Below are 70,861 nucleotides of genomic sequence, written 5' to 3'. Positions count from 1 at the left end.
AATTTGAGGCTGAAAGCCAACAATAATGTTTGCTGCCTTGCATGGGAGTGAATTGCACTGCTTACACTGTTATTCTATTATCCATAATAATAATATGATTTGTAGTGCCTCTTTCTTTACTGGGCTAAGGTATCTTTCACTATCTGCTATAATAAAGACTGTTTTCAAAGCCAAGAATTGTTTTATTGAAAAGAAAAAAACTTCCTTGACAGACAGACAGACACACAACATTTCATGAACACAAGAGGGCAGGGGTGTGGGTTGGTGAACTGTACAGTCACAAGTTTGCATATGCCCTGTCTGGATTGCTGTTTAATGAATCCTGCACTTCAGGGTTCATATACTGCATGGTGATGGGGGTTGAATGCAGAGGGTAAGGGTGGTGGTAGGTATCAGGGCTGGTTGGGGAACATACAGGTGTTGGAGGCAGCTGGTGGTGGTAAGAACCTGGATGCTGGGGAAAGGTGGTTTGAGCTGACATTGGGGCACAAGGCACAAAGGACGGGGCGGTGGGGGAGTAGCACGGTAGTGCTCTGCTTGCATGGCAACGAGTGACTCTATAGACTCCGCTTGGCGCTCCAGGATGCTTAGCAGCCGCTCCGTGGTTTTCCTCTTGGCCACTGCATTTCTCTTGCGTGTCCTGCTTTCTTTCTCTCGCCAATCCTTCAAGTCCTTACTCTCTCGAGCAGACTGATTAAGAACAGTTTTCAGCATGTCTTCTTTGCTCTTTCGGGGATTTTTTCTCAAATTTTGAAGCCTCTGTGATGTTGAACATCTGGGCAGTCCAGTAGTCAAGGTCACTGTAGAAACAGAAATGACAACATTTAACACGGGCAGCATTGTATCCACTATCTCCAGACATGAATTGTTACACTGAGGGAGTGAGTTCTTATTTAAGCATTCTTTTACCCACACGCATAACACTACAGAAGCCACGACATGGTAAGTGAGCAGTGCTTATATGGGGAGAAGTGGGGCTTGGGTGATAGAGGGGAGCTGGTTGCTTCGGGTAATCTGGAGTGCTAGAGGGTTTGAGTGAAATGAAGATGCAGATGCAGGGGTGATCTTATCTCCCTATCTCTTCACTAAAGAGTCTCCCAACATTTTTCACAGGACTTAATCCTGGAAGATGTTTCCCTACTGCGAGTCACTAGGGAACAGCGGGGGGCTCTTTTAGAGCAATGTGGATTCCGCCCGGGACCCTATGCGGCTTGCCTGTGTTCAGAAATGGTCCCCCCACCACTGGCAGAAGAGTGGCGCGGACGCGTCACCGTCACTGGGACAAGGGACACAGTGGCTCTGCCTATAAACCTGCGCAGGCATATTGCCCACGCTCTGGATGAAGCTTTTGCTGAGATAACTGAGGCAGATTACCGCGACGTGATAGACCACATCAACGGGCTATTCCACATCTAGAGGCTGGCATGCATGCATCCATAACCCCCCCTCCTCTCCAGAAACATTTCACCCAGAAAATAAAAGCCGCTTACCGGTAACACGCTCCTCTGCTTGTCCTTCTGCAACTGCTGGCTGCTGCGATTGGGTGCTTTCCTCCTGGCTTGAGAAGAGCTCCTGGCTGCATGCCTCCAGGGAATCTGCGGTTTCTTCCCCCATGCCAGGAGCTTCACTCGCGGTTTCCTCCCCCCCCCACGCCTCCGCCTCCGCCGCCTCCTCCGCCTCCTCCTCCTGTCCCCCAGCCTGCTCAGAAGTGTCCATCGTTATCCTGGGATTGGCAGTGGGGTCACCCCCAAGTATCTCATCCATCTCCCTGTAAAAACGGCAGGTCGTGGGAGCAGCTCCGGATCGTCGATTCCCCTCTCGGGCTTTGTAATAGGCACTCCGCAGCTCTTTAATTTTCACCCTGCATTGTACTGCGTCCCGATCATGGCCCCGATCCAGCATGGCCCTTGATATCTGCTCAAAGATATCGTAATTCCTACGGCCGGAGCGCAGCTGTGCCTGAACAGATGCCTCACCCCAAACACTGATGAGGTCCTGCAATTCACCAGTGCTCCATGCTGGGGCTCGTTTGCCGCGTGGAGGCATGGTCACCTGTAACTGATTAAAACTGATTGCACTCCACACCTGGCTGCAGCAAACAGGAAGGAGATTTTTAAATTTCCCGGGGCATTTACAGGGCGGGTCACCTGAGGCAAGAGCAGTAGAGTGCAAACTGATGTGCAGAGTGGCTGAACAGGAATTCTGGGATACCTCCTTATTCCCTGGAGGACAGGTAAAGCGCTGGTGAGTGTCCACACCTGCTGGGCAGCGCTGGATCACCAGCGCTGCACTCCTTATACCCCTGCCGGGATGGGTTTTCAGCCAGCGCTGCAACCAGGGAGTTGCAGCGCTGGTTGTGCTCTGCAAGTGTGGACGGGGTGTTGTTGCAGCGCTGGAAAGCCTCCACCAGCGCTGCAACTTGTAAGTGTAGCCAAGCCCTCAGCAAGGACGAGGTCGCGTAGAGCATTTGTGTGGGACGCAGCAACGTCTGAGTCAGGCCATTGTTCTGTGTGATAGTTAGAAACCCCCCAGGGGCTCGAACACCAGCAGCCTCCAGCACGTGTCACACCCGCATCACGCAGCTCCGAGAGCCGCGCACCCTGTTCCCGGAGCCCCCCTGGGACCCTCCCTGCCGCTCCGTTTGATCCGCCTCGGCTGCGGCAGGGAGGGGCTGGCAAGTGAGGGCAGCGCGGGAGGGGGGCGGCTTCAGCAGCTGTTACTGCGCATCCCCCGCCCCCCCAGTAGCCGATCCGGGGGGGGGGGGGAGCAGGTTACACACACACACCGGTGGCCCGGGATATATACACACACACACACACACACCGGTGGCCCGGGATACACACACACACACACACACACACACCCACCGGAGGCACGGGACACACACACACACACACACCCCGGAGGCACGGGACACACACACACACACCGGAGGCACGGGACACACACACACACACACACACACACCGGAGGCACGGGAGACACACACACACACACACACACACACACACACACACACACACACCCCGGAGGCACGGGACACACACACACACACACACACACACACACACCGGAGGCACGGGACACACACACACACCCCGGAGGCACGGGATACACACACACACACACCCCGGAGGCACGGGACACACACACACACACACACACACACCGGAGGCACGGGACACACACACACACACACACACGAGATCGGGGCTGGAAGAAGCTGTAGCCGCTACTGACTCTGGGCTCTGCCTGTCGCTGGGGGCGGCTCTCTTGGCTCTCAGCAATTCCGGGGCTGGACTTCCCGGGTCACACGCTGCCGCCGCCGCCGCCTCCATTGTGAGCCCAGCCCGGGCCGAGCCTGCAGGTGAGGGGGGCCCCGGGGAGGGAAGTGACTCTGCCCCCACGGCCCCTCCCCGCGCCAGCTCCGCTCCGGGGGGGCTGCGAGTCCCAGAGCTGCCGCTCCCCCCCGCCCCCCCAGGGCCTGCAGGAGCCGAGCCAGCCCCGGGGGAGCGACCGCCCCGGGCCGGGCCGGGCCGGGCCGGGCCAGGGCCCGAGTCTCCCAGCCCGAGGGGGCAGGAGGGAGCCGGGGGCAGAGACCAGCAGGAGCAGTGGCGGGAGGGAGGTTCCTGGCTTCCGGCTCCCAGCCCCATTCCCTGCAGCCCTCCGGGGCAGTGTCTGCCCTGGGGAGAAGGGGAGAGAAAAAGCCAGTTCCTGCCTCTGCGGTTGCCCTGGGGACAGGGTCGGGGGAGCCCCCAGAGCGGCGGCTTTGATTCTGCTGTTTGGCTGCACAATAATATTCTTTTCAGTTGCTTACAAAGTGCTGAAAGTCACTGGATGGACCTTGGCTCTGAGCCCGTCTGGCAGCAGTGCCCATGTTCATCTTCCGGGTAGAAAGCCTCTGTCCAGAGCGAATTTGTTTTGGAAGCAGATTAAAAAGCACCACTTAGCCTTATTTTCAGCAAGGGGGAAATGACCCTTTTACCATAAGTTTTAAAAGTGTTATCAACCTTTGAACTAATTCGGTAGCAGAAGGATTTAGGCTGGTAACTTTTCATTTGATGCAGAGAGAATTCCTAGTCAGACAGGCTCCTCTCTCAGCTCTGGTTAAAAACGACCTGTGATGTGTGTTTTCTCAGGGTTGAATAACTGTCTGTTCTGCACACATACTGATTTCTTCTTCCATTTGGTAAGTTTTGTTTATTAACTTAGGATCTTATTTTGCCAACATTTCCACACATTTCCTCTGTTACTAGCCAGATCTACAGATGTCTCACAGATTTATTCCTAGTGGCAGGGGCAGAGTCTGTGCTATAATCACATGACAAAGGCCTGGAACTTTAATTACAGGACCCTAAAAGTACATTTCCAAATCCATATTCAGGCAGTGGAATAAGTGGTAATTGGGACAAAATACAACATGGTTTTACAAAAGGTAGATCGTGCCAAACCAACCTGATCTCCTTCTTTGAGAAGGTAACAGATTCTTTAGACAAAGGAAACATAGTGGATCTAATTTACTTCGATTTCAGTAAGGCATTTGATATAAGGTGCCACAAGTACTCCTGTTCTTTTTGCACTTGATATGGTTCCACATGGGGAATTATTAGTTAAATTGGAAAAGATGGGGATTAATATGAAAATTGAAAGGTGGATAAGGAGCTGGTTAAAGGGGAGGCTACAGCAGGTCGTACCAAAAGGTGAACTGTCAGGCTGGAAGAAGGTTACTAGTGGAGTTCCTCAGGGATCAGTTTTGGGGCCAATCTTATTTAATCTTTTTATTACTGACCTTGGCACAAAAAGTGGGAATGTGCTAATAAAGTTTGCGGATGACACAAAGCTGGGAGGTATTGCTAACACAGAGAAGGACCGGGATATCATACAGGAAGATCTGAATGACCTTGTAAACTGGAGTAATAGTAATAGGATGAAATTTAATAGTGAAAAGTGCAAGGTAATTCATTTAGGGATTAATAACAAGAATTTTAGTTATAAATTGGGGACACATCAATTGGAAGTAACAGGAGGAGAAGGACCTTGGAGTATGGGTTGATCACAGGATGACTATGAGCCGCCAATGCGATATGGCAGTTAAAAAAGCTAATGCGGTTTTAGGATGCATCAGGCGAGGTATTTCCAGTAGAGATAAGGAGGTGTTAGTACCGTTATATAAGGCACTGGTGAGACCTCATCTGGAATACTGTGTGCAGTTCTGGTCTCCCATATTTAAGAAGGATGAATTCAAACTGGAACAGGTACAGAGAAGGGCTACTAGGATGATCCGAGGAATGGAAAACCTGTCTTATGAAAGGAGATTCAATGAGTTTGGCTTGTTTAGCCTAACCAAAAGAAGGCTGAGGGGGGATATGATTGCTCTTTATAAATATATCAGAGGGATAAATATTAGGGAGGGAGAGGAATTATTTAAGCTTAGTACCAATGTGGACACAAGAACAAATGCTTATAAACTGGACACCAGGAAGTTTAGACTTGAAATTAGACAAAGATTTCTAACTATTAGAGGAGTGAAATTCTGGAACAGCCTTCCAAGGGGAGTAGTGGGGGCAAAAGACATATCTGGCTTTAAGACTAAGCTTGATAAGTTTATGGTGGGGATGGTATGATGGGATAGCCTAATTTTGGCAATTAATTTGGCAATTGATCTTTGAATCATAGAATTCAAGATCAGAAGGGACCATTATGATCATCTAGTCTGACCTCCTGCAAGATGCAGGCCACATAAGCCGATCTACCCACTCCTTTAGCAAGCGACCCCTGCCCCATGCTTCGGAGGAAGGCGAAAAACCTCCAGGGCCACTGCCAATCTGCCCTGGAGGAAAATTCCTTCTCGACCCCAAATATGGCGGTCAGCTGAACCCCGAGCATGCGGGCAAGACTCTCCAGCCATACCCTCTGGAAAAAGGTTAAGAATATCATATCATTGACCCATTGTACTATTTACCAGTGCGGCACTTAATTGACCTATTGACTAAGCCCGTTATCCTATTATACCATCTCCTCCATAAACTTATCTAGCTTAATCTTAAAGTCATGGAGGTCCTTCGCCCCCACTGTTTCCCTCGGTAGGCTATTCCAGTATTGCACTCCCCTGATGGTTAGAAACCTTCGTCTAATTTCAAGCCTAAATTTCCTGACTGACAATTTATATCCGTTTGTCCTCGTGTCCACATTAGCACTGAGCTGAAATAATTCCTCTCCCTCCCTGGTATTTATCCCTCTGATATATTTAAAGAGTGCAATCATATCTCCTCTTATCCTTCTTTTGGTTAAGGAAAACAAACCGAGCTCCTCAAGTCTCCTTTCATACGACAGGCTTTCCATTCCTCGGATCATTCTAGTGGCCCTTCTTTGTACCCGTTCCAGTTTGAATTCATCCTTCTTAAACATGGGAGACCAAAACTGCACACAATACTCCAAATGAGGTCTCACCAACGCCTTATATAACGGGACTAGCACTTCCTTATCCCTACTAGAAATACCTCGCCTAATGCATCCCAAGACCGCATTAGCTTTTTTAACGGCCACATCACATTGCCTACTCATAGTCATCCTACGATCAACCAGGACTCCTAGGTCCTTCTCCTCCTCCGTTACTTCCAACTGGTGCGTCCCTAGCTTATAACTAAAATTCTTGTTAGTCATCCCTAAATGCATAACCTTACACTTCTCACTATTGAATTTCATCCTGTTACTAATACTCCAGTTTACAAGGTCATCCAAATCTCCCTGGAGGATATCCCGATCCTTTTCCGAATTGGCAATACCTCCCAACTTGGTGTCATCCGCAAACTTTATCAGCCCACTCCTACTCTTGGTTCCCAGATCAGCAATAAATAGATTGAATAAAATTGGACCCAAAACCGAACCTTGAGGAACTCCACTGGTAACCCCCCTCCAACCTGACAGTTCCCCCTTCAGTACTACCCTCTGCAGTCTCCCCTTTAACCAGCTCCTTATCCACCTCTGGATTTTCATTTCGATCCCCATCTTTTCCAATTTAACCAATAATTCCTCATGCGGTACCGTATCAAACGCCTTACTGAAATCAAGATATATTAGATCCACCGCATTTCCCTTGTCTAAAAAATCTGTTACTTTCTCAAAGAAGGAGATCAGATTGGTTTGGCACGATCTACCTTTCGTAAATCCATGCTGTAATCTATCCCAGTTGCCATCGGCCTCATGCTCCGTAACCACTCTCTCTTTTAAAAATTTTTCCATCACTTTGCATACTACAGATGTTAAACTAACAGGCCTGTAGTTACCCGGGTCACTTTTTTGAATATAGGAACTACATTAGCTAATCTCCAGTCAAACGGTACAATCCCCGAATTTAGAGATTTATTAAAAATCATCGCTAACGGGCTAGCAATATCACTCGCCAATTCCCTTAATATTCTAGGATGAAGATTATCCGGGCCCCCCGATTTACTTCCGTTAAGCTGTTCAAGTTTGGCTTCCACCTCAGATACCGTAATGTCTACCCCATATCTTCATTCCCATCGGTCCCTCTATCACTATTCCTTAGCCCTTCATTAGCCTCATTAAAGACCGAGGCAAAATATTCGTTCAGATATTGTGCCATTCCAAGATTATCCCTAATCTCCACTCCGTTTAAAGTTTTAAGCGGTCCCACTTCTTCTTTCTTGGTTTTCTTCCTATTTATATGGCTAAAAAACCTTTTGCTATTGGTTTTAATCCCCTTCGCTAGGTCCATCTCCACCCGTCGCTTTGCCTTTCTCACTGCATCCCTACACCCTCTGACCTCAATAAGGTAGGTTTCTTTGCTGATCCCTCCCATTTTCCACTCCTGGTACGCTTTCTGTTTTTTCTTAATGACCCCTCTAAGACGCTTGCTCATCCAGCTCGGTCTAAAACTGCTACCTACGAGCCATTTTCCCTTTCTCGGGATACATGCCTCTGACAACTCCTGCAACTTCAACCTGAAGTAACCCCAGGCATCATCTGCCTTTAGATCCCTAAATATGTTAGTCCAGTCCACTTCCCTAACTAGTCGCCTTAATTTAGTAAAGTTAACCCTTTTGAAATCGTAAACCCTAGTCTCGGATGCAATATTGATTATCCTCTCATTAATTTTGAAACGAATTAGCTCATGATCACTCGAGCCAAGGTTGTCCCCTACAACTATTTCCTCAACAAGGTCCTCGTTACTCACCAAAATCAGATCTAAAATGGCATCCCCCCTCGTCGGTTCAGCAACCACTTGATGGAGGAATTCATCAGCTATCACGTCTAGGAAAAGCTGAGCCCTATTATTATTACTAGCATTTGTTTCCCAATCTATATCCGGGAAGTTAAAGTCTCCCATGATCAAGCAGTTCCTATTAGTATTTACCTCCTTAAAAACATTAAAGAGCTCTCTATCCGTCTCCAAGCTAGATCCTGGCGGTCTATAGCACACCCCAATCACTATCCCGGGTGAGGCTCTGGTAGTTTTCTTCCCCATTGTGACCATTGCCCACACAGACTCCGTATTATCCATTGCATTGCTAGTTATTTCATTACATTTCACCTCATTATTGATATACAATGCTACTCCCCCACCTTTACCTTTGCATCGGTCTTTCCTAAACAGCACATACCCTTCCATACCTGTACTCCAGTCATGGCTATCGTTCCACCATGTTTCGGTTATTCCTACGATATCCGGTTTCAATTCTCGGACCAGGAGCTCCAGTTCCTCCATTTTATTACCTAAGTTTCTCGCATTGGTGAACAAACATCCTAACTTTTGCTGTTGGGCTCCTCTCACTCTTTTCCCCCAACTCGGTAGGGACACAGTACTACCAGTATGACCTGTCGATCTAGTATCCGTCCCCCCCCTCTTCCTTACACCTAACCGTCCCCCTCTGGCTATATCTGTTGTTATCTTGTTGTTCTCACTCCCAATGTATAAATTTGGCGTGGAGAGCACCAGGACCTCTCCCAACCGTCTCCCCCCAGTGTCTAGTTTAAAGCTCTTTTAATCAGATGAGCCAGCCTCCCTCCTAGAATTCGACTTCCTTCCCTACTTAGGTGGAGCCCATCCCGTGAGAACAGTTGTCTGTCCCCAAAAGCCTCCCAGTGCCCATACATCCCAAAGCCCTCCTTGTAACACCACTCCCTCAGCCAACTATTAATTGTCAGGATTCTCTCACCCCTTTGGCGCCCTTCCCTAGGGACAGGTAGGATCCCACTGAAGATCACCTGAGCCTCAATTTCCTTAAGCGTCTTACCCAACCTGGCATAGTCTCCCTTGATCCTGTCTAGCGAGAATCTAGCAGTGTCATTCGTTCCCACATGAAGGATGACCAAAGGGTTCTTACCTGCTCCTCTTAGGATCCTTTTCAACCTCAGGTCCACATCCCGTATTTTAGCGCCCGGTAGACAGCACACCCTTCTGTTCTCCGGATCGGCCCTGGTCACAGGCCTGTCCAACCTTCTCAGTATGGAATCCCCAATCACGTAGACCTGCCTTTGCCTGGGGACAATGCGGTCCTCTAACCTATCCCCCGTTCCCCCTGGTTGCAAGCTCCTTCCATTCCTATCATCCCTTGTGGTTCCCCTTAAGCCATCCTGTATCCTCCCTGGGCCCAAACTTGGTGTTGCCTCCATAGACTCCTCCCCTCTATCTATGGGACTGGCCGCTCGTCTCTTTTTCCTTGGCCTCCCACCATCAGCTACCATCTGCTTTACCCCTTCCTCATTCTTCAAACCTGTTCCTTAGCTCTATTTCCCCCTCACTGGCTCTCCTTTTCCTTGACCTGCTTCTCACAGTCACATGCTTCCACCGCCCATCCTCCTCGTCTGGTGGTCCCCCCTCACTGGCCTTAGCCCCTGCTCCCACCTGTACCCCTGGGCGTTCCCCTTCGGTTACTGCCTGCCATTGCTCCATCAGCTGCTCGAACCCCCTTCTATTCTCTATCAGGGTTTCTACCTGCAGCTCTAGGCCCTGGATCTTTTCCTCCAGCAGCTCTATTAGGCGACACTTCATGCATACATAGTACTGTTCTGGGTCCCCCGCTAGGACCAGGTACATACCGCAGCTGCTGCATGCTCTCATCCTCGGTGTGTCCTCTGCTGCTTGGCTCATGGCTGCTGCTGTCTTGGCCTCGCTCGGCATTCGTACCTGCGGAGCACAGGGGACACGGCGCCTCCCCCTTCCACCTCCCCCTGCAAACTCCCACTCAAACTCCCCTGTTAGCAGCCCTGTTTGCTGGCTCCTGTGCCGCTGCTCGCTTACTTATCATCAGGTAAGTATGCCCAGTGGTCTGTGATGGGATGTTAGATGGGGTGGGATCTGAGTTACTACAGAGAATTCTTTCCTGGGTGCTGACTGGTGAGTCTTGCTTACGTGCTCAGGGTTTAACTGATCGCCATACTTGGGGTTGGGAAGGAATTTTCCTCCGGGGCAGATGGGCAGAGGCCCTGGAGGTTTTTCACCTTCCTCTGCAGCATGGGGCACGGGCCATTTGCTGGAGGATTCTCTGCAGCTTGAGATCTTCAAACCACGATTTGAGGACTTCAGTAACTCAGACATAGGTTAGAGGTTTGTTACAGGAGTGGGTGGGTGAGATTCTGTGGCCTGCATTGTGCAGGAGGTCAAACTAGATGATCATAATGGTCCCTTCTGACCTTAAAGTCTATGAGTCAATCAATAGCTCTGGACACTCAGAACCGAACCCTGGGGTTGCAGGCTCAGCGTTTTTGAAACTCAGGCCACTTATTGAGATAACTGATTGTTGGGCCCTAATTTCATGTTGCTCATTTGTTTGCTTGACCCCAAGTAGGAGTTCCCATTTCCAGACCTGAAGTGATCTCCTGGCTGGAGTGAAGGGAGGCGCTGTTGGGCCCCAATCTCCAGGGAGAGGAGGAAAGTGAGATACTGAGAGACGCCCGCAGAGGTCAGGAATTGGCAAAAGTGGCTCAGAAACTGTGTTTTACCCCCTCATGGCAAATGCCAGTTCTGAGTTTTCACCAATCCTGTATGCCCATGTACAAACAAACTCTCTCCTAACTATTCAGATGGGAATGTGGTGGCAGAATTGGTTCCCTCCTTTCTCTCTCTGGGGAAGGATTTGGGGGCAGTTGTTTGGTGTGTTTCCCCTTTCCCATTCCCCTTTTGGTTTGTCCCTGTTTTTCTGCAGCACATGGCGTGACTCTGAACTGGATTATCTCTGTGTCGGTGAGTGAGACCGAGGAGGAGAATCCTTAGCTGGGAATCTGGAGCAGGGGGACCCACACAGGACAGTTTAGGGAGATCCTAGGAGACTCAGCCCAGGCCATATGGGCACCCGGTGAATCAGCTCACCAGAGCACAGGGGTTGGAAAAATCAAAGAAACTGCCCAGCAGAGAATCCCCACAGGAGACAGACCCAGTATGTTTGGTGACTGTGGGAACAGCTTCCCTGGGAGTTCAGCCCATATTACTCAGCAGACAATCCACATGGGAGAAAAACGCTATAGATGTGCTGAATGTGGGAAAAGCTTCTCTCAGAGTACGACACTCATTAACCATCAGAGACTCCACACAGGAGAAAAGCCCTATATGTGCCCCATGTGTGGGCTCAGCTTTGTTCAGCTCTCACAAGTTGTTAGACACCAGAGAATCCACACGGGAGAAAAGCCCTATACGTGCGTGACCTGTGGGAAAAGCTTCAGTGATAAATCACATTTCAATCAACACCAGAAGATCCACACAGGAGAAAAACCCTATACATGTCTGACCTGTGGGAAAAGCTTCCGATACAGTTCAGCTCTTACCACACATCAGAGAAAACACACTGGAGAGAAACCTTATAAATGTCCTGAGTGCCAAAAAACATTCAGTGACAGTTCAATCTTTAGCAGGCATCGGCGGGTACACACAGGAGAGAAGCCCTTCAAATGCTGTGATTGTGGGAAAAGCTTTGGGGAGAGTTCAGACCTTCTTGTACACCAGAGAGTACACACGGGAGAGAAACCCTATAAATGTCTGGAGTGTGGGACAAGTTTCAGAGTACCGTCAGCACTTATTGTGCACCAGAGAGTGCACACGGGAGAGAGGCCCTATAAGTGCCTAACCTGTGGGAAAACATATCGGTGTAGCTCACACCTTACTAAACATCAGAGAATCCACACAGGCAAGAAATCCTTGAAGTGCCCTGACTAGGGAAGGGCCAAGTGAATAACGTCTTTGCCAATTCCCGTGAACCTCAGAGCACCAGGCCAGGTTGGAGTGGCCGTGTGACATTAGTGACATGAACTGGGACCATATAGATCATTGTTGCACCCAAGATCCTTTAGTGGCACCAAATCTTCTCTAAAGGGGGTCAGATAAGGTGTCTAAAACAAGGTTATGATTGGCTGGTTATGATTATGCTCTCTGAGTGCATGTACCATTTTTGTATTTAAAGTTATAAGTATTTGCTCTAGACTGTCTGTATTTCAAACTTGTGCTAGGCTTCTGGGTGATACCCCAGACAAGTTGGTGTTAGCTCTGCCTAGCCTGCTTGATGGCCCATTAAGGACCATCAGCTACACAATCGACCCATTGAGAGAAGGCAGATACACCTTGTGACTCAGCAAGGCAGGCAGGGACAGGCCTATGGACAGAACTCTGAGGTTTTTTCTTGCCATGTGTCCCAGTGCTTGTCTTTGCAACAAAGAAAGAAAGGCCACATGACAAGAGACTATAAAAGGCTGATGCAGCTCCTCCATCTGGTCTTCAATCCTGTGTCTTACCTCTGGAGGGACTTTACTACAAACTGAAGCTCTGAACAAAGGACTGAATGACCCATCCCAGCTGGGGATGTTCCAGAAACTTGATTTGAACCAGCAATTTACTCCATCACTGCTACAAGCCTGAACCAAGAACTTTGCCATTACTGTATGTAATCGATTCCATTTAACCAGTTCTAACTCTCATCTATATCTTTTTCCTTTTATGAATAAACCTTTAGATTTTAGATTCTAAAGGATTGGCAACAGCGTGATTTGTGGGTAAGATCTGATTTGTATATTGACCTGGGTCTGGGGCGTGGTCCTTTGGGACCATCTGGAGTACTGTGTCCAGTTTTGGACCCACACTACAAGAAGGATGTGGAAAAATTGGAAAGAGTCCAGCAGAGGGCAACAAAAATGATTAGGGGCTGGAGCACATGATTTATGAGGAGAGGCTGAGGGAACTGGGATTGTTTAGTCTGCAGAAGAGAAGAATGAGGGGGGATTTGATAGCTGCTTTCAACTACCTGAAAGGGGGTTCCAAAGAGGATGGACCTAGACTGTTCTCAGTGGTAGAAGATGACAGAACAAGGAGTAATGGTTTCAAGTTGCAGTGGGGGAGGTTTAGGTTGGATATTAGGAAAAACTTTTTCACTAGGAGGGTGGTGAAGCACTGGAATGGGTTACCTAGGGAGGTGGTGGAATCTCCATCCTTGGAGGTTTTTAAGGTCAGGCTTGACAAAGCCCTGGCTGGGATGATTTAGTTTGGAATTGGTCCTGCTTTGAGCAGGGGCTTGGACTAGATGACCTCCTGAGGTCCCTTCCAACCCTGATATTCTATGAACAGAGTCGTGTGGAGCAGGAGGCTAGGATAAGATTCCCACATTGTGATGGGATTTGATTATAATTTTTCAAGACTCTCTGAATGTCCCCTGATCAACTCCTACATTTAAGTTAATTCCCCACAGGAGAGTTGGCACCCGTACCAGAGTGCTGGGCAATTCCCAGAGCTGAGCTCTCCCACAGGAGCTGATGGCAGACTTGGGGTGATTCTAGAGCTGGGCGTATCCCTACCTGTGTGGCTGAAAGGGGGGTTTGAGAGCCTGACACAGCAACACAGAGTGTATGGGGGTAACCCAGGCTGGGGGGACAGGCACACTCAGTGAGACCCCAGCACATCTGGTGGCACCCCGGGAATGGGGACCCAACCCATCACAGCATCACACACACTTCTCCCCCAGGAAAGGATGAAAGAACAAAGAGGCTGGTTATTACACCACTGATAGGTAGGGGTGCTCACATCCTGTGGGGATGAGCACGGTATAAGCACCCACACAGAATAGAAATGAACTTATCTTATGCTCTGTAACCTCTCGTTTCTACTTGACAATACATTGTTTAATAAAATGGATACATTCAGGAGCAATAATGGTCTCCAGGAGGTTTGAAATGCAATGTCCTGACCTGGGCCTTGGGATGACGGTTTATTTGTGATGTTCCTGCTCTGCCAGAGGAGGAATAACATGCGTCTGAGTTTCTCAGATTCATTCATCTGCAAAGGAGAAGAATGTGAGAATGGGCCTTCAGGGGGTGAGATGGGACTTTCAGGAAAGTCTCTTTACATATTTCTTTTAAATTACAGAGTCTAGCAGGGCTCTGCTGTTTATTCCCTGTAGTTAACATGAATTCATAGATCGAAGTAGTTTAGCTCAGTAGTTCTCAACCCACGCCTTGTAGGCCACTTGCAGGCTGCAGCCCAATCAGCACGCAGCTGCAGCCCACGTGACACCCTTAGGGCCATACAGGTTGTACATCTCAGCCGTTCTCAACCTGGGGTCTGTGGCCCATAGGGTGTCTGTGAGCCCTTTCCAGGAGGCCGTGGGGCCCTGTGGCTGAAGCTCTGATCTCCACTGCCCCCTGCAGGGCTGAAGATGGGAGGTGTGGGGCTGAATCCCCGATCTCTGGTGCTCCAAGGGGCAGGTTAGTCCTGAGCACATGGGCAGAGTTGGGGACATGGAGGGCATAGCCCCGCCCCAAACACACACACTGCACCGCAAGATCACAGCAGTCCTGGGGTAGCTCCACACCTCCCCCCCCCCGGCCCCCCCCCCAGGTCAGAGGCAGGAAGCTGGAGCCGGGCAATGAGGGACCGCTGCTGCTCTGGCTGGTGTATGGAGCAGGCAGCAGCGGTCCTGCCTCGCCTGCTGGTGCCCCAGATTGAAGCTGCTTCTCAGCTCCCAGCCCCCTTTATTCCTACAGAGGCAGCCGGTCAGAGCCAACCAACTCCATGGCTGGCAGAGCCCTCTGGGAATGGGGACCGCAGGAGAGTCCTCCCAGCACCATCCCTAATGCCCCTCTAGCTACCCCCTGCCCCCACACAGCCCCTAGCTACCCCCTCCCTGCGCCCTGAGCCACACCCTGCCCCCACACAGCCCCTAGCTACCCCCTCCCTGAGCCCTGAGCTAACCCCTCCCTGCACCTTAAGCCACCCCTGCCCTGCATCCTGAGCTACACTCTGCCTACACAGCCCCTAGCTACCCTGTCCCTGAACCTTGAGCTGTTTTCAAACTTTTTGAGCTAAACTCCCCACCTTTGAGTTATAATTTTTGGTTGCACCCCCTGCCCCCCCACCCCCCAAACAGGTGGGTGGCCTGCTGAGGTGAGTCAGAAGGTTGCAGTGGCTCTGCCTTCCTGGACCCTGCTATCCGGGGCCCAAGCCCCACAGGCCCTGTCTCTCCCAAATAGACATCAAACTACACCTATGCCCAAGGCCCCTCTGCCCCCACCCCCGGCCCTGGAATTTGTATAGTGGTGGTGGGGGTGGGGAAGCTCAGAGAGCAAAAGGTTGAGCCCCCCTGGTCTATATGTTGTGTGGCTGATCCCTACATAACACAGAGCGAGCTGCCCACAATGGTAACTAGCTTGAGCACCATGGGCTTAGCTGACTGAGTGGCTGAGTGTTAGCAACGTTCCCTCTAGTATTTGCATCCATGTGCGTAATGAATTTTGTTACGTGCACCAACATGGAGCTGAGACGTGGTAAGGGTGGGGCTGAGGGGTTTGGCGTGTGGGAGGGGGCTCAGGGCTGGGACATGGGGGGGGGCTGAGGGTCTGGCTGGTGGTGCAGGCTCTGGAATGGGGCCTGGGAAGAGGGGTTTGGGGGGCAGGCTGTGGCAGGGCAAGAGGACTCAGAGACTCAGAGACTTTAAGGGCAGAAGGGACCATTATGACCATCTAGTCTGACCTCCTGCACAATGCAGGCCACAGAATCTCACCCACCCACGTCTATAACAAACCCCTAACCTATGTCTGAGTTACTGAAGTCCTCAAATTGTGGTTTGAAGACCTCAAGCTGCAGAGAATCCTCCAGCAAGTGACCTGTGCCCCATGCTGCAGAGGAAGGCGAAAAACCTCCAGGGCCTCTGCCCATCTGCCCTGGAGGAAAAGTCCTTCCCGACCCCAAGTATGGCGATCAGTTAAACCCTGAGCATGTGAGCAAGACTCACCAGTCAGCACCCAGGAAAGAATTCTCTGTAGTAATTCAGATCCCACCCCATCTAACTTCCCATCACAGACCACTGGGCATACTTACCTGATGATAATCAAAGCTCAGTTGCCAAAATTAGGCTACCCCATCATACCGTCCCCTCCATAAACTTATCAAGCTTAGTCTTAAAGCTAGATATGTCTTTTGCCCACCACTACTCCCCTTGGAAGGCTGCCCCGGAACTTCACTCCTCTAATGGTTAGAAGCCTTCGTCTAACTACTAAACTTCCTAGTCTAAACTTCTTAGTGTCCAGTTTATATCCATGTGTTCTTGTGTCCACATTGGTACTAAGCTTAAATAAGTCCTCTCCCTCCCTAATATTTATCCCTCTGATATATTTATAAAGAGCAAGCATATCCCCCCTCAGCCTTCTTTTGGTTAGGCTAAACAAGCCAAGCTCTTTGAGTCTCCTTTCATAAGATAGGTTTTCCATTTCTCGGATCATCCTAGTAGCCCGTCTCTGAACCTGTTCCAGCTTGAATTCATCCTTCTTAAACATGGGAGAGCAGAACTGCACACAGTATTCCAGATGAGGTCTCACCAGTGCCTTGTATAACGGTACTAAAACCTCCTTATCTTTGCTGGAAATACCTCACCTGATGCATCCTAAAACTGCATTAGCTTTTTTAACGGCCATATCGCATTGGCGGCTCATAGTCATCCTGTGATCAACCAATACTCCAAGGTCCTTCTCCTCCTCTGTTACTCACCTGTGACTCTTCCCAGGCCTCTCTCATCGCAGTAGCCAGGGGCTGGGGGAGAGGTGTCTCCTCATCTGCACAGTCCTTGGTAGCCAGGCAGCTTAGAGGGAACAGAGGTTATCAGGAGAGTTACACACGTCCACTCTCATGGGTCTATAGTGCTCCTGCATGGCACATGTATCCTCTTCAAAGCTCTGCCCTACGAATGTGAAATGGAATGAGGCAGGCTCCCCACTAAGAGCTGGGTAGGACAAGGGGACGGTTCAACTAGAGGCATAGGTGGAGGAAAAGGGGGCCCAGGGCACTGCCACTATCTGTGGAGCTCCGGGGCCGGGGGCAGCGCCTCTTCCCCCCCCCACCCCATTTGCCCAGAACTTGCAGCCTGGGACATGGGCTTTCCCAGTGATCACACAGACCTTACAACCATCCCTGAGGGAGGCACATCCATCCAGCCCAGGGTAGCAGCATGAGCAATGAGACAGCCAGCGCCTGTGGAGGCAGGGGACGGGCAGGCACCCAGCGCACTGCCAGACTGGGCACAACAGCAACCACACAGGTGAAGCACCATCTCAGAGTGACACCTTTTCAGTGTCTTCCCTGGTGTGCCCGGCTGGACTGATGCTGCTTCCCAGCCTGCAGCTGCCGCCCATGTGTGCCCCCACCCCACTCCCAAGGGATGGCTGGGCTGGGGAAGGGGCCAGGACAACACAAGCCCAGAGAGAGACAAGAGAGCTCACTGACTGTAACTCTAAACGAGGCAGAAGCAAAGATCCTGGAACTACTGAGAAGTTTCTCCAGTATTACTGTGACAAAGTGGGGATTTCCTATTGTTATGTAGTATGTGAACCTATGTGAGTCTTACTGTTTTGCATGAACGCTGTGTGTGCCTCGGTTTCCCTGTGTGTTGCACCAATACCTAGGTGGTGGGAATCAGGGTGTGACTTTGGCTGAGACCCTCTGGAGCATAGGTGGTGACTGCGAGGGTGCTCCGGGGCTGGAGCACCCATGCAGAAAAATTAGCGAGTGCTATGCACGCAGCAGCAACCAAGCTCCCCCCACCCGCTCCCCTGAGCACGGCATGTCCCCATGCCTCCCCCTCCCACCCACCATGAAACAACTGTTTTGCTTGCGCTTAGGATGCCCTAGGAGGGAGGGGGAGAAGTAGGGGTGCGGCCTGCTTGGGGGAGGAGGTGGGGCAGGGACTTGGGGAAAAGGGTGGATGGGGGCAGGGTGGAGAGGGGGCAGGAAGAGGCGGGGCAGGGGTGGGGCCTTGGGGAAGGGGTGGGGTTGGGGCAGGGGTCGAGCACCCACCAGTCAGAGGGGAAGTCGGCGCCTATGGGGCAGGTGAGGCTACCTGCACATATACTATGGCCAATGCCCTTCATAACCTAAGACCCAGGAGGGGGATGCGACCAGGTGACTCTGCCTGGGAAGCTAGACAAATACAGGGAGGAGGAGCAATGGATAGGGCAGGGCAGGGGCCAGGCTCTAAGAAAAGAGAGGATAGGTTAAAATCATTATACAGAGAAGATACGGAGTTCTAAGGTCAATTTCATAGTCTACTATGGTGAGCTTTAGCATTGCAAAAAGTTCTTTTCAGAATTCGTCCATAGATTCTAGGCCAATGTTCAATATCAGGGTGCTCCAGACTGGAGCTGGAGATCTCAGCCATGGACTCAAACATCCCGACGAAGCTGAAGCAGATCTGAGATAGCAGGACGCTGGCCCAAGAGTTCCTTTTACAGTTCTCTGGAAGCCTCTTGACAAGCAGGTGTTTCTTGGGTGCAGCATTGTGGCTTTGATGTAAAACCTCCTATTTCCCATGTATACACAAGTAACTAGTTGCAGTCATCACCATTAAGCAGTTCACAGACAGTTTACTACAAACTTCAAAGAGAATTACAGACAATGATATTGTTACATCAAAATGTTAAAATTCCCATTTGGTCTCTGAATCAATAGACCACAGTTACAGACAGGAACCGTCTGTTATACCATTAACCTCTAACGAAGGGGTGGCCAACCTGTGCCTGCGAAGGAGCCAGAATTTGCCAATGTACATTGCCAAAGAGGCACAGTATTATGTCAGCAGCGCCCATCAGTTCCCCCGCCCCACCTGCCCATCAGTGCCTCCCTCCCTCCAGCACGCAGGAGGCTCCGGGGGCAAGGAGAAGAGTGGGGGTGCGGCAAGCGTGGAGAAGGGGGCAGGGGCCTGGGGGGAAGGGGGGAAGTGGGGGCAGGGCCTGTGGCACAGGCAGGGGTTGAACAGTGAGCATTAGGAAGTTGGCACCTGTAGCTCCAGCCCCAGAGTCGGTGTCTATACAAGGAGCCACATATTAACCTCTGAAGAGCCGCATGTGGCTCCGGAGCCACAGGCTGGCCACCCCGTTCTAACAAGATATTGGTAAACACACACAAATACAACCACTATCTTCTAATTTTCTAACAATACAAGTCTACATTTCACAGCTCTAGTTTATCTAACATGGAATGGCCCCAATTACCATATACACACTTTTAAATACAGTGAGTCTCTAAAGGCTGGATTTGGGTCATGTAACCTGCTAGTTGATTAACTGTTTCTGATTCGGTCACACGAGCGGCCCACAGATTCTACAGGTTCACTAACTCATGTATGCCCCTTACACTGGACCAGGTCTTTCTGCTGTCCTCTTGGCCAGACTAAAGCTTAAGGCAAGGCACCCAACATTTATAGACAGAGACACCATCTGGGGTAAAAAACATATGTACCACCTTCTGTGGTTCATGACATGTTTGTTACCTCTCTTATTCCTGATATCTTGGCCAAAACTGGCCCTCTCCACTGTTCTGTCAAACCATCCTCTCTTGTACTAGACAGAGTTGTATCTGTACTAGCTGGAATATATCTATGTAAATCTCTGAGTGCTGAATGCTGACTGCACTAGCAACAACTCTGTCAAGTTCATGGACCTAGCAGTGAACTTGTAAGCTTCTGTTTTAATACATGGCCTGACTTTTCACTGCCTCTTTTTCAGGCCTCAGATCTTACCCCAGTGCTCCAGGCTCGCTACTATATTTGCTCTTAGAACTATGGACAGTGATGCCCAATGAAAACCATCTCACAGTGTTACCAAAAGTAAGTGATGAAGAGCTATGAGTAATAACATTTTAAAAAGAAGATAATTTAAAGGCAAAAAACTACATTTCTAGTGAATTCCAGTCAGAACAGAAGCGAAGATGAATTTGTGAATGGCTGTAGCTCTTTATGCAGACCTATAAACTGATATGGGATTCTTTGAACACTAAAAACATGTCTGGTGATTATATTTCGGTGGGGGGCGTATGTACACTATTTCACGGAATCAAGTCTCCTTCAGCAACTCAATCCATCATACCAGAGAGGGAAGAGCTGCGGTGTCTAGGCACTGGGATGCACGGAGCCATTATGGAAACAGTCCTAGGATGTAGGTGCTGAGCTGCATGGCCCTGAAGGGTGGGAGGGGATCCCCTCTGCCCCAAACACCCTAATTTTGCAACCACTGCAGATGGCCCAGCCCATCTAGAGTAAATTTATCTCTCTGCCCCACTCTACTCCAGGGTTTTTCATCGCTGCCCATGTCTGGCAACATCTGTATCCCATTTCTAATCTTGGTGCTGCCCCATCCTGGTCTTGCCCCTCAGCCCCTCACTTCCCTCTGCCTCCAGCTGTTTGCCCCTCCTGTGCAGTTTCGCCCTGCACAGATTCTGCCCATCTCACCTCTCTGATTCACCCCCTCTGAACCCCATGACCTGCAGGGACCAGATTGTCACCACAGAATCCGGGCAGCAGCTATAACTGATGTTACCCAGCATCCTCAGTTCACCCAAGCCTCCTCACGAACAGCCAAGCAGCAAATTCAGTCAGGCCTCAGCTTGTAGTATTACACAGGCACCTCACAGAGCATTCAGCGAAGGCTGAGAAATGTTGCACTGAGCAATGCTTCCCGACCGCAGTATTCTGTGCAGCCTCCTCTGTGGGAACCATAGTGTGAGCAGTGGCACAGGAGCCAGCCAACAGAGCTGAAAACAGGGGAGTTTGTGTGGGCGTTTGGAAGTGGAGTTTGTGGGAAGGGGCGGGGGATATTCCAGGTTTGTTCTGTGGGGGGGGGAGGGTTGGTTTTTTTTTTGTTTTCTTTCCTTGACAGGAGCACAGGAGGCAAGCTGCAGAGGCAGCAGTGGTAGTGACCCAATGAATGGAAGAGACAATGACGATGACTAGATGTGGAAGTTGCGGGATGTCCATCATCCCAGAGCGGGTACCTGAGAAGAGCTTTGTTTGTAGGAAATGCCGCCTGATAGAGCTGATGGAAGAGAAGATCCAAGTTTGGAGATGCAGACAGAAACTACAGTAGAGTTTCAAAGGGGATTCGAGCAGATGATGGAGGGACAGTGAGAGGAGGCTGAAGGGAAAACTCAACACTGGCAGATGCAAGTTGGACTGGAGAACTGTGAGGAGAGACTGCTGGGTGAGGAAAGTGGCCAGTGGACACTTGTGACTACAAGAACCAGGCAGAGGAAAAGAATGGCTAGTGAAGGAGAACTGAAGTTCAGGAACAGGTTTGCTGAGTGGGAAAATGAAGGATGGGTGCAGCAGACAGGTGGGATGGGAGGGCAAGGAAGAAGAGAACAGCTAGTTCTACTAGAAGAGGGGAAGAATCAATGGATATACCCAGAGTTCGGAGCCCCCAGAAGACTTGCAGACAGAAAGAACAGGAGAAGGGCCAGAGAACCACCAGGAAGAGGCAGGTCTACATGACTGGGGACTCCCAACTAAGAAGAACAGAGAGGCCCGTCATCAGAGCGGATTTGGAGAATAGAATGGTGTGGTGTCTGTTGGGAGCTAAAGTCTGGGATATGGACCTGAGGCTGAAGAGGATCCTTGTGGGAATAGGAAATAACCCAGATTATTCTTCAGTCTGCTGGACTCTCACTAGAATGCACTCAGGGAGAGTATGCCAGGCAGGGGGAGACACTCAAAGAAATGGAGGTTCAGGAGATCTTCAGTGGGATTCTACCTGGCACTAGAGGAGGAAAGCGAAGGCAAGACAAGATTATGATCATCAGTAAATGGTTCATGCACTGGTGCAATAAGAAGGGCTTTGGGATGTTCAACCACTGGGAGACATTCATGGGATGGAACTCCACCTGAGTAGGGAGGCAAATACACTTCTGGGGTGGAGATTGGCACAACTGATCAAGAGAGTTTTAAACTAGAAATTAAAGGTACAGGGGTGGGAGCTGTTCATGAAATCTCCAAGCTTCATCCCATTAAGCAGGGGGAAAATCAAATAATATAGGATACAGTAATGGAGAAAGGAACAACAGAGGGGAGAAGTTAGACTTCTGCAGAGCCTCTGGCTGCCGCTGTATAACAAATAATCATGGTATTAACTGAGTCACAATTATTTTGTAGCCAGACAAGAATGAATTTGGGGAAAGTTGTGGTAAGAGGAACAGGCTAAGAGAGATTCCCAAACCTCACCATCTAAAGTCCCAGTCCTGCAAAAACCTTATTTACATGTTTAATTTTACAACTGCCAATAGCCCCATTGATTAAAATGGGTCTCAGCTGGTATTAGGCAGGTGGTAAGACTGATTCAGTCTTGGGCTGAAATCCAGCTCAGAGAGCAGAATCACTTTACCCATATGTTTTCTACATAAACTTGGGAGTATACTGCCTGTAGTTGAGCCTATGACAGGGCAGGGATGAGGTTGCTTGGGTGACCTCACTGTGCATTTCCATACCAGACCATTCTTGCACTGCTTTTAGGAGTAACATCCACTCTGAATCTGCTGGATATTTAATGCAAACAAAGGACACCGGGAGTGGGAGAAATTAAATTCTACTTTATTATTCCAAAGGACAAAGACAGACTCCTTTCCCCACCCCCAGCCCAGCTCAGCATGGGACTTTGTATCCCCAGCCCAGCACACTGTTGTTGGGAATTGGTCCTGCTTTGAGCAGGGGGTTGGACTAGATGACCTCCTGAGGTCCCTTCCAACTCTGATATTCTATGATTCTATGCACCCAAATCCCCCATGCACCAGCAACAGAGCAACATTTACAAACTGGTAGAAAAGGGCAGAGCACCCAGGAGAGATGCTGGGGCCGTCACAAAGCAAACACTGCAAGGGCAGGAATCCAAGGAGATGAGATTAGAGGGATGCGGTGTGGGGTGAGTGGGGCAGACAGTCTCTGTTGTCCCCACACAGGACACAGCTGAGGATGTGAGGGAGATTCCCAAACCTGAACTATTCTTTTTAGGACACAAATCCAAGGAACTGTCCCAGACTGAGGTGTCATTAGAGGAGGTTTTGGAACAAATTGATAAACTAAACAGTAGTAAGTCCCCAGGACCAGATGGTATTCACCCAAGATAGGAAACAAAGGGTAGGAATAAATGGTCAGTTTTCAGAATGGAGAGGTAAATAGTGATGTCCCCCAGGAGGGCTTTGTCCTGGAACCTGTTCTACTGAACATATTCATAAATGATCTGGAAAAGGGGGTAAACAGTGAGGTGGCAACATTTGCAGAGGATACAAAACTATTTAAGACAGTTAAGACCCAGCAGACTGCGAAGAGCTACAAAAGGATTTCTCAAAACTGGGAACTGGGCAACAAAATGGCAGATGAAATTCAGTGTTGATAAATGCAAATTGGAAAACATAATTGCAACTATACATCTAAGATGATGGGCTCTAAATTAGCTGTTCCCCCTCAAGAAAGAGATCTTGAAATCACTGTGGATAGATCTCGATAAACATCCACTCAACGTGCAGCGATAGTCAAAAAAGCAAACAGAACATTGGGAACCATTAAGAAAGGGATAGAAAATAAGACAGAAAATATCATATTGCATCTATATAAATCCATGGTACGCCCACATCTTGAATACTGCATGCACATGTGGCAACCTCATCTCAAAAAAGATCTACTAGAATTGGAAAAGGTTCAGAAAAGAGCAACAAAAATGATTAGGGGGATGGAACGGCTTCCATATGAGAAGAGATTAATAAAACTGAGACTTTTCAGCTTGGAAAAGAGACAACTAAGGGGGGATATGATTGAAGTCTATAAAATCATGACTGGTGTGGAGAAACTAAATAAGGAAGTGTTATTTACTCCTTCTCATAACACAAGAACTAGGGGTCACCAAATGAAATTAATAGGCAGCAGGTTTAAAACAAACAAACAGAAGTTCTTCACACAATGCACAGCCAACCTGTGTTACCCTTTTCCAGAGGATGTTTTGAACCTTGCGTATAACAAGGTTCAGAAAACAACTAGATAAATTCATGGAAGATAGGTCCATCAGTGGCTATTAGCCAGGATGGGCAGGGATGGTGTCCCTAGTCTCTGTTTGCCAGAAGCTGAGAATGGGTGATGGGATGGATCACTTGATGATTCCCTGTTCTATTCATTCCCTCTGGGGCATCTGGCACTGGCCACTGTTGGAAGACAGGATACTGGGCTAGATGGACCTTTGGTCTGACCCAGTATGGCTGATATTCTTATATTCATCTCTAGCTCTCAGGAGTCTGGTTCAGGATCAAAGAAATCAAAAAGTGATTTCCAAGCATGGAGAGCAAAGGACATTGTGGCAAGTGCCATGCTGGGAGCTGGAAGGTGGAATGGGGAAAGGATAAACTCTTCAAGACTCGGACAGAGGCTGTTGTTTCAGAGTGGAGGAAGAATAACAGTGAAGGGGGAAGGAGGGAATCCCTCCTACTCACCCCATCATCTTCATGTAACACAGACACCAAAACACCACATTTTACTGTCTCTGCTACAGCACTTTTAGAATCTATTTAATTCTGGTCTCTAAGGGAGTCAGTATACAAAAAATAAATGTTGTTGGCATAGCCTGGCACAATGTGAGACTATCTAGGAATGCGACAATCTCTCCCCAAAGGGGGAACTCGGTGACTAACAATCACTCTGCTAATGGGGGAATCAGAATATATAAACTGGTTGGGGTCAGTGTAGACTAGAAATGGGGGTGGGTGGGTCCAGGGGAGATTTGCCAGCTAATGCCAACCATTTTTCTCAGGGCTTTGGAGCTGTGCTCCAGCTCCACTCCAGCTCCAGGCAGACTCCTGCAGTTCCACTGCTCCGGAGCTGCTCCGTGCTACAGCTCCAGCCTCTGCTCCAAAGCCCTGATTTTTCTAACTAGAGAGAGACCTTTGGCAGCAGAGGTGGGATCAATAGGTGTTTAGGCCTCCCATTAAAGACCCTGTGGAAATCAGTCCCTCAGAACAGCACTCAGCCATACAGCTGAAAGCAGGCAGAGAGGGAGAAAACACTGTAAATTTCACTTGCTCCAATTAGCATAACAAAAGTGATGATGGTTTTGTAATATTTAGACACACACAAAGATATAGTTAGCTGTAGATTTAAGGGTTTTTTCAAGTATTACACAGGGATAGTTTAAGGTGACGTGAGCCACAAATCCAAAATGGCGGCTGCAATAATTTTACATCAGAAAATCAAATTGGAGAACTTAGGTAGAGTTGACCAATAGTGTGTAGGCAACTAGGGTGAAGTAAAGTTCAGCAGGGTGAGATTAAATTCACTCCCAGAGGTAAGTCAGGTGAGAAAGAGGTTCCTGCCTGGGTCCGGCTCAAATGACAGGTAAAGCTGATTGGCTGAACAGGTATCACCCCACCAGGAGGGCACTATGGTAATAACTGGTACTGTGTGAGCAACCAATCAGAAAAGGGTAAAAAATCATATATAAGGCAGAGCGCTGACAGGCTTCAGTGCGGGTGTGTAGTGAGCAGAGAAGAGAAGATCGAGAGAGCGGAGCGGATAGAAGCGAGGAAGAATCCTTCTAGAGCTGAAATCACCGAGATGAGTCAGAAGGAAAGTACGGAACTGATTAAGTAAGGAATAACTCTCTTGATTATAAGGAAATAATGGTTAATAAAGCTGGATGCCTGCATCTGAATGGATTTTACCCCACTTAGTCTGACTGATAACCATTCATAGTATGTTATTACTTAATTACGTTATGTAATGTATATGTGTGTAAGGGATCTGTATGTTACATTGTAATAGGTTTGGTAAAATATTGCAACATTTTATAAAGGCTTTATACATATGTATAAGGGTATTGTATTGTGCAACATTGTATCTGCTACATGGGTCATGTAGTGTATTGTGTCCCTCTAATGTAGCTTGTGTTGCATTGTATTTTCCCTTAATTAGTGCAATTAATTGGTTTGTTTAAATAAATGTTATTTGTTTTCAAAGAATTACTGCTTGAGCGTCAATCCTTGGGGAGGGCTGTAGCCATATCTTCCCAGGAGTTCACAGAACTAGTCTGTTCAGAGGAGTCCTCTGAGGGTTAGAGACTAACTCCCGGATAAAAGCTAGGCAATTCCTCTAGGGTGGGCCGCCTCCTGTTACCCACTGAGACACACCAAATTGGCAACACTTTGCAGTTATGGAGAGGCCATTATTAGGGTGCCCTGGGTTCAAATTTTGGGGGTAACAAGATCCCTAGGCCTTTAGGCCTCCCACAAAGGCCCCTGCTATTGGGTGGATCAGAATATAGAAGATGGTTGGGGTCAGTCTAGACTAGGAAAAACAGGGGAGTGTCAAAGGAGATTTGCTAGCTAATCCCAACCACTTTTCCCACCAGCGACAACCTTGGAGGCTGATGCTCCAGAGTAGAGGTGGGATCCCAAGACCTTTAAGCCTCCTACAAAAGACCCTGTAGAAATCAGTCCCTCTCAGTGGTGCTTTCTGAATGCAGAGGAGGCAGGAAAAAGAGGCGAGTGATAAGACACAGCACCTCTCTTCCCTGTACTGTCCTCTATGACCCCTAATGATTTCCCCAGGACCCTCTGCTTCCCACATCCACCAATCCCCCAATTTCCTCCCCAAAACCCAGCCCTCCTGGTCCCTTCACATTTGATTCCCCGGAACCCAGCACCTCAGGGGATTTGGGGAGGGGAAGAGTTGCCATTCCCAGGGACAGTCTCCCTGCAGGGACCAGGCTCTAGGTAATTGGGGGAGCCTAGCCCAGAAATTGCTGGAAAATGGGGGTGTAGGGGCAGGTGTCCAGAGTGAATGTGGGGCCTGGCCCAAGTATCCCTCACTTAGTCTCCATGGAAGAGGCATAACATCTGGGAAGGAGGGGGGGGGGATACTTCATCCAGGCAGAGGGAGGTTCTGAAGGAGTTTCTCTCTCCCTTCCCCCAGCAGGTTGGCAGGAAGGCCCAGCAGTTCAGCAGCCAGGGCTGCAGCAGGGAGGAGGGGCTGACTGGGACATCTCCTCCTCTGCCTGGGCTTTGCTGAGACCAGGCAAAGCAGGAGGGTTCTGACCAGCTCCGGGTCAGCTGCTGCTGGATCCTGCCCCCAGACATGGGTGGCTGGATACCTGGGAGCCAGGTGCCCCTGCTGGGTGTGGGAATTAGAAAATGGAATTTTACTGTGGCCAGGTCTAGTCAGGGCACTGAGAGAAGTCACTGATGTGAGCACCAAATGAAGCTTCTGCCACTTTCAAGGCCTTTATTCTGTGAGTTATCACATGTGAAATAATGCGTGAGCTCAGACTGACTTTTTTCCTGCAGTTATTGAAGCTTTTCCTATCATCCAAGCACTTACAGGGTTTCTCTCATGTGAATTGTCTGATATGAAGCAAGGTTTGTCCTTCGAATGAAACTTACCCCACAGCTGAGGCACTTACATGATTTCTCTCCTGATGCTTTGAGCTCTCACTGAAACTTTTCCTACTCTTTCCTGTGTGCACTCTCCAATGCGTATGAAGATTTGAGCTCCGATTGAAACTTTTCCCACAGATCAAACATTTATAGGGTTTCTCTCCTGTGTGGATTCTCCCATGGTTACTAAGGTCTGAGCGGCGACTGAAGCTTTTCCCACACTCCAAGCATTTATATGGTCTCTCTCCTGTGTGGATTCTCCCATGGTTACCGAGGCCTGAGCGGTGACTGAAGCTTTTCCCACACTCCAAGCATTTATACGGTCTCTCCCCTGTATGTATTCTCTCATGGCTAACAAGGCCTGAGCTCTGACTGAAGCTTTTCCCACACTCCAAGCATTTATAAGGTTTCTCTCCCGTGTGGGTTCTCTGGTGTATAAGGAGAACTGATTGTGCACTGAAGCTTTTCCCACACTCAAGACATTTATACGGTCCCTCTCCCATGTGCACTATCTGATGGGCAGTAAGATTTGAGCTCCCATAAAAGCTTTTCCCACAGTCCAAGCATGTATAGGGTCTCTCTCCTGTGTGGATTCTGCTATGGTTAATAAGGCCTGAGCTCTGACTGAAGCTTTTCCCACACTCCAAGCATTTATATGGTCTCTCCCCTGTATGGATTCTCCCATGGTTACCGAGGTCTGAGCGGCGACTGAAGCTTTTCCCACACTCCAAGCATTTATACGGTCTCTCCCCTGTATGGATTCTCTCATGGCTAAGAAGGCCTGAGCGGCGACTGAAGCTTTTCCCACACTCCAAGCATTTATAAGGTTTCTCTCCCGTGTGGGTTCTCTGGTGTATAAGGAGAACTGATGGTGCACTGAAGCTTTTCCCACACTCAAGACATTTATATGGTCCCTCTCCTGTGTGCACTCTTTGATGGGTAGTAAGATTTGAGCTCCGATAGAAGCTTTTCCCACAGTCCAAACATTCATAAGGTTTCTCTCCTGTATGAGTTCTCTGATGTATAATAAGGGTTGAGAGTACACTGAAACTTTTCCCACACTCAAGACATTTATAGGGTCTCTCTCCTATGTGCACTCTCTGATGGGTAGTAAGATTTGAACTCTGGTTGAAGCTTTTCCCACAGTCCAAACATTTAAAGGGTCTCTCTCCAGAGTGGATTCTACCATGTTTAATAAGATCTGAGCGCCGACTGAAGGTCTTCCCACATTCCAAGCATTTATATGGTTTCTTTTCCTTGGGATTTGTCTGCTGAGCTGTAGTTTCCTGGGGATTCTTGGCTCCTCCCCCACATTCAATTACTTCATTCACTTTCTTCCTTTGGCGGTTTCCCAACTTCCTCTCTGACCTGTGCCGATGACTCCAGGCTTTTCTCTGTTCCAAGCACTGGGAAAAATTCCCTTCGGCTCTTCTCAAAAACCTCCTCTGCAGTTCCACTTGGTCAGGACCTTCCTGCTGTGGATTCCCATCCTCGTTCTCACTCATTGTCTCGTCACCTGCTGAGGAAGAGAGAAAGTCCAGGCATGGGTCATTGCCTGGGTTGGTAGAAAGGAAGGAAAGGGGAATAGCAAAGAGAGAAAACACAATGCAAGGTGTGCACCTGCCTCTTGTGGGCATGTCTGCGGTCTTTATCCTCTGGTGACCCCTTTCAGTGGTTCTCAGGTGGTTTCTTCAACAACTCAGCCCTCCGGAAGTCACACACCGTGTCTGCGTGTGAACCAGAACAGGCCTCTTCCGGGGCACACAGTCTATCATGGCCTAGCCCAGTACCCCTCTGGTGCTGTTTCTCTAGCCCTGCCTGGGCTGTCTTAAAGTAGTCTCAGCCCTGATAGGGAGCTGTATCCCCAGGGCTTCCCCCTTGGAGACACTATTTTCCCTGGGTCCTCCCCAGGCTCAGTCCTCACCCAGTCCCTTCAGCCAGTCAGGAGCCCCTCAATGCTCCTCTGGTCTCTGCTTGCAGACAGTCCTTAGCTCGGTCTGAGCAGCCAGCCAGGAGCCTCTCACTCCCCCAGTCCCTGCCCCCACTTAACTGTTGTGCTGCAGTTCCCTCAGGCAGCTGGGCATGCAGTCCTTTTCCTCCAGCTCCCAGTAGCAGCTCAACCCAACAACTCTCTCTCTGCTTTGATCTACATAAGAACATAAGTGATCTTTCTCCTGCCATCCATCTCCATCCTCTGGCGAACAGAGGCTAGGGACACCATTCTTACCCATCCTGGCTAATAGCCATTTATGGACTTAGCCACCATGAATTTATCCAGTCCCCTTTTAAACATTGTTATAGTCCTAGCCTTCACAACCTCCTCAGGTAAGGAGTTCCACAAGTTGACTGTGCGCTGCGTGAAGAAGAACTTCCTTTTATTTGTTTTAAACCTGCTGCCTATTAATTTCATTTGGTGACCCCTAGTTCTTGTATTATGGGAATAAGTAAATAACTTTTCCTTATCCACTTTCTCAACATCACTTATGATTTTATATACCTCTATCATATCCCCCCCCTTAGTCTTCTCTTTTCCAAGCTGAAGAGTCCTAGCCTCTTTAATCTTTCCTCATATGGGACCCTCTCCAAACCCCTAATCATTTTAGTTGCCCTTTTCTGAACCTTTTCTAGTGCTAGAATATCTTTTTTGAGGTGAGGAGACCACATCTGTACACAGTATTCGAGATGTGGGTGTACCATGGATTTATATAAGGGCAATAATATATTCTCAGTCTTATTCTCTATCCCCTTTTTAATGATTCCTAACATCCTGTTTGCTTTTTTGACCGCCTCTGCACACTGCGTGGACATCTTCAGAGAACTATCCACGATGACTCCAAGATCTTTTTCTTGACTTGCTGTAGCTAAATTAACCCCCATCATATTGTATGTATAGTTGGGGTTATTTTTTCCAATATGCATTACTTTACATTTATCCACATTAAATTTCATTTGCCATTTTGTTGCCCAATCACTTAGTTTTGTGAGATCTTTTTGAAGTTCTTCACAATCTGCTTTGGTCTTAACTATCTTGAGCAGTTTAGTATCATCTGCTGTTCCTTTTTATATGCTCCCCCCCAGGCCCTGATTGGTTGCTTCCTGTGCAGCCACTCTAGCCTGCTCGGAGGACCTCTTTACTGCTCCCTTCCTGGGATGAGTGTGGCAGAGCCCTGAGGTCTCCAGCAGGGGGCCCTTGGGCTTAGTCCACCCCCTCACACAATAACTGTTGGAAGACTGAGAAATTGGATTCTGCCTCCACATCCCATCCAAACACTCACAGGGAGAAGTGAAGTCAGGGAGAAAACTCCTGACAGCTAACAGGGTGAGTGGGAAGTCATGAGCAATATCTGCCATGATACAACACCTGCTGACCACAGCCTGACCTGGGTGAGATGAGGCAGAACCAAGTGGGGTCACACCACATTTTGAGGATTTTCAGCCTTTTCCTCCATTTGCCAGATAGTTTCTGTGTCTGTGTCACTGACTCCTCACCTGTGCAGGTACCTCTTGGGATCTTCCTTTCCTTGGAGTCCTGGAGATCCGGGACCCATGGCTCTTCTGCTGCTTCCAGCTGGACAATCAGGGCAGGTTTGGGAATGGGGAGTCCTGCTCAAGGGTGAAATCAGGTATAAGCACAATGCACTGAGGACTGGGGCAGTATTTGTCACAAACTGAGTTTAAACTGACCTCATGATTTGCTGGGGGGCTGTGGGATCTGAACAGATGGGATCATGGTCACTGAGCCCCTGTGGGAGGGGCAGATCTCTTGGGGAGGGGGAAGTTGTCACACCCTCATTAGGCATGTTCAGGATCTGTGTGTTCTGGGGGACTTGCTGAAGCACAAACAGCTCTGATGTTAAACTTGTTGACTTGAATTTATGGGCTAGTTTATTATGGGTCGCCAATGGTCTGACCAGAAAGTATTTAGGGTTTTCTCCCAATTCAGGCTACAGGATTAGAAAACTCAGTTCAACATCATGAGAGAACCCTCCACTTGTGTGGCAAAGACACTTATACTGAGGAGAATATCAAAATATTAAGATCATTACAATAAATGCTATTAAACACAGAGTCACAAAGTAGTAATGCAATTCTATGGCACCTTGGGGGTAACATTTCTATTCTAAAAGACTACGCAAACTAGCATACTCACACCTTTCCCTGAAGACCTGGGAGTGGGAGACAGAGGACCAGCCTCATCTCCGGCATCCCTGATGAATTCAATGGTCCAGGCTTCCCCAGTTGGTAGGGATCAGGGTTGAGTGTTGAGTAGCTTCGCTATATTGAGCTGATAGCTTGATAGAATATAGGAAAGAGTGACCCCTCTGCACGGTTGTTTAACCTCGTATAGGGTCCTGGCCCCATTCTACCTACTATGCCCAAATTCATTTCCTCATCCAGATAAATCTTTCGGTACACTTACTCTTAGGCCAGGGGTCGGCAACCTTTCAGAAGCGGTGTGCCGAGTCTTCATTTATTCACTGTAATTTAAGGTTTTGCGTGACGGTAATACATTTTAATGTTTTTAAAAGGTCTCTTTCCGTAAGTCTGTATTATATAACTAAACTATTGTATGTAAACAAGGTTTTCAAAATGTTTAAGAAGCGTAATTTAAAATTAAATTAAAATGCTGATCTTTTATGCCGCCAGCCTGCTCAGCTCACTGCCAGCCTGGGGTTCTGTTCACCTAGGCCGGCAGCGGGCTGAGCAGGGCCTGCGGCCGGGACCCCAGACCAGGGGCTGGGGGAGGGGGTTCAGGGCAGAAGGCTGGGGTGGGGGCGGTTCAGGGATTAGGACAGAGGGCTGGGGTGTGTGGGGGGGTGTAGGGCAGAAGGCTGAGTGTGTGTGTGTGGGGGGGTCAGGGCAGAGGGCTGGGACGTGCAGGGCAGAAGGCTGAGTGTGTGTGTGTGGGGGGTCAGGGCAGAGGGCTGGGGTGCTCGGCCCATAGGGATGCTCCCAGCCCCCTGCCCTGAGCGGCTCAAGGCAGGGGGCTGGAAGGGATGTGCCCTGTTCCACCCCCTTCCCCCAAGCTCCATCCCTACCTCTCGCTGTCTCCTCTACGGAGCTGTGTGCACGCTGCCGCTCTTCCTCCACCCCCTTGCTAGGGCCAGCAGCTGATTGGCTCAGGGACGGAGAGGGGGCGGGGCAGGAAAGCACCACACTGGGGGAAGAAGTGGGGAATGGGGAGGCTTGGCTGCTGCAGAACAAAGCTTCTGCCTCCTGCCTCCGCACGGACGAGCGGTGGGCTAAGTGGGGCTGGGGACCGGGACCACGGCAGGCAGCTGCGTGCCGCTCAAAATAGGCTCGCGTGCCATGTTTGGCACGCATGCCGTAGGTTGCCGACCCCTGTCTTAGGCTAACATATCATGACATGTACTCATATGCATTGGTATTGATTATCTCATCCCCAAAACCGTTACCTCTGGCCTAAATCATGACTTCCGTGTTCTGTGGTGTACCTTGTGCTTACTAGGCTATTCAGTTCTTTCTTTGGTTCCCCATCAGGCCCCCAAAGTCAAAAGGGGGAACCGGTAGGCCATTTATCTATGTCAAAGGTTACAAACACTTATACTAACTTGCTCTAGCTAATCATACAGGATAGGTTCCCTGCATTACAGCCAGCTATTATGGGTAACATACTGGAATTCAGCATAAACCAAACCCAAGAAAACAAAATAATCAATCAAACCACTGAAGAAAACACATTATGCAATACACAAGCTAGCAAACTGGCCTTATGGGCTACAAACTCCTGCCTATGTCTAAACCTACAGAGCCCCATAAAATCATAAAATATCAGGGTTAGAAGGGACCTCAGGAGGTCATCTACTCCAACCCCCTGCTCAAAGCAGGACCAATTCCCAATTAAATCATCCCAGCCAGGGCTTTGTCAAGCCTGACCTTAAAAACCTCTAAGGAAGGAGATTCCACCACCTCCCTAGGTAACACATTCCAGTGCTTCACCACCCTCCCAGTGAAAAAGTTTTTCCTAATATCCAACCTAAACCTCCCCCACTGCAACTTGAGACTGCTCCTTGTTCTGACATCAGGTACCACTGAGAGCGGTATAGATCCATCCTCTTTGGAACCCCCTTTCAGGTAGTTGAAAGCAGCTATCAAATCCCCCCTCATTCTTCTCTTCTGCAGACTAAACAATCCCAGTTCCCTCAGCCTCTCCTCATAAGTCATGTGCTCCAGCCCCCTAATCATTTTTGTTGCCCTCCGCTGAACTCTCTCCAATTTTTCCACATCCTTCTTGCAGTGTGGGGCCCAAAACTGGACACAATACTCCAGATGAGGCCTCACCAATGTCAAATAGAGGGGAATGATCATGTCCCTTGATCTGCTGGCAATGCCCCTACTTATACAGCCCAAAATGCCGTTAGTCTTCTTGGCAACAAGGGCACACTGTTGACTCATATCCAGCTTCTCGTTCACTGTAACCCCCAGGTCCTTTTCTGCAGAACTGCTTCCTAGCCATTCGGTCCCTAGTCTGTAATAGTGAATGGGATTCTGCCGTCTTAAGTGCAGAACTCTGCACTTGTCCTTGTTGTTGGAGCTAGTCCCATGGATGGAGCTAATCCCATGAAGGGCGATGCACAGAGATACTGTCTGTGAGTGAGAATTAATGCAGATAAGACAGCGGTTCTCAAATTCTGGGTCAAGATCCCAAAGTGGGCTGCGACTCCATTTTAATGGGGTCCCCAGGGCTGGCATCATACTTGCTGTGGTCTGCGGCTGAAGCCAAAGCCTGAGTCCCCCCAGTCCGGGGCTGAAGTGAAAACCTGAGGTGTCCTCCCCCTATCCGGGGCTCAAGCCAAAGCCTGAGCCCCTCCACCCTGGGCTGAAGGTGGGATTCAGCCTCAGGCTTTAGTTCCCCCTCCCTGGGCCGTGTAGTCATGTTTGTTGTCAGGAGGGGTCAGGGTGCAATGAAGTCTGAGAACGGCTGAGAAAGGATAACGCACTGCTTCTGCACCCACGAGAGCTGGACGGATGAGTGTGAATTAGCATGTCCATCCAGTTCACACAGGAGACTGGACTAGATGACCTCTTGAGGTCCATTCCAGTCTTATGATTGTATGATTCCCCTATCCCATTGGAGGGGTTTTGCAGGTAAGTGGCTCTCTCACACTGGAACTGTGGACTATGTGATCCACTCCGCTCTAATCTAACTGACCAGGGAAGAACCTGACCAAATGGAGAAATGCAGACCCCATTGCTTCAAATAGCTGAGGGGACAGGAATCCTTACCCAGCGAGGTCACAGTTTCATAATTCTCCTGCATGACGTCTCTGTAGAGGGCTCTCTGATCGGAGTCCAGCAGAGCCCCCTGCCCCGCGGTGAAATACACAGCCACCTCCTCGAAGGTCACCGGCATCTGAAACAACAGGTGCCCCCCACTCAGTGCCTGCAGACCAGCCACAATCCCACTATTCATGGGGGAAGAAGCACAACACCAGGACAGCTCTGGGAGGGCAAGAGGAGCACAATCCCACCCCCACCCTGCCCGGAGAGGCCAGAAGGCCACTCAGATCAGAGAGTAGGAGAGAGCTCCTTGTCCTCCCAGCAGATGGAGGAGGGCAGGATCTTCTCATTTACCACACACCTACTAGGCACAGTCTGATGTGGGAGGCACAGCTCAGTGCAGGGAACAAGGACAGGAATCCCAGCACCTCCCACTTGTGTTTCACTGCAGTCTCTGCCCAGGGGGTTCAGGCTCTAGCACTTTGCTCTGTTTTCCCAGCCATGTCCAAGCGGGGATCTGTTTCCTTCTTCAGAAATGGGGGAATGTTCAGCCCCCACACCCACAAGAATGGGCCTGTTCATAAAAGAGCCCCTATGCTGAGCATGTCCCAGCAGATTTATCACACCCTGTCCCCCTCCCTGCCTCACCTTGTGTATTTCCTGCCCCTCCCCCTCTACCTCAACTCTCCCCAGCAGCTCTCCCCAGAATCCCCTACCTGAGTTGGATCCACCACAGCCATTTCCCTGCCCCGGCCCCTAGGAAGATGGGACGATCTGGAGCGATATGGGGTCGTTATTCTGCAGCCTGTCAGGGTGAGAAGAGCAATTGGCGAGGTTTCTGGAATCGCGTTAGTCTATTTTACACCCCAATTCCCCCCAGGCTCTTTAAAGAACATAAGAACGGCCCTACAGGGTCAGACCAAAGGTCCATCTAGCCCAGTATCCTGTCTGCCGACAGTGGTCAGTGCCAGGTGCCCCTGGGGGAATCCCAGAGGGAATAGGCAGAACAGGGAATTATCAAGTGATCCATCCTCTGTCGCTCATTCCCAGCTTCAGGCAAACAGAGGCTAGGGACAAATCCCTGCCCATCCTGGCTAATAGCCATTGACGGACCTATCCTCCATGAATGCATCTATTTTTTTTTTTAACCCTGCTATGGTCTTGGCCTTCACAACATCCTCTGGCAAGTAGATCCACAGGTTGACTGTGTGTTGCATGAAGAAATACTTCCTTTTATTTGTTTTAAACCTGCTGCCTATTAATTTCATTTGGTGACACCTAGTTCTTGTGTTATGATAAGTAGTAAACAATACTTCCTTATCTACTTTCTCTATACCAGTCATGATTTTATAGACCTCAATCATATCTCCCCTTAGCCATCCTTTTCCAAGCTGAAAAGTCCCAGTCTTATTAATCTCTCCTTATACAGAAGCTGTTCCATACCCCTAATCATTTTTGTTGCCCTTTTCTGGATCCTTTCCAATTCCAAAATATCTTTTTTGAGGTGGGGTGACCACATCTGCAGACAGAATTAAAGATGTGGGTGTACCATGGATTTATATAGAGGCAAGATGATATTTACTGTCCTATTATCAATCCCTTTTTTGATTATTCCCAGTATTCTGTTCGCTTTTTTGACTGCGGCTACATGAGTGGATGTTTTCAGAGAACTATCCACAATGACTCTCTGATTTCTTTCTTGAGTGGTAATAGCTAATTATTTTATATGTATAGTTGGGATTATATTTTCCAATGTGCATTACTTTGCATTTATCAACATTAAATTTCATCTGCTCTTTTGTTGCCCGGTCACCCAGTTTTGAGATCCTTTTGTAGCTCTTCACAATCTGCCTGGGTCTTAACTATCTTGAGTAATTTTGTATCATCTGCAAATTTTGCCACCTCACTGTTTACCCCTTTTTCCAGATCATTTATGAAAATGTTGAATAGGACTGGTCCCAGAAGAGACCTCTGGGACATAGGTGCCGACTCCATGGGTATTCCGGGGCTGGAGCACCCACGGGGAAAAATTGGTGGGTGCTCTGCACCCACTGGCAGCTCCCCATCCCATCCCCCCTCGCCCCAGCTCACCTCTGCTCCGCCTCCTCCCCTGAGCACACCGCGGCTCCGCTTCTCCATCTAGCTCCCAGCGCTTCCCGCCGTGAAACAGCTGATTCGTGGCAGCAAGCACTGGGACGGAGAGGGGAGGAGGGGAAACGTGGCGCGCTTGGGGAAGAGGTGGATCCGGGGTGGGGATTTGGGGAAGGGGTTCAATAGGAGCAGTGACAGGGTGGAGTTGGGGCAGGGATTTTGAGGAAGGGATTGGGATGGGGCAGGGCAGAAGGGGACGGGGCAGGTTGGGGTGGAGGTACGGCGGGGCCAGGAGTGAGCACCCACCAGGGCCTGGAAAAGTTGGCGCCTATGCCCTGGGGGACACCATTATTTACCTCTCTCCATTCTGAAAACTGATAATTTATACCTACCTTTTGTTTCCTATCTTTTAACCAGTTACCAATCCATGAGAGAACCATGGCAGCTTACTTAGATTTTCAGAAAGACTGTGACAAGGTCCCTCAGCAAAGGCTCTTAAGCAAAGTACACTATATTCATTGGATCCCCTTTGTCCAAATGCTTGCTTACCCCCTCAAAGGATTCTAGTAGATTGGTGAGGCATGATTTCCCTTTACTAAAACCATGTTGACTCTTCTCCAATAAATTATGTTCATCTATGTGTCTGACAATTTTGTTCTTTATTATAGAGTCAGCCAGTTTGCCCAGTACTGAAGTCAGGTTTACAGGCCTGTAATTGCCAGGATTACCTCTGGAGCCCTTTTTTTAAAATTGGCATCACATTAGCTATCCTCCAGTCATTTGGTACAGAAGCTGATTTAAATGATAGGTTACAGACTACAGTTAGTAGTTCTGCAATTTCACATTTGAGTTCCTTCAGAACTCTTGGGTGAATACCATCTGGTTATGGTGACTAATTGCTGTTTAGTTTATCAATTTGTTCCAAAGCCTCCTCTAATGATACCTCAATCTGGGACAGTTCCTCAGATTTGTCACCTTAAAAAAAGGCTCAGGTTTGGGAATCTCTCTCACATCCTCAGCCGTGAAGAGAGATGCAAAGAATTCATTTAGTTTCTCTGTAATGGCCTTATCGTCCTGAGTGCTCCTTTAGCATCTCATAAGAACAGTCATACTGGGTCAGACCAAAGGTCCATCCAGCCCAGTATACTGTCTACCGACAGTGGTCAATGCCAGGTGTCCCAGAAGGAGTGAACCTAACAGGTAATGATCAAGTGATCTCTCTCCTGCCATCCATCTCCACACTATGACAAACAGAGGATAGGGACACCATTCCTTTCCCATCCAGGCTAATAACCATTAATGTACTTAACCTGTATGAATATATAACCCTGTTATAGTCCTAGCCTTTACAGCCTCCTCAGGCAAGGAGTTCCAAAGGTTGACTGTGCAGTGTGTGAAGAAGAAATTCCTTTTATTTGTTTTAAACCTGCTGCCCATTAATTTCATGTGGTGGCCCCTAGTTCTTATATTAGGGAACAAGTAAATAACTTTTCCTTATTCATTTTCTCCACAGCACTCATGATTTTATAGACCTCTATCATATCCCCCCTTAGTCTCCTCTTTTCCAAGATGAAAAGTCCTAGCCTCGTTAATCTTTCCTCATATGGGGCCCTCTCCAAATCCCTTATCATTTTAGTTGCCCTTCTCTGAACCTTTTCTAATGCCTGTATATCTTTTTTGAGATGAGGAGCCCATAGCTGTATGCAGTATTCAAGATGTGGGTGTACCATGGATTTATATAAGGGCAATCTTGATCATTCAGTGGCCCCACTGGTTGTTTAGCAGGCTTCCTGCTCCTGGTGTACTTAAAATTGTTTTTGTGATTACATTTTGAGTCTTTGGCTAACTGTTCCTCAAATTCTTTTTTGGTCTTCCTAATTGTATTTTTACACTTCATTTGCCAATATTTTGCTCCTTTTTATTTTCTTCACTAGAGTTAACTTCCACTTTTTAAAGGATGCCTTTTTGCCTCTCACTGCTTCTTTTACTTTGTTGTTTCGCCACAGTGGCTCTTTTTTGGTTCTCTTACTATGTTTTTTAATTTGGGGTATACATTCAAGTTGAGCCTCTATTATGGTGTCTTTAAAAAGTTTCCATGCAGCTTGCAGGTATTTCACTTTTGGGGCTGTACCCTTTTATTTCTGTTTAACTAACCTCCTCATTTTTGTGTAGTTTCCCTTTCTGAAATGAAATGCTACAGTATTGGGCTGTTGTGCTGTTTTTCCTGCCACAGGGATATGAAATTTAATTATATTATGGTCACTATTACCAAGTGGTCCAGCTATATTCACCTCTTGGACCAGATCCTGTACTCCACTTGGGACTAAATCAAGAATTGCCTCTCCTCTTGTGGGTTCCAGGACCAGCTGCTCCAAGAAGCAGTCATTTAAGGGGTCAAGAAACTTTATCCCTGCATCCCGTCCTGAGGTGACATGTACCCAGTCAATATGCGCATAATTGAAATCCCCCATTATTAGTGAGTTTTTTTATTTTAATAACCTCTCTAATCTCCCTGAGCATTTCACAGTCACTATCACCATCCTGGTCAGGTGGTCAGTAATATATCCCTACTGCTATAGTCTTATGGAATTATTATCCAGAGAGACTCTATGGTACAGTTTGATTCATTTTTACATCATTTGATTCTATGCTTTCTTTCACATAGAATGCCACTCCCCCACCAGCACGACCTGTTCTGTCCTTCCAATATATTTTGTACCCTGGTATTACTGTATCCTATTGATTATCCTCATTCCACCAAGTTTTACATTTAATATGAGGCACTTTAGTTCACCCATTTTAATTTAGTCTTCTACCATTGGTAAATAAGCACTTTAAAAACTTGTCTCCTTTTAGCTGTCTGCCATTACACGATGTAATTGAATGGGACTCTTTTTATCTGACTGTTTCTGATCAGACCCTGCCCATATTTTATCATTTTCCATCCTCTCGTCCTCACTAGGACATAGATTCTCTATGAATAAATCCTCCCCAAGGGACGTCCGAACCACATATTCCTCTGCACTTGTTGGCTTTCCCCCAGCCCTTAGTTTAAAAACTGCTCTATGACCTTTTTAATGTTGAGTGCCTATAATTTGGTTCCATTTTGGTTTAGGTGGGGGACCATCCTTCCTGTATAGGCTCCCCCTTTCCCAAAAGTTTCCCCAGTTCCTAATAAATCTAAACCCCTCCTTCCTATACCATCGTCTCATCCACGCATTGAGACCCTGCAGTTCTGCCTGTCTAACTGGCCCTGCACATGGAACTGGGAGCATTTCAGAGAATGCTACCATGGAGTCCTAACTTCAATCTCTTACCTAGCAGCCTAAACTGGCCTCCAGGACGTCTCTCCTATCATAGAATCATAGAATATCAGGGTTGGAAGGGACCTCAAGAGGTCATCTACTCCAACCCCCTGCTCAAAGCAGGGCCAATTCCCAATTAAATCATCCCAGCCAGGGCTTTGTCAAGCCTGACCTTAAAAACCTCTAAGGAAGGAGATTCCACCACCTCCCTAGGTAACCCATTCCAGTGTTTCATCACTCTCTGAGTGAAAAAGTTTTTCCTAATATCCAACCTAAACCTCCCCCACTGCAACCTGAGACCATTGCTCCTTGTTCTGTCATCAGGTACCACTGAGAACAGTCTAGATCCATCATCTTTGGAACCCCCTTTCAGGTAGTTGAAAGCAGCTATCAAATCCCCCCTCATTCTTCTCTTCTGCAGACTAAACAATCCCAGTTCCCTCGGCCTCTCCTCATAAGTCATGTGCTCCAGCCCCTAATCATTTTTGTTGCCCTCTGCTGAACTCTTTCCAATTTTTCCACATCCTTCTTGTAATGTGGGGCCCAAAACTGGACACAGTCTCCAGATGAGGCCTCACCAATGTCGAATAGAGGGTGAGACGTCATCTGGAGTACTGTGTCATTGGTACCTACATGTACCATGACCACCAGCTCCTCCCAAGCACTACACATAAGTCTGTCTAGATGTCTCGAGAGATCTGCAAACTTCACACCAGGCAGGCATGTCACCATGCAGTTCTCCCGGTCATCGCAAACCCAGCTCTCTATGTTTCTAATGATTGAATTGTCCATTACTAATACCTGTCTCTTCCTAATAGCTGGAGTTAGCTCCCCCGGAGAGGTATCCTCAGTGCGACAGGATACCACAACATCATCTGGAAGGAGGGTCCCAACTATAGGATCGTTTCCCTCTGCTCCAGTTGGATGTTCTCCTTCTCTGGGATTTTCATCCTCCTCAACAGCACAGAGGCTGTCAGACCGGGGGTAGGACCGTTCTACTATGTCCCTCTATGTACTCCTCTGTCTCCCTCAGCTCGGCCACCCTGGTCTCCAAAGTCCAGGAGCTCCTTGCACCAAATGCACACATACACCGCCTGCCCATAGGACAGGTAATCATACATACAAAGACTAAACTGTGAGCAGGGTGTGACCGAGAGGAGATATTTGCCTTGTAAATTCTGAGCCCTTTGGGGGAAGCCCCCTGCTCACCCACCCCCAATGCCGGTATAATCACGTCTAGGGAAAAAAGATTTCCACTGGCTGCTGGGCGGGGCAGCCCCTCCCCCTCTCCTACCCCATGGGCTGGGGGAGCTGCCATTGTATCTCTCCCCATCCCCCACCTGCCGCCTGCCCCCCGGCTCTGCCCTCCCCAGCCAGTCTCTGCTTGCTCCATATTCTCCCTCCAGCCTCCTCACAGCCCCTCCCCACATCCCCCCTTTTCGTCCCTTTATCCGACACTCAGAGCTTCCCTCGAGTCCAGCTCTGCTCCCCTGAGCCCTAGAATTCTCCCCCTGCCCCGATTCCTGTGTGTTCCCCCAGCCTCCCTCCAGCGCCCCACATCCCCCTGGCCCCCTCCTGCATCCTTATTCCCCCTCCCGCCCCCTGCATCCCTGTTCCCCAATCCCTGCCCCCTCCCACATTCCCTGTTCCCCAATTCCTGCCCCTCCCACATCCCCCTTCCCCCTCCTGCCCCCTGCCACATCCCCCCCTCCCTGTTTACCTCTTGCTGCCCCTGCACACCTTGGGGCTGGCGGCATCTTTCCCGGGCCGAGGCAGGGGATTGCAGCCAGCCTTGCGGGGAGCAGCCCAGGGCACCACTCCCTGGGGGGGTGTCTCTCACCTTCCCCCTGAGCGGGGCTGCCCTGGGGCTGGGGGGCTCTGCCCTGGGGGAGGCTCCCAGAGAGCAGTGGGAAGGGCCCGGCTGGAGACTCCCCGCTCCCGGCTGCAGCCCCCCGAGCTCCAGGCTCCCCAAAGCAGCCGCTGGGCTTGGGGGTCTTGCCTGCCTGCCTTAGCCCAGAGACCCTACCAGCGGCTCCTGGGTCCTAGCGACCAAGGGATTCACCGCAGCCCTGCCCCAGAATCCCACCACCCCCGGGCTCGGGCAGCTTCTCCCAGCACTAAGGGGCGTCGGACAGAGAAGCCAATGGAGCCCTGGGCAAACAGAGAAGAGACAGTCCCATGGTCAAGTTCAGGATCCTGACACAAGGAAGAAAGGAGAGCAGCAGAATATGGACCCTGGACTTCAGAAAAGCAGACTTTGACTCCCTCAGGGAACTGATGGGCAGGATCCCCTGGGAGACTAACATGAGGGGGAATGGAGTCCAGGAGAGCTGGCTGTATTTTAAAGAATCCCTATGGAGACTGGGCCTTGTTTCAGAGAGTCCCCAGTGTCACAGGGCGATGGGGGTCCTGGTCCTGGAGAGGCAGCCCAGAGCTCAAGCTGCAGGCGAGTCATGGCCAGGTGACATGGACTCTGTGTGTGACCTGCTCCGGGAACAGACCAGCACGGGGAGGTCTCTTGTGTGCACTCCCCTCACTGGCTACCAACCCTGGGCTGGAGACACCAGCTCCACTCCCCTCACTCCAGGGAGCTGTCAGCGCTTTGCCGCCAGGCTCCTGGAGTGACTTGTGGGGCCGGATGAACCCATTCCTGTGCTCTAGGTAAAACCCCCTCATGCCCCTCCTCCCGGCTGGCTCCCTACTGGGCACTGACCGCAGCTCCCTGCCTGCATCCCAGCCATGGCCCCTGAAGCTCTAGGTAATCTGGTTGAGGCCACTCAGGTTTGGCCCCATTGACTCCCCGTCTGACAAGGGGCAGTAGTGTGGGGGACAAATGGAGTGAGCTGTATTGGGATCTGGTGCACGGAGGTCACCTTGCCACTCGCTCAATTTTGGCCTCATTGACACCCCCCCACACACACACATGGGTGCAGGCCTGGGACAAAACACACTGGGGTAGCCAGCACTGCTCCTTCTTGCCTGCGCCATGGGGCAGGCTCCACATACACTAACTAGGCTCTAGCCTTAAGCTTAGGTTGCCTCTGCCTTAACCCAGCCCTCACTGCACTTGATCTGTCTGGGGCTGGGGGCCTGCAGGGGAGTTATTCAATCGCTGTTGTGTCTAGACGGGTCTAAGCCTCACATCAGGAGATCCCATGGCCCAGGGGTGAGAGCACTGGGGGGAACTGAGCCTGGGCCTCCCACATCTGGGTGGCTGCTGTGACCATTAAGCATGCAGCCCAAGGAAGTGATCGCCCCACACTCCCCTTAGCACAGCCACCTGAGCCACCTGACTTGGGCAGAGGGGTTCCCGGCGGTGCCTTCGCAGGCAGGGAGAGGTGCTGGGAGACTGCTCAGCAAACCCACGGCTGGGGTTCGGGTCACCTGGCTTCCACCTGCCTCCGTGCGAGGGAGCCGTGCCTGTGTCACCTGTAGGGGGGGAGCCCCTCCCCTCCCCTCCCCCCCATGGGCGGGGGGAGCTGCCATGGTATCTCTCCCCATCCCCCTCCCTCCTCCTCCTGCCCTCTGGCTCTGCCCGGCCTCCCCAGCCAGTCGCTGCTTGCTCCATATTCTCCCTCCAGCCTCCCCTCCCTCACATCCCCCCTTTTCTTCCCTTTATTCGACACTCAGAGCTTCCCTCGAGTCCAGCTCTGCTCCCCTGAGCCCCAGAATTCTCCCCCCGCCACCCGATACCTGTGTGTTCCCCCAGCGCCTCCCCCCAGCGCCCCACATCCCCCTGGCCCCCTCCTGCCCCCTCACATCCCTGGACACCCCCCTCCTGACCCCTGCTCCTCCCTCCCAGCGCCCATCACCCCTCCTCCGTCTCCGGCTTCCCCTCCGCACACCCTGGGGCTGGCGGCAGCTTTCCCGGGCCCGGGGATCGTAGCCAGCTCCGCGGGGAGCAGCCCGGGGCACCGGGGACACCGCTCCCTGGGGTGGGGGGGTCTCTCACCTTCCCCCCGAGCGGGGCCGCGCTGGGGCAGGGCCGGGGCAAGGCAGACAAAGCCCCCGCTCCGAATGCCTCCTGAGCGTGCACTGAGCATGCGCAGTAACATCTGCTGTGGCCGCTGCCCTCCTAGTAGGAATGTGCTACCCGCAGCACATTCCGATACTTATAGATGTCCCCGTGCCAATGGGGTAACTGCTGCCCCCTCTGCCCCTGCCTGCGCCGGTTCTGTTACCCTCTGCCAGCGCCTCCCTCCTGGGCTTAACTCCGCCTCTTCCCCCCATTCCTGATTTTGCCCTTTACCCCCTCTCCTAATGCTGCGTCCAGCTGCTTGACACCCCCCACCCCAGACCAGTACATTTCCACCCCCTGCTCCCATTCGCCCCCCCTTTGCCACTTTTTAACCCCTGTCAAAAGCAGAATCCTAGGGGTGTAAGGGCAGGGGGAAGGGCAGTGGCTTCAGCAGATGAACTGAGCATGCTCAGTAGGCCCTCAGTAGCACATTTCTACGGAAGCAGAATCCTTCCTTACACCGGGCGGGGCAGAGCGCGAGACGCTTACCTCGGTGGGAGGAGCCGCCTGTCGCGTTTCAAAAATTGGGCGGGGCGGGATTTCCCCTCGCAGGATGCTTCATGTCAGCGCGGAGCACACGGCAGCTTCCCGGGGCTGGGGTCTTAAAGGCGCCGGGGTCCCCATTCCCAGCCTGTCTCTGCCTAGACACCGCAGCGCCTCTGTCTTGTGTAACGGGCTGGGGTGCCACGTTCCTGCTACAGGAGACTTAATGCAGTGGAATATTCTAACTACACACCCGCCCTCAAGAGTCTCTTATCAGTTTCTATGTCTGCATGAAGTCATTGCAGCTTCTCGCTCTCTTATGTATTGCTGAGGTACTAAACAAACTCCCTCCCAGAGCCTGCACCTCTCCCACACCCAAACTCCCTTCCAGAACCCACATCCTGCACCTAAACTCCATCCCCGAGCCTGCATCCCTTCCTGCATCCCAAACCCCTGCCCCAGCCCAGAGCCTGCACCCAGCACCGAAACTCCCTCCCAGAGCCCACACACCTCCTGCACCCCAAGCCCTTGCCCCAGCTTAGAGCCTGCACCCAGCACCACAACTCCCTCCCAGAGCCTGCACCCCACACCCAAAACTCTGTCTTTAAATGCTTGTCAATTTGGACCCCAAATTTGATGGAGCTGCAAACTTCTCTGGAAGACATGGTGGAGTACAAGCTTTGCTCAGAGAAAAGTGTAGCCCTAATCTCTCCTATATACACTGCAGAGGCCATCTACTCCAACTAATGCTAGTACAAGCTGCAGACTCTTCAAAAGACATTTTAAAAGCTATACATGTAATGTCTTCATTGTATTCTTTTTTCAGCAAGAGTCCAAAAAGACTGAATATCTTGGAAAATATAGAAGATACACTGGGACTGAAGTTCAAATTAGTCCAACCTGGGAAAACCCTCTGGCTTTCTCATGAGTGATCTTTGGCTGTTGTCTTAAAATTACTCCAGCTGTTATTACTGGCTTTGGAAAGTATCTACCAAGATGGGATGGATCTAAGTAGTAAGCCTGATGGATTACTTTTGCTACTACATTCAGAGACTATTGCCATTCTCTCTCTTGTAAGTCTACTGTTGAAACCACTTGGGTCATTAAACCATGCCATCCAGGCATCTGCTACAACAGTAGTAGATCTTTGTCCAGCAATAGAAGCTACATTTGGATCAAGCAGAGAGCTATCCATTGAAAAAGTACTAGAAGAAGCAAAGACTTCAGTCCAGAAGTTGACTAATGATGGCAATTATATTGAATCCTTAGTGAAGAGGACCAGAAGTGTTTGTTAAGACAAGTGAAAAAGTACAGAGACTTGATTCTTAAAAATCTACAACAGTGACTTCTAGATTTCTGGTTGGTGACTCTCTCCTCAGGGGGACTGAGTCATCTATCTGCCACCCCAACTGAGACTCATCAAGCCCTTGGATCACTACCCCTTCCTGCTTCTCCACGTGGGCACCATTCATACTGCCAAGAATGATCTTGAGTGGATCACTGCAGACTACGTGGTTCTGGGAAGAAGGATAAAGGAGTTTGAGGTGCAAGTGGTGTTCTCATCCATCCTCCCTGTGCAGGGAAAAGGCCTGGGTAGAGATTGTCAAATTGTGGAAGTCAACGCAGGTGGTGTCGGAGAGAAGGCTTTGGATTCTTCGATCATGGGATGGTGTTCCAAGAAGGAGGAGTGCTAGGCAGAGACGGGCTCCACCTAACGAAGAGAGGGAAGAGCATCTTCGCAAGCAGGCTGGCTAACCTAGTGAGGAGGGCTTTAAACTAGGTTCACCGGGGGAAGGAGACCAAAGCTCTGAGGTAAGTGGGGAAATGGGATACCGGGAGGAAGCACAAGAAAGAGAGTGCAAGAGGGGAGGACTCTTGTCTCAGACTGAGAAAGCAGGACAATCAGCGAGTTATCTTAAGTGCCTATACACAAATGCAGGAAGCATGGGAAACAAGCTGGGAGAACTGGAAGTCCTGGCACAGTCAAGGAACTATGATGTGATTGGAATAACAGAGGATTGGGCCAAAAGAAATCCAATGAGTTTCAACAAGGACAAGTGCAGAGTCCTGCACTTAGTACGGAAGAATCCCATTCACTGTTACAGATTAGGGACTGAATGGCTAGGAAGCAGTTCTGCAGAAAAGGACCTAGGGGTTACAGTGGACGAAAAGCTGGATATGAGTCAACAGTATGCCCTTGTTGCAAAAGGATGGGTGAGATGGAAGACTTTGGAGGGTAACGTTCTGCTGCCAACATGGGAGGGCAGACCCAGCCCTTCCTTGTGCCCTGCTTTCCTTGCCAGTTAGTCGCCACAAGCTATGAATGCAAGCTGCAAAATCAAGCCACGGACTCAATCTATGTTCAGGACTGGTAACTACACAGCAGCTGCAGAACATCTGATGGATGTGTGTGTGTGTATATATATGTATTAGTTATTGGTCATAAATCAAATTGTGTTATAATAAATGTGGCATCTTTGCCTTGCCCCCTGAAACGATCCTGTGTAGTTTTGTCTGCATAACACCTGCAGCCAGGCTAAACAGGCCTCCGCACCTAACTACATTCCTGAGCCTCCCACAAGGGCCCAGCCTGTGTCACCAGATACCCCAGGCCCAGGGACCCAGCCCGAGGTGGAGGAACCAGACCCCAGGTCAAAGTCTATGATAGTGGTTGTAGATCCAGTTCCTGGGACCCAGCCAGAACCAGCCCAAGAATCGGAACTGGCAGAGCAGCCAGCATCAGAGGGCGCCATGGAGCCTGCCCTTCTGTCTGACCCTGTACTAAGGGCCCCAGACCTTTGACCTTTCATCATAATCACAGATGTGTCCAAGCTTGGTGTAGGAGCAGATTGCAGAGCTCAGGAAGGACCAGATTAACAATTCCATCCTGTAATGTTTCTCAGCAAAAAAAATTTCTGAGAGGGAAAGCCAATGGTCAGTCTCAGAAAAAGAATGTTATGCCATTGTGTATGCTCTGGAGAAGCTACGCCCATACATTTGGGGATGATGTTTCCAACTGCAGACTGACCATGCCGCACTGAAGTGGCTTCACACAGTCAAAGAGACTAACAAAAAACTTCTTTGGTGGAGTTTAGCTCTTCAAGACTGACTTTGAGATACAGCACATTTCAGGGGCCTCTAACAAAGTGGCTGATGCACTCTCCCAGGAAGGGTTCCCAAGATGAGCTGGGCAAAAATGTCCCTGTATTCTAAGTCATTTTCTTTTCTTTTCTGAGCTCTTCCCCAGAGTGGGGTGGGGGGTGAAAGGAGTTGAGGGTACCCCACCGGACGGAATTTCCCAAGTGCACCTTCCTGGGCTCTCAAAGGGGTTCTGCACTTGGGTGGTGGCAGCATCTACCCATTTTTGGTCAGAGAAAAGTTGTACCTTGGAAGTTTAATACAAGTCTGGAGTAGCAAGTATTAATTTTGGAAGTTCTTGCAGGCCCCCACATTCTGCACTTGAAGTGCCAGGGTGGGAATCAGCCTATGACACACATCAACAAAAGTTACACAGAAACAATGTGAACCATACATCAACATCCAGAAAACCAGGCAGCATTTGAGTGTCACAGCACAGAGAAGCTTAGGAAGAAGGTTCTTGACTCCTCCTCTCCTCAGCTGGAATTTTATACTCCGCAGAGCAAGGGAATTGGGACAAGCCATTTGATGTACTCACAAGCCCAGCATCACTTGATACAGTACTGCTCTATCAGAGCTCAGGACTAACCAACTGTAATATAGGAGCACACTCAGTTAGTCCTTTTGCCCTCCCCTCATCCCCATAGATGCATCTGGGTGGTGATGGAACCAAACTAATGAACTGTAGCTTCTAAAGGTTAAAATCAGAATAGGGGATGCAGTGGACTAAGGTAGCCATCCAGGCCTATGATGAACAGGGTTACATACTCAGCTGCTTGTGGAAAGGTTGATGGGTTGAATCCATCCAATGTAGGAACATTTCACAGATGAGTTTTTAGGTGATTTTTAAGAAGATGCTCTTCCATTCCCATCTAGCTCCATTTGTCTCTTCAGTGAGCCTTTCTTCTTCCCTGTAGAGAGATGGAGTGACAAGCCCTCATCTGCCTGAGTCCCAGTGAATCTGTAGCACATGGAGTGGTGGTGGGAAAGGGGGAGGGGTGTGTGTGGAGGGGGTCTGTTTGATGGGGAAGAAGGAACAGAAAACAAAGGAAAACTGAGAGTTGGCCCCAGAGAGATTCCCCACCAATACAGGGAGATTCCCTGCTGCCCAGCATCACCAATTTTAGGGAAGAACCAACTGGAATTGCCTTTGGGAAGCTGCCTTTAATCACTCAGGTATAAAATCATTATTCAGTTTGAGATAAGATTACAGCATCCACAACCCCAGTGTCACAACCTTTGAAATCACTTGGTCCTTATATTTTGCCATCCATAGAAATACCGGGAGGCAAAATAAATCCCTTTTCAGAGCCAATGAGGACTGAGAAACCATGGGGGCTTTTCATTCCTTGGGCTCTGGCACCATCGTGTGCCCATTTCATTTTACTCCTTTAAATTAAAAGCTTTATTTTGCAAAGAAGTATTCTGTCCCCGCAGAAGACAGGAGTGTAGGCTGCATTCATTACATATAAGGATAGAACTATTCCCAAGGCACCAAGAGCCCAGCCTGGCTTTTTTGGTGCTGCTACTGACACTACTCAATCCCAGTGCTCAATTGCTGCTGCTATCTTCCAGGCCCTTGTGTTGGGGGTGGGGGAGGTTGAAGCCCTTTCCCTCTGAAATGCCTAGCTTCCATAACTTTGAGGGACTTCAGCTGCCCTTTGTCCTATGAAACCCTCCACCTCACTCCCAGCCCAGTTTCTATTCCTCAGGAATCTTCTCTGAGGAGATGGACATTGCAGGAGGCTGGGTCCCTGTTTACCTTTTCTCTCTGACTAGGATACCCCAGGGTACCTAGAACTGGGTGTCTGAGAGCCATGGGCCTGTGTGGAGCTGTAACTCACCTTCCCCTCCTTTGGTCACATCTCTCATTGAATCCAGCATTTTTACTGGCCATCATCATCATCATTCAAAACACATTTCACTTGCCTTCTGCTCCCACAAAGAGAACATGTCCCTGCAACGTATAAATTGCCTGTGTCTCTACGATCTAAGCACTGACTAGCCCTCCATTTCCTTGGCCTTCAATCTGGCAGATGGAAACTTTCCTTGCAGGGCTCAGGGATTCCTCCCTTCTCCTTCATCAGATACCATCATCCTTTGATGATCGGTATCCCTATGATCACCCTTATTTCAAGACCATGATCGTTTTTGTACAAAGTATCTCTTGTGACCTATCATTTGAAAACTCATAATTTGCTGATCATTATTTCCCTAGTAACATATGTGGGGCAACATTGCATGTAAAGTTATAAGATTGACCTCTCTGATATTGTTGAGATGTTCCAAGTTTAGAAAAACAGCCACAAACCAGTGCCTCAGAGATAAAAGGCAAAGTTATGCCAAAGCCAGGTGTCAACAAAATTGAACGAACTATCACCTGGGTAAGCAGCAAAGAATCCTGTGGCACCTTATAGACTAACAGACGTTTTGCAGCATGAGCTTTCGTGGGTGAATACCCACTTCTTCGGATGTTTTTGCATCCGAAGAAGTGGGTATTCACCCACGAAAGCTCATGCTGCAAAACGTCTGTTAGTCTATAAGGTGCCACAGGATTCTTTGCTGCTTCTACAGAACCAGACTAACACGGCTACCCCTCTGATACTTGTCACCTGGTTAAATGGCCATTCTTTGGCAAGAAAAAGAGTTTGAGTGGGAAATCTACCTTTTGGTCCAAGAAACAGCAGGAGGTTCCCATTCCCACAGATTTTGTCTCTTGAACCTCAGCTGGAGATGTTTTTCAAAGAAAAAGAAAAGTATAAGAAATGGGGACAGAAGTCTCAAAATATTCCTCCTTTTCTCTGCTCATGGTAACATCTAGAAGGACAAGGAAACCATGAACTGGGGGAGGGGTCCTGGCTAGAATCTTTCAGCCAGCAAGACTACTAAAGCATACGGTAAGAGAAACGTTTTGATTTGAATTCACTTAGCTTATTACATTAGGTATTACTTGTGCTTTACCTTTTATTTCTTTTTAACAAATTCTGACTTTTACGCCTCGTTATTTGTAATCACTTAAAATCTACTTTTCTCTGGTTAATAAACTTGTATTGTTTTATCTAAATCAGTGTGTTTGGACTGAAGTGTTTGGGAAACTCCCTTTGAGATAACCAGATTTGTGCACATCATTTTCTATTAATGAAATTATGGAATTTATATAAGATTGAATTGTCCAGGGGTGTGCAGGGGAGTACAAGACTGTGATGGGGTCCCTAGGGTCCACCATGGAGTGTGGGAACACCAAGCCCTCTAAATGCAACAACCTGGGCTGCCTCTCACACTATGATGCTGATTTCAAGCTCCAATCCTCTGACAGGCACTGCATTTACACAGACAGCCACAGGCAGAGACGTACCCAATTGTATTACATGAATAACTTACCAGCCACTCATGAACCATCAACAGGGAGGCTCCAGCAAATTCCCGCCTGCTCCCTGCCCTTGCAACCCAAGAATCATTGTCAGGTTCTAGTAAAAGCCTCCCTACGGGAAGTGGGAGCAGGCAGATACCGGACACAGTGTTGGTATATAAATATTTTATTGATTACAATATAAACCTCACTTACTCCACATTCACACCCCTTTCAAACTGCACCAGAGTCCAGAGATTAGACCAGAATCCCGATGGCTGGTCAAGGTCCGCTTCCAATCAGAATGTGTGGGGAGCTGGTGTTGCCCACCTTTTCCAGGATTGGGCTCTGGTCCGATGTTTGACTCCACCTTCCAGATATACGAAACAACTATTTATACACCAGTCAGTCGCATCATCCATTCCTTGTTTGTTCATAAAGCCTTTCCCCCATAACTTCGGACAAATAATTCTCCTTGTCTGTTCAGGAAGCCTTTCACCCATAGTCCAAGACATTTCAATTCCTCTTACGGGCATAGCAAGGTTGTATATGCACTGACATTCTTTGACCATTCATAAATTCAAGTCCTTGGCTTTGGCTGCCAGTACACAACTCTCGCACTCATGTCAAGTACACCACACACACTCTCTACGCCCCATTGGCCTATAATGTATCACAGCGTGTGTGTGTGTGTGTATTAACACGTGCATATCTTATGGAATAAGCATAACAAATTATAATCATAAGCAAATCAGTTATAACCCCAACAATATACCATCTTGTACTGGTCAGAAGCCTGTCCAGTGTAAGTTTATTACCTAGTTTGCCACTTCATAGGAAAGTGGACATGCAGCACCCTTTGTAACCTGTTAGCCACACTTGGACTACACTCTGCTTCTCTCCAGCCTTGGTTATACTGCATGTTGTCAGTTGTTGGCTGCATGTGATGTTTTCTCTGCATGCTGCACTGGCTCTGGCCAGATAGCCTGTACAGCAGGCTCTCATCAAACTGCCCAACAAAACCACTGATTCTGTTCAGTAGAGAAGGCGCTTGTCCAGATTTATTGTCAACATCATATCTGAGTGTCCCTGTCATTCTTTCACCAGGGGCCTGAAGGACATTCACCAGTTCACTGTGGCAACATGCTGGCTATCAAATCTTGATATAAATTTATAATCATTGCTACCTACCCATGCAATACAAAAGAAAAAGATTGTCAACAAAGCATGGTCCTAATGCCCTAGCTCAATGGTTACAGATATACTGACACATGTATGCTCATTGCCCTGGATTCAGCTAAGTGACTGGCGAGACTTTCTACTACCCCCTCAACTAGCAAAGACACCCCCTCTGAGGTCTCTCTTTTATGTACTGATATAAACAAATTACATATTGCCCCTCTCACATGGTCAGTTACCACCATTCACCTTGTACATGTTGGTTCAAGCAAAACATCTCTATCCATCACACTGTCATCATGACCTTTTCTTTAAGTGGGATCAAGTGTGTCTCTGTACCATTATTTTGTATCAGGGTATTCTGGTACTACACCTCTGGAATATGTTTAAGTGAATATTTAGTGCCTAGGAGTCCTTGTGATTCTCCAATACCAGCCCTGTTTCTGCTAGGTCCTGTGAACGTGCAAATAAGCATGTTTTGTAACAGGGCCTGATTTCTGCTCATACCTTGACTCTTGCTAACTTTGCTTTATCTCAGCAGGGACTGAATTTAACAGAGGCCATATGCCAGACACTGGGCCCCTTTTACCACACCTCATGTCTCAGGCTCTCTTTCTACTACACTGCATGGTGAGCCCTAACACACCCTCAGTCCCACATTTCCCCCAGAAATGTATGTCTTGCATGGCCTAGAGTTCTCCTGGACACGACAGAATTTTGAAGTTGTGACAAAGTTGCTCCTCTACCTTGGTGGGTCCTGCACTTATTGGTGGATTTGCTCACCTCACAGATTCACCCTGTGGGTCAGGAAACAGCCCAGAGACCTTCCCCTCTGGTAGAAGCCACAGTCCAGGTCAATTCCTCCTGTGTTTGATCAGGAGTTGGGAGGTTTGGAGGGAACCTAGGCTCACCCTCTACTCTGGGTTCCAGCCCAGGGCCCTGTGGATTGCAGCTGTCTAGAGTGCCTCCTGTAACAGCTGCATGACAGCTACACCTCCCTGGGCTACTTCCCCATGGCCTCCTCCAAACACCTTCTTTGTCCTCACCACAGGACCTTCCTCCTGATGTCTGATAACACTTGTACTTCTCAGTCCTCCAGCAGTGCCTACTCACTCTCAGCTTCTTGCACATCTCTTGCTCCCAGTTCCTCACACAGACTTCCTCTCCTCTGGCCTGACTGGAGTGAGCCCTTTTATAGCATCAGAGGGGCCTTAATTAGAGTCAGGTGCTTATCAGCCTCACCTGACTCGTAGCAGGTTAATTGGAGTCAGGTGTTCTCATTAGTCTGGTGCAGCCCCTGCTCTGGTCACTCAGGGAACAGATACCTGCTTCTTCAGTGGCCAGTCTATCTCCTATCTATTTTTCTGCTGTAGAAGGAAGGGGGGAGAGGGCTGCTGCTACTGTTCCTGCTGGGCACTGGGTCCTCGCTGCTGCTGCTGCTACTGCTCCAGCTGCTCCCCTGGCTGGGCTAGACACCACCACCCACCCCCTTTCTCTGCTACCTGCTTGCTGGCTGGTGACCCCCCACCCCACCCTCAGTTGCTGCTGTTACTCCAACTGCAGCTCCTTGTGGGAGTGGGCTGCTGGCCTGCTCCCCAGAGGAGGGGAGTTGGGGACCCCAGCTCCAGCCCTTGTTGCTGAGGACACCACCACCACCACCATCTGAGCGGGGTCCTCCTGGCTGGCCACCAGACTGCCACCTGGAGTTGCTGGAGCTGCTGTGTTTGCTGCTGGGGAGCTGCTGGAGCCCCAAGGAGGAGAAGAAGAGGACCACCTGCTGCTGGGGGAATGCACAGAGACTCTGAAGACCACTGTGGAGAGGGCACTTCATGAGTAATTTTTGAACTGTGCTCTTGTGGTGGCGGTTTGGACTGTGGTTGTGGAGACACTGGGGTGTGGTGTGGAGCCTGCCCCCTGGTCCATCCATGTCCCCCTTTGCCCCACCACCACCACCGCTGCCCCCTCCATCACCCCCACTGGCTGTTTCCATCTGCCTTGAGCTCCTGCCTCTGGTACTGTGCTGCTCGCCTGGCCAGCCACACCTGTTTCCATCATTTGAGCCTACAGCAGCAGCAGCTAGCTGAACATTGACTTTAAGTGCAAGCGCTTGTGGGTGCACCCCTCCCCCTTGGAATGACCCCCCTCCCCTTCGCAACTGGGCCCCCAGCTTTACCCCTTGCTGCCTACCCCCTTTGCTCCTGCAGCCTTTGTCCCTCCTCAGCCCCAGGCCTGGTCTACACTACGCGTTTAAACCGATTTTAGCAGCATTAAACCGACTTAACACCGCACCCGTCCACACTACGAGGCCTGTTATATCGATATAAAGGGCTCTTTAAACAGTTTCTGTACTCCTCCCCGATGAGAGGAGTAGCGCTAATATCGGGATTACCATATTGGATTAGGGTTAGTGTGGCCGCAAATCGACGGTATTGCCCTCCGGGCGGTATCCCACAGTGCACCACTGTGACCGCTCTGGACAGCATTCTGAACTCGGATGCACTGGCCAGGTAGACAGGAAAAGCTCCGTGAACTTTTGAAATTCATTTCCTGCTTGCCCAGCGTGGAGCTCACCAGCACAGGTGACCACGCAGAGCTCATCTGCACAGGTAACAATGCAGTCTCCTGAGAATCGAAAAAGAGCCCCAGCATGGACTGCACGGGAGATTCAGTTTGTTTGTCCACCCTGTCCATTTCCCTCTGCAGCCCTCATTGTCCCTCCCCAGCCCTGAAGCCAGCCCCTTGTTTCCTCTGCCCCACTTCCAGCCCGGTTTTTTCCCCTACCCTCGCGGTCCCCTAGCCCTGATTAGCCCTCCCCTTGTGTGCCCTTGCCCCCTCCTGTGCGCTTGTGCCCCTCCCCTCTTTGCGTTTTCCTTTGTTCACTGCACCCCCCCCCAATGTTGTTGTATCCCCTGATCCCCTAGTGCAGCTAGAGGAGCTGGATTTCCACCTCGAGTCTGTGACTGACACACCCCCAAGTCCTCGATAGCCCCCCCCGCCTGTTTAGACCTCCCCTTCTGGCGCCCTCCTCCCCTGCCTGCAGCCTAGCGGGGAGGAGTGGTTGCCTCCCTTCCCTACCCCCCCTTCGCTGTTTGTCGCCCTCCCCGCTCTCATTATGGCGGGGGACACAGCAAGAAAGACCCCTCAGACAGACCCTGCCGCCCCCTCCTCCACCTGCCCCTGTGTTCACTTCCCTATCCTCTACCTCAACCGCCGCTGCTGAACCGCCTGCCACCGCTCCTGCTGGGGCACCGGCAGCGGCGAGTACCGGGGAGACCTCCGCTGCTGCCACATCCCTCGCCCCTTCCGATTCTGGTGGAGTCCCCTCAGCTGGCAGGAAAGGTCAGGGAAATAAGAAGGGTAAGAGCCCTGCTAAAAAGACCGGGCCCTCCATGGCAGGGGCTGATCTGCTGCTGCGGCACCGCCACTGGCCGCGGCGCCCCGCCCCGCTACTCCTTCCACCTGCTTTGCGGGTGCCCCTCCCCCAGCCCCCAGGGCATACGCCCAGGTGGCAGCAGCCCTCCTGCCTGCCTCTACATCATCTCCCCCGACCACTGCCTCTGCTACCATCTATAGCGGCCGGGGTCCCTTCCCTACCTTGACCAGGAAGCACAGTGTCCGTTGCCTCCTGGTGCCCACCTCGCCCCACGTGGAGACCTACGTGCGGGCATTGGCGAGGGTAGTGGGGCCCACAGCCATTGTGACGGCCTCCAAAATGTACAGAGAGGTCGTCTTCTTCCTTGCCTCGGAGGCTGCTGCTCAGGAGGCAGTGGAGACAGGCTTGGCGGTAGGGGGTGTGTTCGTCCCCCTGGAGCAGTTAGAAGACCTGGGTGTCCGGTTAGTCCTGACCTCCATCCCTCCCTTCCTGCCCAATGCCGCCCTGCTGCTTGCCTTTTCTACCCTAAGGTGACCAATCTCTGTTATCAGCCCTCTTCCGTTGGGCTGCAAAGACCCCACCCTCTGTCACGTCCTCTCATTCTGCTGGCAAGTGCAGCTTCAATTGCCGCCAGTGGTGCGTGATGGTGAGGCGCTCGTGGGGTCCTTCCTGGTCCCCTATCAGGGGGCCCACTACCAGGTACATTATTCTTTGGGGGAGGCCTGGTGCTCCCTCTTCCCGGAGATAGGACACATCTAGAGGGACTGCCCCTTGGCTGGGCACAGAGGTGCATCCGGGATCCCTGAGCCCCGGCAGAGCGCCAGCCCCGTCATCACCGACACCCCTGGCTGCCCGGCGCCCAGAGCTGCCCCTCCTCCTTCCCAGTCTACCGCTGCTCCCGCTTGGGCTCGAGGGGTACTGCCCCCAGCACACCCAGATGAGTGAGAGAGCCCTGCCTCCGCTGTCTGCGATCTGGCGGGGCCTGTGGAGGAGGGTGTGGCGGGGATACCGCCAGGCGTGGGAGAGGGCCAGCCCCAGAGAGAATCCTCCCTTCCTCATGTTGCTCCACCATTGCCTCCCAGAGTCCCCGAGCCATCGTCCTTGCTCCCTGACCCGACCCCTGTTAACCAGCCCCCTGACAATGCCATAGAGGGCTGGACCCTAGTACAGGGGAAGCGGGGCAAGCAGAAGGCTCGAGCTTTGCTCCTTTCCACCGATGCGGAAGCCCCCTGGAAGACCAGGAAGTGGGGCATCAATGCCAAGCCTTCCGCTTTACCCTCTAGCACGTCCCATTTAATGGTGCCAGCTGGGGAAGACATGGCAGCACTGGAGGGTAGCACCGTCCCTCCCCTGGTGTCCCTCCCATCAGAGGCCCCCGATGGAGCCCCTCCTGCCCCCTTCACAGTTGAGGACCCAGCAAGCCCTGAAGCGAGCATCACTTTGGGTCCTGGCAGGGTGAACCCCGGGATGGTGGAAGGTGATCTCCCCTCTATTTATGAGGAAATCAAGGCCCTGGGTCTGACCTCGGTCACCCTGGGGGAGGACGACCCTCTGCCAGCGGGCCTTCATATAGGCGACCTCACTCCGGTCCCCTTTCCCCGTACTCCATCCCCCTACCTGCTGCTTCTGCTTCCACCTCCGAGGGTCCCCAGGGCCCTTCCACCTGCCCGGCTGCAGGTGGCACCCCACTGACGGCCGCCGAGCCTACTGAGGCGACGGTCGGTGCCATGCGGCCGGGACCTGATTCCCATGAGGTGAACCTCTTAGGTGTGGGGCAACCGACCTCCTTCCTGGGCAGGGACCCCACTGAAGACTGTCCATCTCCTGATGCCATGGCTGCCATACCGGCCATAGAATCTGATCCCGGCGTCATTGAGGGTCCCCTTCCCACCCCCCAGATCCCTGAGCTGAACCGAGAGGGGCCACCTTCCAGCAGCCCAACTCCTGGGGCTCTGGATCCTGCCTCTGTCCCTCTCCCCAACTCTGCTCCTGACCCCTGTCCTGCCCCTACTCTTGATCCCTGCCCTGTCCCTGATACCAACCCTGTCCTTATCCCCTCCATCTCCTGTGATGTCATTGCTGCCCCTGGGGCCAACTCTTTCCATATCCCAGAGGATGACCCCCAGGGAGCAGCCTTTGTATTTCCCTGTCCCAACCCACCAGGGGCTGCTATCTTCCCTCTGCCGCCCCCTATTGAGCCGGGGTTTGAGGCAGGCCTCGTGGCGCCAGCCCATCAGGCATCATGTCAGGGGTCCACCCCTTGGCTGCCCATCTCGGTGGGCCACAGGGCTCTGTCAGAGGCCCCTCTGGAGGATAGCCTGGGGCTAGTGACCCTGGCCCCTCATGCGCTGCAAGAAGAGCTGCGGGAGTTCCTTGAAGATGTCCGTGGCTCCCGCAGCAAGGTACAGCTCGTTCTCCAGTGATGGGGGGGATTTTCATCAAATCCTCCGGGCCGTGAGGGCCGTCATGGAGGAGGGTAAAAGGACCAGGAAGCAAGCGGCTGCGGCCTACCAGCGGGTCCACCTCTTCCGTGACACCTTACTCTCCTACGGGGTAGGTCACAGTTTGCTGCGCAGCCCGACAGAGGCCACGGGTGACTCTGCCAGCGAGGATACCCCCCCAGCCCTCCTCATGGCATCTTTCATCTTCGCAACATTGAACACCCGGGGCTGTAGGATGGGTCTCCGCAGGAGCCAGGTGCTCTCCTTCCTTCGGGAGTGGGGTTACTCTGTGGTTTTCCTGCAGGAGACCCTTACGGATCTGGCCGCCGAAGCTAGCTGGCGGCTGAAATGGGGGGACAGAGTCTATTTTAGCCACCTCACAGTTCGTACGGCTAGAGTGGCGACCCTGTTCTCCCCCGACCTACAGCCCAAGGTGCTGGGGGTTGCCGAGGCTGTGCCGGGCCACCTGCTGCACCTCCAGGTCCGCATGGAGGGACTTGTGGTGAATCTTGTCAACGTTTATGCCCCTACATCGGGCCCGGAATGGTTGTGTTTCTATCAGCAGGCGTCCGCCTTCCTCGGCTCTTTGGATCCTTGCGAGTGCCTGGTCCTGGGTGGGGACTTTAACACCACCCTTGAGGAGTGGGACCGCTCGGAGACTGAGCAGTGCCCGGCCGCCGCGGATGTCCTCCAGGAGATTGTCGAACATCACTGCCTGGTGGACATCTGGCGCGACCACCACCCGGACGACATCTCCACGTTCACCTTCGTCCAGGTGGAGGCCCATTGGTCGCGCCACTCCTGGCTGGACCGTATTTACTTGTCACGTTTCCACCTTTCACGGGCCCATTCCTATAGCATTCGGCTGGCCCTGTTTTCAGATCACCAACTTACCACCGTGACGGCCTCTCTCTGCACGGAGAGGCCGGGGCTGGCCTATTGGCACTTCGATAACAGTTTGTTGGATGATGTGGGCTTTGTGGCATCCTTCCGGGAGTTCTGGCTGGCCTGGCGAGGGCAGAGGCATGCCTTTCCCTCGGCGCGGCGGTGGTGGGACCTGGGGAAGGTGCGTGCCCGGCTCGTCTGCCGTGACTACACCCGGGGCACCAGCCGATGGAGGCAATAGAGCAGTTGGAATGGGAGGTCTTAGAGCTGGAGAGGCGTCTGGCTGCCAGCCCCGAGGATCCATCCCTCTGCGGAGTGTGCCGGAAGAAGTGGGAGGAGCTCCGGGCCCTCGAAGACTATTGGGCGGGGTGCCTTTGTTCGATCCCGCATCCGCCTCCTTCGGGAGCTGGATTGTGGCTCCCGCATCTTCTATGCCCTGGAGAAAAAGAGGGGGGCCAAGAAGCATGTCACCTGCCTCCTGGTGGAGGACGGCACCCCCCTCACGGATCCGGCGGAGATGTACGGGAGAACCAGGGCCTTCTATGCAAATATTTTCTCCCCGGATCTGACTGATCCTAACGTTTGCAGAGTGCTCTGGGATGGGCTCCCGATGGTCAGCGTGGGCAACTGTGACCAGCTAGAGCTACCTCTCTCTCTGGCCGAGTTCTTGGAAGCCCTCCGTCACATGCCCAGCAATAAATCTCCAGGCATGGACGGGCTGACCGTGGCATTCTACTGCGTGTTCTGGGACGTCCTCGGCCCGGACCTAGTCACCGTCTGGGCCGAGTCCTTGCAGAGTGGGGTCCTCCCTCTTTCGTGCAGGCAAGCCGTGCTCACCTTATTGCCGAAAAAGGGGGACATCCGTGACTTACGGAATTGGCGTCCTGTTTCGCTCCTCAGCACAGACTACAAAATTGTAGCCAAGGCCATCTCACTGCGGCTGGGGTCCGTGCTGGAGGATGTGATCCACCCAGACCAGACCTACACCGTCCCGGGCCGTAGCATCTTTGATAACTTGTATCTGGTCTGGGATCTCTTGGAGCTTGGTGTAGGGATGGTCCTCCTGTCCCTGGATCAGGAGAAGGCATTCAACAGGGTGGACCATGTATCTTCTGAGCACTCTGAGAGTGTTTGGCTTCGGACCCCAGTTTTTGGGTTTTCTCCATGTGCTGTACACTTCTGCAGAGTGTCTGGTCAGGCTCAACTAGATCCTGACTGAGCTGGTCAGCTTTTGGTGAGGAGTGCGGCAGGGGTACCCCCTCTCAGGCCAGCTGTATGCTCTGGCGATCAAGCCCTTCCTCTGACTCCTTCGCCGGAGGCTGAAGGGTTTGGTGCTCCAAGAGCCGGAGCTGCGGCTGGTCCTGTTGGTGTATGCAGACCATGTGCTCCTTGGGGTCCAGGACCCAGGTGACTTGGCACGAGTGGAGGCTTGCCAGGCCACTTACTCGGCAGCCTCCTCCGCCCGAGTCAACTGGGTCAAGAGCTCTGGTCTGGTGGTCGGGGATGAGTGGCAGGTGAGCTCACTCCCACCCATGCTTCAGGCCATCCAGTGGAGCGCGGGTCCGCTGCTCTATCTTGGCGTTTACCTTTCTGCCAGGCATGACTTAGAGGGCAGGGTGATGGAGCGGCTCCGAAAATGGACAGGACTACTCCGGTGCCTCTCCCTCCGAGGGAGGGCACTAGTGCTCAATCAACTAGTCCTGTCCATGCTCTGGTACCAGCTCAACACCCTGGTCTCGGCCCCAGATTTCCTGGCCAACCTCCGGACGGCAATTCTGGAGTTCTTTTGGCCAGGACCGCACTGGGTCTCTGCAGGGGTCCTCCACCTGCCCCTGGAGGAAGGAGGGCAGGGCCTGAAGTGCCTACACACTCAGGTCCATGTCTTCTGCCTCCAGGCCCTGCAGAGACTCCTGTATGGTGCAGGTAGTCCGGCGTGGAGAGTACTGGTGCACACCTTCCTGCACTGCTTCTGAGGGCTCTGATATGACCGGCAGCTCCTTTATCTCCATCCAAGAGGTCTTCTGCGAGACTGCTCCGGGCTGCTGGTCTTCTACCAAGACCGCCTCTGGACCTGGAAGCTGTTTTCAACAACCAGGTCCGTGGCGGCTGCTCAGCGCATGGGGCTCTCCAGACTTCATACTCCCCAGCGCATACTTCAGGAGGTGACGGCTGCTTTGTCACCTGCTGCTCGAGCCTACCTTGACTGGGTCCTGTGAGTGAGCACGCCCCGCCCACCCTCCACCCCTGGCCCTCTGGACCTCTTCATCGGACCCCCTGGCCCGTGGACCCAACCAGCTCCCCACCCTTTCACCATGAGCTGGCTGTGCAATCTACAGCCGGTTGTTCCAGATCGCGGCAAGGAATCATCTATACATGCTCATGCTCCACACCCTTCACTTCCTCACCCTCGTGTCCCGCCCCGACACAAAGTGGCGAGACCTCCTGCCACCTCTCAAGGGTGAGGAGCCCTGGTGGGCCAGCCTATACTCCACCCTGGTTCCAAGGCTCGTCGGGGATATCAGTTGGCGGCTCCTTCACGGGGCCATGAGCATGGGCATGTACTTGGCGCGGTTTACCCGTCCCAGACATCTGCCCCTTATGAGGCATGAGGGAGACCATGGCATACGTTTACCTAGTATGTGCCAGGTTACAGCCCCTATTCCGGCTCCTCTTAGATATATTATTACAGTTTTGGTTGCACTTTTCCCCTCACTTGTTCATCTATGCACTCCCCATCTGTGGCCCCACAAAGTCGTGGGACCTCCTTGTCAACCGCCTCCTAGCTCTGGCCAAAATGGCCATCTACAAAACCAGGGAGATGAGCTTGGCCGACGGGCTTTCCTGCACCTGTGGGGCCTATTTCCGCTCCTCCAGCCATTCACACATCCAGGCAGAGTTCCTCTGGGCAGTGTCCACTGGCTCCCTTGATGCCTTTGAGGAGCAGCGGGCGCTGTCTGGGGTTCTCCGCTCGGTGTCCCTGTCAGGTTCCCTTTGTTTAGCCCTGTGACCTCACTCCCATTCCTGTTATTTCATTTGTTGTCTCCCGGAATTATATGGTATCATGGACCTGTGGCTCTTCCGCTTAGGCTGGGGGGAGGACCTTTAGCAGTGGGCGGGCTGTGCCTGCTCACTCCCTGGATACCAACAGGACTACTCTGCTGCTCCCAACTGGCCTGGGTCTATCACAAAGTCAATAAATCTTTAAGAGAATAATATATCAATTTATTGTTTCATATAGCTAGTCAGAAACTTCAGTTTAAACACATTGGCTTATATAACACAGAAAACAAGTTTATTTACAAAGAGATTTTATGAGAGTACAGGTAATGTGCCTTAAAAGTCATAAATGGTTACAAGAAAAATAAAGATAAAATGCTTAAAAACATATACTTAAGAAATTATCTTAGTTTCAAAGCAAATTTTTCTCAGTACGTGCTTCAATATTGTTACTGACCAAATTCTTTAGGTCAGGACCCCTCCTTCAGAGCTTAGGGGCTGTGTCATTTTGTCTTCTCAGGTGCACAGAATACAATGGGCAAGGGGAGAGAAGGGTGTTGGGGGTGGGGTGGGGTGTCTGCCCCTTAGTTTATAGTCCTGTTCCCACTTTGAGAAGCATTCCCAGCTGGGAGCAAGGCTACAGGCAGTCTGTGTAAACAGGAACCCTGTGTGGTTTCTGTGCTAAAATGTAGATTTTTTTTTTGCCCCACCCCATTTCCTGACAAAGAATGGCCACTTAGCAGGTAAAGGTCCATCACCCTTGTTTACACCTGGCTGAGGCATCAGCTGCCCTTTGCCTCTGAGGAATGGGTTTTGGCCACTTCCCAGATTTAGCTGGATAAAATACTATTAGTCATAATTTCAGCTTGCGTTTACTACTTCACATATAACACTGCTGTTGTCAGATGTTGTCTGCATGTGTATGTTCCCTCCAGGGCAACCCGGGGGGGGCAAGTGGGGCAATTTGCTCTGGGCCCCCATGAGAGTTTTTTCAGGGCCCCCGGGGCTTCTTCCGCTCCAGGTCTTCAGGGGCAATTCGGCGGTGGGGGCCCCCTGAATCCTCTGGGCGGCCCTGGTTCCCTCTGTATGTTGCACTGGCTCTGGCCAGACAGCCCATACATCAGGTTCCGATAAACTTCCCCAGTTTAGTAGCGAATGAAGCATGGTCCTAGTATCCTGTAGCCTCTGCAGGACCACTACCACATGTATGCTCATCACAGTGGACCAGCTCAGTCAGTGGTGGGACTTTCCACTTCCCCCTAGGCCAGCCAGAGCCACTTCCTCTATTTTATACACCAATACAAACAAGTTTTGTATTGCCCCTCTGATGTAGTCAGTTACTGCCTCTCTGACGTGGTCAGTAACCATCCCTTACCTTGTACAAGTTAGTTCATCAAAACATATCTATCCACCACACTGGTATCATGAACTCATCTTTAAGAGGTTAGGCGGTTCTGGTACTATCTTTCTGGAATGTGTTTGTGTGAATGTCCTATGCCTAACACATCTCAGGAATGTGTACGTTTTTCCAATACCAGCCCTGTTCTTGACAGATTTTGTGAGCCTGCATGCAGGCAGAACTTGACTTCTGTTCACAGGCTGTCTCTTGGAAGGCTTGACCACTGTGACACTGCACCCCATATTCATCACAGTGGTATCATTATGATATAATTAAGATATAGTTATTATGTATCTGTTACAAAATGCGGCATGTAAGGTGTCTATGGAAAAGTTATGATTTGCTAAATATGATTATCCTATTTGAATGCATGTATCATTTTTGTATCTGGAGTTGAGAATATTGACTGTGTATCTGTATTTCCAATGTGCTTACTATCATAGAAACATGGAAGATTAGGGTTGAAAGAGACCTCAGGAGGTCATGTAGTCTAACCCCCTGCTCAAAGCAGCACCAACACCCACTAAATCATCCCAGCCAGGGCTTTGTCAAGCCAGGCCTTAAAAACCTCTCCGGATGGAGATTCCACCACCTCCCTAGGTAACCCATTCCAGTGCTTCACCACTCTCCTAGTGAAATAGTGTTTCCTAATATACAGCCTAGCCCTCCCCCACTGCAACTTGAGACCATTGCTCCTTGTTCTGTCCTCTGCCACCACAGAGAACAGCTGAGCTCCATCTTCTTTGGAACCCCACTTCAGGTAGTTCAAGGCTGCTATCAAATCCCTGCCCCCCCTCTTCTCTTCTGCAGACTAAATAAGCAGATTTCCCTCATCCTCTCCCATAAGTCATGTGCCCCAGCCCCCTAATCATTTTTGTTGCTGTCCGCTGGACTCTCTCCAATTTGTGCACATCCCTTCTGTAATGGGGGCCCCAAAACTGGACACAATACTCCAGATATGGCCACACCAGTACCAAATAGAGGGGAATAATCACTTCCCTCAATCTGCTGGCAATGCTCCTCCTAATACAGCCCAATATGCTGTTAGCCTTCTTGGCAAAGAGGGCACACTGCTGACTCATATCCAGCTTCTCATCCACTGTAATTCCTAGGTCCTTTTTCTGCAGCACTTCCACTTAGCCAGTGAGTCCTCAGCCTGTAGCACTGCTTGGGATTAATCCATCCTAAGTGCAGGACTATGCACTTGTCCTTGTTGAACCTCATTGGATTTCTTTTGGCCCAATCCTCCAATTTGTCTATGTCACTCTGGACTCTATCCCTACCCTCCAGTGTATCTACCTCTCGTCCTAGCTTAGTGTCATCCCCAAACTTGCTGAGGGTGCAATCCATCCTATCATCCAGATCATTAATGAAGATATTGAACAAAACCAGAGCCAGAACCAACCCGTGGGGCACTCTGCTTGATACCGGCTGCCAACTAGACATCAAGCCGTTGAGCATTACCCATTCAGCCCAACGATCTAGCCAACTTTCTATCCACCTTGTAGTCCATTCATCCAAGCCATATGTCTTTAATTTGCTGGCAAGAATACTGTGGGAGACCATGTCAAAAGCTTTGCTAAAGTCAAGATATATCACATCCACCACTTCCCCATATCCACAGAGCCAGTTATCTCATCATAGAAGGCAATCAAGTTGGTCAGGCATGACTTGCCCTTGGTGAATCCATGTTGATTGTTCCTCTCCTCCAAGTACTCTGGGTAACACCCACAGCTAGCCTTTGCATTTGTGATCCTTTAAGATCCTTTCAAATCCCCCTTCCAGGTTTGTGAGACTTTCATCTCAGGCCCTAAATTATTATGTTTTAGGATGAAATCAAAGTGTGATTCCCAAGCAGAGGGCTGAGAACACTGCATCACAGGATACATTGAAAGGTGGAGGAGTAGAAATTAGAGAACATAAATTCTATCTCAAAGAGAGAAACACTGCTGGAGTAATTTGGAAGGTGGGACTCCCTCCAACTCACTGCTTCTTCTTCAGGTGTCACAGAGGTTGAAAAAACTTTTCTTTTCATGTCCCTAATCCTGCTCCTTCTCTTTGTTATATTTAAATATATTAAAAATGAGAAAAATGGTACAAAAACATTCAGCAGAACCCAGTGCAATGTGAAAACAATTGGGAATGAGACAATCTGGCCATAGCAGGGGAACCTGGTGACCAACACTTGCTTTGCAGTGGGAGAAAAAGTATAAATGTGATGCTGCAAATTTGTTGACACTAGGGCAGGCCTGCACAACATGCGGCCCACGTGGGCTCACTGTGCGGCCCGCGGTGGGTGAGTAGGCAAGCGGCCGGTGAGGGGAGGCGGGTGGGCAGTGGCTGGGGGTGAGGAGGCAAACCAGAGGGGTGGGGGGCTGAGGAGGTGAGTGGGCGGGCAGTGGCGGGGCGGGGGGGGGAGGTGAGCCGGCGGTGGAGGTGGGGGACTGAGGAGGTGAGTGGGCAGGCAGTGGTAGGGGGTGAGTAGGCGAGCTGGGGGGCAGGGGGCTGAGGATGTGAGTGAGGAGTCAGTGGCTGACCTGTTCTACTGATCTGGTCTGGCTCCCATCCCCTCTCCAAGGGTTGCAGCTGTCTGGAGGTGCTGCCTTCCACATCTTCCTCATTCACACCTCATTCACCAGGGCAGTTGATTACAAAGTGGGGGGAAGATCTTATTCTACTTCTAGCAAAAAGACATTTTTCTTTTACCTTAATTATAGTACCTTAGGGGCCTGCTATAACATATTACCAAGGTTCAATACTGCTGTTTCGGTGGGGCAGTGCTGGGGAAGGAGGGTTTGTTTCCGCGGGGTGGGCGGTGCTGGGGGGGAGGTATTTCAGGGGAGCTGGGCAACCCTGGGGGGGGAGTATTAAGGGGGGCTGGGCAGCGCTGGGGGGGGTGTTGTGTTTTGGGGGGGCTTGGCAGCGCCGGGCGGGGGTCAGCAGGGCTTGGGGGGGGGAGTTGGCCCTCAGCTCTTTTCTTTGGAGTAATATGGCCCTCACTGCTTTACGAGTTGTGCAGGCCTGCACTAGGGAAAGGGTTACATCAGGTCTTCATGAAGTTTGCTAAATTACTGTGGCCACTATATATGGGCTATTTTTTATTGAAAAAAAAAAACCCACACCAGTTGTTTTTACATCAAGATTGTAAATTGAAGCTAGTTAAACCCTAGTGGAATCAAGGCGCAAGTCTATTTAACCTCCGTGTACCTAGTTGAGGTCACTCCTGGTTCCCCCACCTGGAGGTGACTGACATTCTTGTTTGACAAATATCAGCGGGGTAGCCATGTTAGTCTGTATCCACAAAAACAACAAGCAGTCCAGTGGCACCTTAAAGACTAACAGATTTATTTGGGCATAAGTTTTTGTGGGTAAAAAACCCACTTTGTGTCTGACATATAGCCAAATAAATCTGTTAGTCTTTAAGGTGCCACCGAACTCCTTGTTATTCTTGTTTGAGGGACACACTTCCATGACATAGAACAAAGTAGATGGTCATGAAGACTCTGAGATTTTCCCCAAAGACAGGATGTGCTACAGAAGAGAAAAGCAGACAACTCAGCTGGGGGAACTGAAAGACCACAGGGACACAAATGAGGCCTTAAATTTTACTATGTGGGAATTAGTAAAAGGAAAACAATCTTTTCTCAGCTCTAGACAGGGTTTGTATGGTCTCTAGCTCCCTTGCAGCATCTCTAATGCTAAATAAAGGCTGAGTTCTGATATAAGAAGCTGCCATATTCATAACATTCATAGGGTCACTCTCCTGTGTGGATCCTCTGATGTGTAACAAGGGCTGAGCTCTGAGCAAAGGTTTTCCCGCACTCACTGCATCGATAGGGTTTCTCCCCTGTGTGGATATTCTGATGTTGAATAAGAGCTGAGCTCCGAGAGAAGCTTTTCCCACACTCATTGCATCGATAGGGTTTCTCCCCTGTGTGGATTCTCTGATGTTGAAAAAGAGCTGAGCTCCGATAGAAGCTTTTCCCACACTCACAGCATCGATAGGGTTTCTCCCCTGTGTGGATCCTCTGATGGCTAACAAGGTTTGAAGTACCAGTGAATGTTTTCCCGCACTCAAAGCATTCATAGAGTTTCTTCCCTGTGTGAATCCTCTGATGGCTAATAAGGTGTGAACTACCAGTGAACATTTTCCCACACTCAAAGCATTCATAGAGTTTCTCCTTTGTGTGGATCCTCTGATGGCTAATAAGGTTTGAGCTCTGAGCAAAGTTTTTCCCGCACTCGCAGCATTCATATGGTTTCTCCCCTGTGTGGATTCTCTGATGCTGAATAAAGGATAAACTCCGAGAGAAAGATTTCCCACACTCACAGCATCGATAGGGTTTCTCTCCTGTGTGGATTCTCTGATGTTTAATAAGGCTTGACTGCTCAGTGAAGGATTTCCCACACTCACAGCATCGATAGGGTTTCTCTCCTGTGTGGATTCGCTGATGTTTCATAAGGCTTGAGCTCTGATTGAAGGTTTTCCCGCACTCACAGCATCGATAGGGTTTCTCCCCTGTGTGGATTCTCTGATGTTGAATAAGAGCTGAGCTCTGCGCAAAGGTTTTCCCGCACTCACAGCACGGATAGGGTTTCTCCCCGGTGTGGAGTCTCTGATGTTGAATAAGAGCTGAGCTCTGAGTGAAGGATTTCCCACACTCACAGCATCGATAGGGTTTCTCCCCAGTGTGGAGTCTCTGATGTTGAATAAGAGCTGAGCTCTGAGCAAAGGTTTTCCCACACTCACAGCATCGATAGGGTTTCTCCCCTGTGTGGATTCTCTGATGGATAATCAGGAGTGGGCGCCTATTAAACTTTTTACCACACTTGGCACATGTGTTATTTCTCTCACCCGTGAGGATAATCTGCTGGGCCATGGTTTTCTTGTGGCATTTCTGAGTTCCCTGATAACTAACAGATTGACCAATTTTCTGCATTGGCTGGTTTCCCTGCCATTTCGCTGGCCTGTACTGACTCTTACAGGTTTTTTCCTGCTCACAACTCCTGGACACACTCCCTTTGCATCTTTGCAGTAACACCCCATGTGATTCCACTTTCTCATCATCTTCCTGCTGGGGATTCTGCTCCACAGTCTCATTCACCATCCCATCATCTGGTGGGACAGAAAAAGAAAAACCTCAGAAACCAGAATGGAAAAGGGGAGAACAAACCATAAGAAGAAGTTGGAGATGGAAAAAAAAATCAGGGACTGAAGTTCCCCAAACTCTTTCCTAAAGGGGAGAGAGTAGGGGAACAATTTTGCATCCAGCTCCCATCCAAACACTCGGGTAGAAGGAAGGTCAGGGAGGGAGCTACTGCCAGGAGTAAGTCAGGAGAGGTAGGAAGCCATGAGCAATATCTGCCCTGTGGATATGACATCCGCTGGGGACAATCCTGAATTCAGAAAGCTCACAAAGTCTTTGTTGGAAATCCCAGCTATTTCCTTCAGGCACTGAGTTGGTTTAATGATCACTCACCTGTACACCTGCCTCTCAGGAGCTCTCTTTCTACTGAGGTCTGGCGATCTGGGGAAAACAGCTCTTCCCCTCGTTCCTGCTGGGAGATGACATCAGGTTTGGAAACTGGAAACCCTGCTCAGGGGAAAGAAGACAAGTGAGATTAGGTAAATTCATGGGACATTTGTCACCCACAAAAACAGTTCTGTTATTTTAACCCAAGCCCATTTTAAAGCAGTAAAATTCTGGGGCCAGCTCCCCATGTTCTCAAAGGTGTAGGGGTTTAATTGTGCCCATGTCTCCTGGGAACACACACAGCCAGACACTCATGATCAAAGGAAAAACCCAGAGTAGACTCCACCCAGAGGGGACTCCCCCTACAACTGCTTCCTATTGACAGAGAGAGGCCCACAGACATTGAGGGAGAGAGAAAGGCTCGAGGCCTGACAGTTGAGGGGAGACACTCAGAGAGATGAGGAAGGGCACAGAGAGGCAGCTATCCCTGTCAATCACTATGACCCCCTCATCTCTTCCTCTAACTGCTCTCACCCTTTTCCAGCTCCTGCAACCTGAGGAGCAACCACTCCTTGAGTATGTCTACACTACAGGATTATTCCGATTTTACAGAAACTGGTTTTTGGAAACAGATTGTATAAAGTCGAGTGCACACAGCCACACTAAGCACATTAATTTGGTGCTGTGCATCCATGTACCAAGGCTGGTGTCGATTTCCGGAGTGTTGCACTGTGGGTAGCTGTCCCATAGTTCCTGCAGTCGCCCCTGCCCACTGGAATTCTGGGTTGAGATCACAATGCATGATGGGGCAAAAACAGTGTCGCGAGTGATTCTGGGTAAATGTCGTCAGTCAATCCTTCCTCCGTGAAAGCAACGGCAGACAATCATTTTGCACCCTTTTCCCTGGCTTGCCCTGGCAGATGCCATAGCACAGCAACCATGGAGCCCGTTCAGCCTTTTTTCACAGTCACCATATGTCTACTGGATGCTGCTGACAGACGCGGTACTGCAGCGCTACACAGTATCATCCCCTTGCCTTTGCAAGTTAGCAGAGACGGTTACCAGTCATATTGTACCATCTGCTTCGTTGTGTGGAGGGGTGCAGGGTTAATGTGATTTAACACTGCTAAATTCGATATAAACTCATAGTGTAGACTAGGCCCTTGTGTTTCCTCCTCAACTCCCCCATTGCCCAGTGCCCTCCTTGCTACCAGTACTCCCAAATTCTCTATTCCCCAACCTTTCCCACCCATCATCCCACTGTCTCAATTGTTCTTTGGTCCTGATTCCCAAGAGTTCCTGCCAGAAATGTGTCCCATTGCTACCACCTCTATTTCCTGGAGCACCACTACCCAGAACCCATGCTCTCTTTACTCTATCCAGCACCAACTCTTCCAGATCCTTGATTTCCATTTCTTCCAGCCCTCCACAGCATCCTAATTCCCTACAGCAGCTGTTCCATGGCATCTCCACTCTTAGGCCTGGTCTACACTAGGAGGTTATGTCGAATTTAGCAGTGTTAAATCGAATTAACCCTGCACCCGTCCACACAACGAAGCTATTTAGTTCGACATAACGTTCTCTTTAGTTCGATTTCTGTACTCCTCCCCGACGAGGGGAGTAGCGCTAAATTCGACATGGCCATGTCGAATTAGGCTAGGTGTGGATGGAATTCGACGTTAATAGCTCCGGGAGCTATCCCACTGTGCACCACTCTGTTGACGCTCTGGACAGCAGTCCAAGCTCGGATGCTCTGACCAGCCACACAGGAAAAGCCCCGGGAAAATTTGAATTCCTTTTCCTGTCTGGCCAGTTTGAATCTCATT

General features: G+C 50.3%; 2 protein-coding genes and 1 long non-coding RNA gene across 6 annotated transcripts in view; all 3 read right to left on the bottom strand.

The window, feature by feature from the left end:
- Positions 1-13,502: 13,502 nt before the first annotated feature.
- Positions 13,503-34,964, bottom strand: LOC123378584 (zinc finger protein OZF-like). Of its 4 annotated transcripts, XM_045032595.1 has the most exons (4): positions 34,910-34,933; positions 31,151-31,264; positions 16,982-17,072; positions 13,503-14,275 (listed from the first exon to the last, which is right to left on the bottom strand). In XM_045032595.1, exons 2-4 carry the CDS (start codon positions 31,207-31,209, stop codon positions 14,075-14,077), a joined length of 351 nt encoding a protein of 116 aa, XP_044888530.1. In that variant the 5' UTR covers positions 31,210-31,264; positions 34,910-34,933; the 3' UTR covers positions 13,503-14,074. The 4 variants fall into 4 exon arrangements, with proteins under 4 accessions (XP_044888530.1, XP_044888529.1, XP_044888526.1 ...); XM_045032594.1 differs by lacking the exon at positions 34,910-34,933 and having other exon boundaries at positions 31,151-32,140; XM_045032591.1 differs by lacking the exons at positions 13,503-14,275; positions 16,982-17,072 and adding an exon at positions 27,484-29,180 and having other exon boundaries at positions 34,910-34,964.
- An 18-nt stretch (positions 34,965-34,982) lies between these two features.
- LOC123378600 lies at positions 34,983-44,491 on the bottom strand. The gene is made up of 3 exons (XR_006582665.1): positions 44,252-44,491; positions 35,620-35,708; positions 34,983-35,036 (listed from the first exon to the last, which is right to left on the bottom strand). It is a non-coding gene; the product is annotated as an uncharacterized LOC123378600 (long non-coding RNA).
- Positions 44,492-67,152: 22,661 nt separating this feature from the next.
- The window catches only part of LOC123378583 (zinc finger protein 883-like), a 24,850-nt gene continuing 21,141 nt past the window's right edge, over positions 67,153-70,861 (bottom strand). Inside the window, exons 6-7 of the mRNA XM_045032590.1 lie at positions 69,042-69,155; positions 67,153-68,677 (exon numbers count right to left, since the gene is read on the bottom strand). Of these exons, the coding sequence (XP_044888525.1) occupies positions 67,317-68,677; positions 69,042-69,155 (1,475 nt within the window). The 3' untranslated portion in view covers positions 67,153-67,316. The remainder of the gene's footprint in view (positions 68,678-69,041; positions 69,156-70,861) is intronic.

The sequence above is a fragment of the Mauremys mutica genome, chromosome 10 (assembly GCF_020497125.1).
Source record: "Mauremys mutica isolate MM-2020 ecotype Southern chromosome 10, ASM2049712v1, whole genome shotgun sequence".
In the NCBI taxonomy this organism is placed as follows: Eukaryota; Metazoa; Chordata; order Testudines; family Geoemydidae; genus Mauremys; species Mauremys mutica.
The sequence above is the reverse complement of the archived record's forward strand: the minus strand, read 5'-3'. Positions and strand labels throughout refer to the sequence as shown.

Bases quoted from the DNA above. Each gene is read 5' to 3' on its own strand.
- LOC123378584 (XM_045032591.1), bottom strand. From the start codon at position 34,943: ATGCAGGAGAATTATGAAACTGTGACCTCGCTGG. The intron at 31,265-34,909 runs GTAAGGATTCCT...ACCCTTGAGCAG, and splicing joins TGAAACTGTGACCTCGCTGG to GACTCCCCATTCCCAAACCT. The intron at 29,181-31,150 runs GTGAGGAGTCAG...TCTCTTCCTCAG, and splicing joins CCCAAGAGGTACCTGCACAG to CAGGTGACGAGACAATGAGT.